At 47.9% G+C, this 72,089-nt stretch overlaps 1 protein-coding gene across 8 annotated transcripts; it reads right to left on the bottom strand.

The window, feature by feature from the left end:
• Positions 1 to 47,177: 47,177 nt before the first annotated feature.
• On the bottom strand, positions 47,178 to 52,163 carry LOC123088616 (phospholipase A1-II 6). Of its 8 annotated transcripts, none has more exons than XM_044510831.1 (4): positions 49,880 to 49,986; positions 48,861 to 49,663; positions 48,050 to 48,114; positions 47,178 to 47,639 (listed from the first exon to the last, which is right to left on the bottom strand). In XM_044510831.1, the coding sequence occupies exons 2-4, from the start codon at positions 49,080 to 49,082 to the stop codon at positions 47,588 to 47,590; spliced, it is 339 nt and encodes a 112-aa protein (XP_044366766.1). In that variant the 5' UTR covers positions 49,083 to 49,663; positions 49,880 to 49,986; the 3' UTR covers positions 47,178 to 47,587. The 8 variants fall into 8 exon arrangements, 2 of the variants coding, with proteins under 2 accessions (XP_044366766.1, XP_044366765.1); XR_006441975.1 differs by lacking the exons at positions 47,178 to 47,639; positions 48,050 to 48,114 and adding exons at positions 48,149 to 48,772; positions 50,049 to 51,172; positions 51,273 to 52,163 and having other exon boundaries at positions 48,861 to 49,949; XR_006441974.1 differs by lacking the exons at positions 47,178 to 47,639; positions 48,050 to 48,114 and adding exons at positions 48,150 to 48,769; positions 50,049 to 51,172; positions 51,273 to 52,163 and having other exon boundaries at positions 48,861 to 49,949.
• Positions 52,164 to 72,089: the final 19,926 nt, after the last annotated feature.

Genomic DNA, 72,089 nt, shown 5'->3' on the forward strand with positions numbered 1-72,089 from the left:
CCAATGGAGATGCTTGATGGAGCCCGCTTGTGGTCTAGGAGATGGCGCCGAGGTGCAACTTTTGGTGATGGTGCCGATGAGAGGAGGAAGATGATGATTTTGTGATGTAAACTATTAAACCATGCATCAATGATTGTCATTTGGTAGTTTGTTTGGAAGTTGATTGTGTTCTTCTTGTCATAAATTGTGAGATGTCAAATGATAGATTTAAAGGTTGGGGTTGAGGCAAAGACTAGAACCCTCAAATCCAACCCTTAAAGCAGTTTACGGGTTGGGTTTGAGGGTTCTAGTATTTGCCCCTGTTTTTTAACCCTTAAAAGTGTCAAAAAGTGGCACTTTTCAACCCTTAAAAGTGCTTTAAGGATTTGAGGGTTTGAGGGTTCTACTAGTAATGCTCTTAGGTTGGTAAGAACAAGGTGTGGCGGCCAAGAGATGATGATGTAAGATTATTAGACTGTTGTTATGTCTTGTCTGCATACATTTTTGGCCGGACCAGCTGGTTAGCTGATGCGGCATTGTGTCGGTGAAACTGAGGCAATGTTTTCATTGCTGTATACTATTGTTACACATATGATTTCATAGTTTCGCCGATCTGAGGCCATTCTTCTTCCCCTGGATGGCCACCACCGCCGTGTCGTCGATCTGAGACTGGGCGACCTCAGCAACAGGAACATCCGGATGCAACTCCTGATAGTGATGAATGTAAGACCCCAGGTGCTCCTCGGTCTTGCCGTAGTACTGGCTCTCGCCCTCCTTGCGATGACTCCGCTCGCGGGACAGCTTCCACGACTCCATGTCTGAGAGCGGCCTCTTCAACTTGTCCTCCTACAACGTCAAATAGAAGTTAACCATACATAAGAACATGACGGTAAAGAAGAACAAAAATGCATCATGCACATAGATATACCTTCATGGCCTTGAAGCCCCAGTGGTTCCTATTTCCTTGGCCGTGTGTCCCGTCGGCTCCACGGTTAGCCCAGGCCTTGATGCTCTTGGCAACAAACTCTGCATCGGCGCCGAGCCACCTATCCACCAAACTCGCCCATCCGTCATGCCTTCCATAGCACCAACGAGGAACAACCTATGCAAATTTTGGAAGCATGACATGTGAGCACAAAACATAGAGTTGACTGCTTGAAACAATGAAAAGTTAGTTATAGTTACCATCATGAACTGCTCCCTGTTCAAGGTAAGTCGTGACTTCTGCGCTTGAGTTTTGGTCATCTTTTGGTGCAGGTAGTAGTGGTAGTACTGCGAGACGGCAACCCAGCGCACCTCGTACTGCAACTGACGAGCTTTCTTCTTCGCAGCCGCAAGCAAGACCACGTCGGCTCTGGCCTTGTGCTCGTCAAGAACTCTATAGAGTTGCTGCATAAACCAGAAGCAAACAAGGCATGAGTTAAGTGATTCAATGATAAACTATGAACGAAACTGAAGACAAGTGATTCAGAAGAGAACTTACCCAAAATTTGGTGATCACGGCCTTAGCGGCCGTCCCGTACTCCGCGTTGCTGCAAGCCTCGTAGTGGGCCCAGCTCGTGGCCAAAACCCGCAGCTGCGGGTCCCTGTCTGGCCGCGGGCAGAATAGGCCAGGCCAAAACTCCTTCAAAAGGACAGTGATAAGGCCGTTCGGTTTACGGCCCTTTCCGCGAAGGATCCAGTTTCTGCAAAAGAATCAAATGATTGCCATGTGTACAATAAGAAAATGTTGTCATGTGTTGAAAATATGATTGAGAGGCACTTACTCTGTCCCCACAGGTTCAATGAGCCACTTGTGCTCCTCGATAGAAGGTGGTGTAGGTAGTCCGGCATTACCATGCAGCCACCCTGCGGAGCACCCGGTGGCAAGTCACCCCACAACTCGGGATCAACCTCCCCTCCACCCTCCTCGCCCTCCTCCTCACCCTCCTCCTCGGCCTCCTCCTCCTCACCCTCCTCCTCGGCCTCCTCCTCCTCACCCTCCTCCCCGGCCTCCTCCTCCTCACCGTCCGCCCCGGCCTCCTCCTCCTCGCCATCAGGAACATACTCCTCCTCCTCAGACTCAGAAGGTGCCTCTGTATGGGAGGGCATCGAAGAAGACCCTCCTATTTCGGACACGGCCCGGAGTTTTTTGCCCCGGATGCCTCTCCCCCCACCTCCTCCTCCTCTAGGGGCTCCCCCCCCCCCCCGCCTCCTCCTCTAGGGTCTCCTCCCCCGACCCCTCCACCTCCCTGTGAGGTGTCATCCTCGCGTAGTCGGGAGGGAACCTTGTGGGCTCGTCCACTCCGAGTAAGTCCTTTAAATTTACTGAGGAAACTGGCGCCACTGGACTTGCCCATGATTAGCAAACCTGCATTGAGAAGAGAATAAACAATTAGTAAGGATATCAATTAAACAAGCATACAGTAAAAACATTAATACCAGAAGAGCACATTAAGCATACTATTGTAATGATCATTAAAAGAACTTACATTTTCTAGAACCCATATGAATCATCACTATTGTAATCTATTTGTGGAGCGGTCTCATCATCACTATCACGCATATCTTCTTCGTTGTCTGACGGAGGTGGAGGCTCTTCCTCATCGTCAGCGTCTTCATTTAACTTTTCAAGCATAATTATGTCTCTTTGATTCACAACTGCCTCACCATCAATCCGTGCGTTGTCGTCGTTTGGGTCCAGGTCAACATAACCCAAGTCATCATCCTCGTTGTTTAGAACCACGTCATCATGTTCCTCTTGATAGAACACTCCCTCGTATGTCATGGGGTTTATGTTGTAGTAATCATCATCGTTCGGGTCCGGTAGCTTACCATGCGGCGACACCTTGAACACAACTTCCCAACCCTTTAGGTACTCTTTCTGGCATGGGTAAGGCAGATAATATACTTGTGTGGCCTGGGTAGCAGCGATAAAGAGATCAGCTCTGGCATAGACGGTTGATGGTTTAACTTCAACTAAACCAACAGAAGGCGTATGTCTCAGACCCTTTTTGGGGTCGAACCATCGGCATTTGAACACAGTGAGACTTAGGTGTTCGCGGCCACGTTTGAATGTAAGCTCGTATATTTTTCCTACCCTTCCATAGTAATCTAGTTTATTATCTCCTTCAGTGAAGACTCCGGTATTTATGGTTTTGGGATCAGGCCGACTGTTCTGGTGCTCATCTGAATGGAAGCGATACCCATTCACATCATACTTTTCGCATGTCATGACGACAGGGTCAAAACCCATGGAAACCCATGTCAATTCTTCATCCATTGATTCGGTCGGATCATTTCCCTACAAGTTTAATTGAAATTATAGGGTGCATGAGTTTATTTGAAATTATAGGGTGCATGACTTTAATTGAAAGTGTGAAAAATTACTTCTTCATGAACCACGCAACGAAATTTTTCCTTCCATCAGCACCCTTTCGGAGAAGAGCAAGTGCCTCCGCTTCAGTAGGAGACAGCATTCCCGTCCATTCTTCTTCAACAAATCGACTACAATAAGAAAAGCGGTATAAGAACTAGGCAAAGTGAACATAACGAATTGACTAAAAGAATGGTGCAAAGGTATTACCTCATCCACTCATGCTCAACTTCCTTGATGTTGTGCAAGATATAGAACATGACATCCTCCCACACATCTCGTGGCATGACATAAGGTTTCGAGCATCTAGCCCTACCACCTTGCCCGATGAATAGAGGCAACTTGGGTTTATACTTGGGTTCTTCCGTATTGTATCGAGACACCTTATTGTGCAACGTGGGAACATGGTCCAGATAGTAGGCTGTCCTGAGGTCTTCCACCTCCTCTAGGATAACTGCATCAGCTATGGAAGCTTCAATCTTAGCTTTGTTTCCACATTTCTGTCTCAGATGCTTGTTCTGTCTCTCAGGGTCGTACTGCCAACGATTCTGCACAGGGACCCCCAACAATACCTCGTTCGGGAGGTGCAAAATGAGATGTGTCATCGGAGTAAAGAAGCCTGGCGGGAAGATCTTCTCTAGCTTGCATATCAACTCCGGCGCCTTCTTATGCATTTCTTTTATCTTCTCAGGACATACTTCTTTAGCACAAAGCGTGCGGAATAAATGGCTTAACTCCGCAAGCAGACGCCAGACACGCTCGGGAACATAGCCCCGAACCATCACCGGCATAATCCGCTCAATCCATACATGATAGTCATGACTCTTGAGCCCGGTCACTCTGCCCGTTGAAAGATTGACCCACTTACTTATATTCGACGCATAACCATCAGTGAACTTCACGACGTGTTTCAGCCACTTGAATGCCTCCATCTTATGATCCTTTTTAAGTACGAAGTCAGCATCTGGCTTGAACCAAGATTTTCGACTGCCTGTGGGAGGCTCCATGTGTAGACGTGGTCTATCACAAATATTCCGTTGATCAACTCTAGCATTAACATTATCATTTGTCTTATTAGGAATGTTGAGGATCGTGCGAAAAAGGGACTCTGCGACATTCTTTTCGGTGTGCATCACGTCTATGTTGTATGGAAGTTTGAGGTCCTTAAAATAGGGAAGCTGCGTGAAGGGGGTAATGTGAGTCCAGTTGTGCGTCTCACCATATCCTTCAAAAAAAATTCCCTTTACCTTTTCCTTTGCCCTCGCCCCCGTCTTCGCCTGTGGCTTTGCCTTTGCCTTTGCCTTTGCCTTTGCCTTTCCCTTGACTGGCAGGCTTAAGAGCTTTCAGCTGAGCAAGCACATCCGCACCAGAAAATGTTGGAATCTCGTTTACTTCATGGACAACTTTGCCTTTTGTGAAGTTCTTCTTGTCTTCCCTATAAGGATGGTCTGGAGGGAGGAACTGTCGATGCAGGTCAAATGCAACATACTTGCCACCCTTCTTCAGCCAAATGAAAATCAAGGCCTGCATGCACACTGGGCAAGGCATCTTTCCACTTGTACACCATCCGCAGAACAGGGCATAACCGGGAAAGTCATGCATGCAATATTGTAGCCAAACTTTCATCAAGAAATTTTTCTGCAGATGTCGGTCGTATGTCAACCTCGGGAAGTACCAAGAATGGTGCAAATCATCCACCAACGGCTGCATAAACACACTCAAATTCTTCCCCAGATATTCAGGCCCCGGAATTATAAGCGACAGGAACATGGTCTTGCGTTGCATTATGGCGCCGGGAGGGAGATTGAGCGGAATAACAAATATGGGCCAACAGCTGTATGGATTAGACGACATACCATATGGATTGAACCCATCACATGTTATAGCAATTCGGACATTCCCAGCCTCGGCTGCTTCCTCCGGGTACTCTATATCGAATGACTTCCATGCTTCACCTCCTGATGGATGTACAATTTTTTTTGGATTGTGCCTTTTCCCTTCCTTGTGCCACTTCATCATTTTGGCAGACTCCTCGGTGATGAAAAGGCGCTGCAGTCTTTTTATAAAATCAAGATACCGAAGAACCTTCACAGGGATTTTTAGTTGCTACTTCTGACCATGCTTATCGACCACCTCAATATACCGAGAGGAACCGCACTTCCTACAGTACTTGTCATCCGCATACTCATACCTAAACAAAAGGCAATTCTTTGGACAAACATGTATTTTCTCATAGTCCATGGAGAGCGCCTTCATGATTTTCTTCGTAGCGTACATGGTTTTCGGCAGTTCATGGCCCTCAGGCAGGCTGTTAGCCCATACTCCCAGAAATGCTTCGAAGCAACCTCGGCTACAGCCGTACTCAGCCTTGACTGCCATCAGTTGTGAGATGGCATCCAGCTCAGACAGCTTGGCACCCTCATAGAGAGGTTTCTTTGAGGAGGCCAAGATTTCCAAGAAGGTCTTTGCGGTTTCCTCCGGCTCCTCCGGTTGATTCGTTGAATGTGACGGAGGTGTCGGCTGTGCAGCAAAGACATCATATAGCATGTCTCTAACCCCATCGTCCTCATAACCAGCGACGCGTTGTCGTAACACATCCTCTCTACCACGGTCCCGCTGGGCAAAGTTTATCGGCATATTAAAGTTGGGCATAAATCCATGCGTGCGAAGGTGCTTAGTCATCTCACTCTTATCTCTGCGGATACGTCTCTTACATCTGGCACACGGGCATTCTGGCACCATCCTCATTGGACTACGGAATATCTCTTTCAAAAACACATCAGTTTTCTTGACCCACTCTGTTGTTACTTGATTCCGACGGAAAAACCCACTATACATCCACTGATTATCTGCCATCTCTGCTTTATTGGAAGCCACACAACAAAATTAAGGATTCATTTAAATTACCCACATCAATATTTTATTTTTTACAAGGTTGACGAGAAACGACATTTAATCCACCTACATCTCTAATAGGTAAAGATGGGTCCTAATCCCACCCGAGAATGTGTAGATTGAGTACGGTCCATGCTCTACCCCATTCCGAGACAAAATTTCGGCAGCACCTCCCCGCTGTTCTCCAAATACACGTCTCGGCAAAATGCCGAGAGAATGTGCATCCGGAGAACAACAGGGAGGCGCCGCCGAAATCCTGTCTCAGAACGGGGTAGAGCATGAACAACGTACCCAATCTACACATCCTCGGGCTGTCCGTGGAAAGCGCTCGACAATCCGAAAGAGCTCCGGTCATAAATATGCAATTGAATGCATATTTATCGATGCAACCCTTTCGGACGGGAGACGCCTAGGTTACGCGACTTGACGAGAAAAGAAAATCTAGTGACATGATTATTAAGATGGATTTGTAGCTCACCCTCTACTGTAGACGAAGTAGTCAAACAGCGACGAAATCACAGATCAATGCCTTCGACGACGATGACTCCAAAGATATGCAACACCAGAAAGCCTGTAAATTTTACCGACAAAAAAACTTAGATCATCAAGCGACACACAAAGAATGCTAATTCCACCATTCAAAAAAATCATAGTGCTAATGACATCCATTGATCAATATTTTGCAAACTATCCACCTACAAACAATACCAAAAAACTAAAAAAAGTCATAGAAACTTGCTAGTCTAGGCACTCGTTCTAGCCTTCTCTGTGAAGAACAGAAACTAGCATATTTTACCATGAAAATTAGCAGATGCCTAGTACACCGCTCAACTATATCCTGAGTCCAAATATCACCATGAACTCCAAAACCGTCCACAGATGCCCCCTCAACTTTTCATATACCCAGGGAGCACATATATAATTGCTAGTTGCATAACGTCACTTGCAGACTGAATAAAAATGGCTTTGGCATAGCAGAGAGCAAACTGAATAAAAATGGCTTAGTTCACCCACTTGAATAGAATAACAACTCATGTAAACACATGTCTGCCATTGGGCATCAACTACTGCCGCCAACATACGGATACAGGCTTGTGTGAACAATTCATATCACAGCAAGTAAAAAACAGTAGGTACAAAACTAAAAAAAAAAGTGAAAAAATCCTCACGTTGGAGAGGGCCGGCTGGTTGGGGGTGGGGGCGGCGCTTGCCGGTGCTCACCAGTTGCAGATGAGCGCTGGGAAGGGGGCGCCGGACCGCCGGAGCCGCGGCCGCGGCCAGCTCACCAGCAGCAGGATGGTCGGAAAGGGGGCGAGGATGACGGGGCCGGTGCGGGGACGGGGCCGCGCCGTGCGGGGCAGGCCGGGACGGCTGGCGGCGATGCGGAGCGGACGGGGACGGCCAGCGGCGGTGCAGCGCAAGGCCGCGCGGTTCGGGGCAGGGACGGGGGGCGTGCGGTGCAGGCAGGGACAGCGCGATGCGGCCGGGGCGGGGGCGGCGGCGGCGCAGAAGGGGGCGGCGGTGGAGTAGGGCGGGGATGGCCGGCGGCTGGGGGATCGAGGGGCGGAGGGCGGGGATCGTGCGGCGGCGGGGCTGGATCGAGGTTAGGTCGAGTTCGATCGGGTCGTGGGGTGGATCGAGCTAGCCTGGTTGGATAAGGATTTTTTTTGCAAAAAAAAAAAGATAAGGATAAGGTGACCTATGCCGACGGCTTGCCGTGGGCATACATTAATCATGCCACGTGGCATATATGTCGACGGCTAAGCCGTAGGCATAGGTATATTACTTTTTTTTCAAATACACGTTCTTAAATTTATTTGAATGATACATGGTATATAATTTTTTATATGGTATACATACTTTACATGCATGAATATTATTTAAAATGTACCATACATTTTCTTTAATGGTTTGAAACATTATTTTTAATTACATAATCCTTTTTTTATATTGTACAACAATTTTCTAAAATATCACATATATTTTTTTCTGAACTAGATTTTTTGTTTGGTCAGCAACATTTCTTTATGATATAATTATTTGCTCCGAGTATTTTATCGCGCTCCGAGTATTTAAAAACCGACGCGACAGTTGTCCCCCTCCATGTGCCGGCGGCGGCGCCGTCCGTGACGGGGGCCATGCACCGGAGACGCGTGCCGCCTCTTCGGACATGCCACAACCCCACCTCGCATGTATGAGGGCCCGGTACGACGCTCTGGTGGCATTGCTACCCCCCAGGGCCCCCGTCCCGCCTAACCTTGGAGCGGTTGACCACGGGATCTAGCCCTATGACTTTGCATGCACGGGCTTTAACCAGTGGACCTCTCCACCCGGTTGTGTCGGGTCGGCCCAGAGGGACACCGGGGAGCAACATCCGGGCCAAACCCACAGCTAAATCCACTCCGTGTAGACCCGACGCGGCAGTTTCCCCCCTCCAGGTGCCGGCGGCAGCGCCGTCCGTGACGGGGGGCACACCCCGGAGATGTGTGTCGCCTCTTCGGATATGCCACAACACCATCCTGCATGTATGAGGGCCCGGTACGATGCTCCGGTGGCATTGCTACCCCCCCCCCCCAGGGCCCCCGTCCCGCCTAACCCTGGAGCGGTTGACCACGAGATCTAGCCCTTTGACTTCCCACGGACGGGCTTTGACCAGTGGACCTCTCCATCCGGTTGTGTTAGTTCGGCCCATAGGGACACCCGGGAGCAACATCCGGGCCAAACCACAGCTACATCCACTCAATGTAGACCCGACGCGTCCGTTTCCCCCCTCCCGGTCGGTGGCGGGGCCGTCCGTGAGGGGGGCCACGCCCGGGAGACGCGTGTCGCCTCTTCGGACATGCCACAACACCACCTCGCATGTATGAGGGCCCGGTACGACGCTCCGGTGGCATTGCTACCCCCCAGGGCCCCGTCCGGCCTAACCCTGTAGCGTTTGACCACGAGATCTAGCCCTTTGACTTCCCACGGACGGGCTTTGACCAGTGGACCTCTCCACCCGGTTGTGTCGAGTCGGCCCAGAGGGACACCGGGGAGCAACATCCGGGCCAAATCCACAGCTAGATCCACTCCGTGTAGACCCGACGCGTCCGTTCCCCCCTCCAAGTGTCGGCGGCGGCACCGTCCGTGACGGGGGCCATGCACCGGAGATGCGTGCCGCCTCTTCGGACATGCCACAACACCATCCCGCATGTATGAGGGCCCGGTACGACGCTCCGGTGGCATTGCTACCCCCCCCCCCTGGGCCCCCGTGCCGCCTAACCCTGGAGTTGTTGACCACGGGATCTAGCCCTTTGACTTTGCATGGACGGGCTTTGACCAGTGGACCTCTCCACCCGGTTGTGTCGGGTCGGCCCAGAGGGACACCGGGGAGCAACATCCGGGCCAAACCCACAGCTAAATCCACTCCGTGTAGACCCGACGCGGCAGTTTCCCCCCTCCAGGTGCCGGCGGCGCCGCCGTTCGTGACGGGGGCACACCCCGGAGATGCGTGTCGCCTCTTCGGACATGCCACAACACCATCCCGGATGTATGAGGGCCCGGTACGACGCTCCGGTGGCATTCCTACCCTCCAGGGCACCCGTCCCGCCTAACCCTAGAGCGGTTGACCACGAGATCTAGCCCTTTGACTTCCCACGGACGGGCTTTGACCATTGGACCTCTCCATCCGGTTGTGTTAGTTCGGCCCATAGGGACACCCGGGAGCAACATCCGGGCCAAACCCACAGCTAAATCCACTCCGTGTAGACCCGACGCGTCCGTTCCCCCCTCCAAGTGTCGGCGGCGGCGCCGTCCGTGACGGGGGCCACGCCCCGGAGACGCGTGTCGCCTCTTCGGACATGCCACAACAGCACCTCGCATGTATGAGGGCCCGGTACGATGCTCCGGTGGCATTGCTACCCCCAGGGCCCCCGTCCGGCCTAACCCTGTAGCGTTTGACCACGAGATCTAGCCCTTTGACTCCACACGGACGGGCTTTGACCAGTGGACCTCTCCACCCGGTTGTGTCGGGTCGGCCCAGAGGGACACCGGGGAGCAACATTCGGGCCAAACGCACAGCTAAATCCACTCCGTGTAGACCCGACGCGTCCGTTCCCCCCTCCAAGTGTCGGCGGCGGCGCCGTCCGTGACGGGGGCCACGCACCGGAGATGCGTGCCGCCTCTTCGGACATGCCACAACACCACCCCGCATGTATGAGGGCCCGGTATGACGCTCCGGTGAGATTGCTACCTCCCCCCCCCCCCCGCCCCCCGGGCCCCCGGGCCGCCTAACCCTGGAGTTGTTGACCACGGGATCTAGCCCTTTGACTTTGCACGGACGGGCTTTGACCAGTGGTCCTCTCCACCCGGTTGTGTCGGGTCGGCCCAGAGGGACACCGGGGAGCAACATCCGGGCCAAACCCACAGCTAAATCCACTCCGTGTAGACCCGACGCGGCAGTTTCCCCCCTCCAGGTGCCGGCGGCGGCGCCGTCCGTGACGGGGGGCACACCCCGGAAATGCGTGTCGCCTCTTCGGACATGCCACAACACCATCCCGCATGTCTGAGGGCCCGGTACAACGCTCCGGTGGCATTCCTACCCTCCAGGGCCCCCGTCCCGCCTAACCCTAGAGCGGTTGACCACGAGATCTAGCCCTTTGACTTCCCACGGACGGGCTTTGACCAGTGTACCTCTCCAGCCGGTTGTGTTAGTTCGGCCCATAGGGACACCCGGGAGCAACATCCGGGCCAAACCCACAGCTACATCCACTCCGTGTAGACCCGACGCGTCCGTTTCCCCCCTACCGGTGCCGTCGGCGGGGCCGTCCGTGAGGGGGGCCACGCCCCGGAGATGTGTGTCGCCTCTTCGGACATGCCACACCACCACCTCGCATGTATGAGGGCCCGGTACGACGCTCCGGTGGCATTGCTACCCCCACAGGGCCCCTGAGGGAGTCCTGGATTAGGGGGTGTCCGGATAGCCGGACTACCATCATCGGCCGGACTATCATCGGTCGGACTATCATCATCGACCGGACTCCAAGACTATGAAGATACAAGATTGAAGACTTCGTCCCGTGTCCGGATGGGACTTTCCTTGGCGTGGAAGGCAAGCTTGGTGATACGGATATGTAGATCTCCTACCATTGTAACCGACTCTATGTAACCCTAGCCCTCTCCGATGTCTATATAAACCGGATGGCTCTAGTCCGTAGGACAACATACATTACAACAATAATACCATAGGCTAGCTTCTAGGGTTTAGCCTCCTTGATCTCGTGGTAGATCCACTCTTGTAACATCCACAATATCAATATCAATCAAGCAGGACGTAGGGTTTTACCTCCATCAAGAGGGCCCGAACCTGGGTAAAACATCGTGTCCCTTGTCTCCTGTTAGCATCCGCCTAGATGCACAGTTCGGGACCCCCTACCCAAGATCCGCCGGTTTTGACACCGACATTGGTGCTTTCATTGAGAGTTCCTCTGTGCCGTCACCGATAGGAAGGATGCCTCTTCCCGTCTTCAAGGACGGTATCTTCGCCAAAGGAGCCTTGGCCGCCGGCCAAACTATACGGCTAGGTGGTTTTCTTATGACCGCCTGTCCGGCCACCGCTCCGACAATGACTTCTCAAGTCGTTAAAAGCAATCTTCACGTCAGCTCGGAATTTGCCGAGCGGCTAGATCCAATAGAGCTTTCGTCTGTCAACGAGCTCTTGGATCGCATCGCCGCCCTAGGAGTCGCTACAGACTACAATCAGATTGGGCTTAAAACCGATCTGAGAGAGATTAACTCTCCCCAGGTCACCCACCACGTTGCGGTGGTAGAGGAACAATGCGGCGACTCTTCTTCTGTATTGAAAACTAGTCATGTCCGGGCTCCCAAACCCTCCATGCCGGATTCCCGCGGAGGGACGGACTTCGATCGAGCACTGAACTTAAAATCAGGCCTCGTTCCGGACTCGTTGGACAACGTCCAGCAATCAAAGCTTCCAAATTTGGAAACTTCTCGGCCTTCGAGCCTTGAGATGGGTAGGGTTCCGGACTTAATTCCACCCACCCGACCAGATATATGCGATCTATCTCTAATCCGGCAAGAGCCCGCTGAAACAGTACATCACTACTGGGCCAGATTCCTCCTAGTTATGGACAGGATAAAGGACTGCCGAGAGGAAAATGCAATCTCAATTTTTTGCAATAATTGCACGGACGAGGGAATCTTGAACGCCGTCAGCCATCGTGAAATTACACGCTTTGCCGACCTGGCGTCCATAGTACGAAAGTACTGTGCGATGGAGAGTGTCCGGAAAACCGAAAATAAATTTTGGGACAATCCGGCCCCGAATACAACCCTAGTCCGCAACAAAAGGGTGCACTATACTCAGGCACCGGACACAAAAATCAAAAAGCAAATACCCCATAGAGGGCACGGAACCGTACTGGAGGGATGGCTTAGCGGACCCTGTAAAATTCACATTACAGAAGGCGTCGTCCCAACACATAGCCTTCGAGCATGTTGGATATTACGGCAGGTGGCCAAAAGTGGAGAGGAGCTTCTAGCCCCGGAAAACCACTCCAACAATATCGGTACGGTATCAACAGTCTTCGAGACTTTCGCATCAAATAATATGCGGAAACGAACAATCCGCAGCCTCGCCAAAGTCTACCAAGTAGCAACAACTAATCCATGGAGCGACACAACCATCACCTTCAACACCAGCGACGAACCTAAATTCCGAACAGCCCGAGCTCCAGCCGCACTGGTACTTAGTCCAATAGTGGACGGCTTTCGACTTACAAAGGTCCTCATGGATGGCGGCAGCAGATTAAACCTCATCTACGAGGAAACCCTTCAAAAAATGGAAATAGACTGGAGCCGCATTGAGCGAAGCAGCACAACCTTCAGAGGAATAATCCCTAGCCGAGAAGCGCGCTGCACCGGAAAAATCACACTCGATGTGGTATTCGGCTCGCCGGACAATTACAGATCCGAAGAAGTCACGTTCCAAGTGGCCCCGTTCAACAGCGGATATCACGCTATATTAGGACGAGAGGCATTCACAATTTTTCAAGCCGTACCCCATTACAGGTACATGAAGCTCAAAATGCCTGGTCCCGGCGGAATTATCACTCTCGCTAGTGATCCGGACATAGCACTCCGCGCCGAAAACAAGACAGCCACATTAGCCTTAGAGGCACTATCCGAAGCCCTAGCGGCAGAGGAACTCACCGCACTGCGCTCTACGGTGAATAGGGACAATGTGATACTCGATAAGAGATCCAAGTCCACCTCCTTTAAACCAGCAGATGAAATAGTAAAATTCCAGGTCCACCCAACGGACCCGACAAAGATGGCCTCCATCGGGGCACAATTGAACCCTGGTGTAGACGCTGCACTGCGAGAATTCCTTCGGGAAAATTGGGACATTTTCGCCTGGCACCCCTCGGATATGCCCGGAATCCCACGCAGATTGGCAGAACACAGCCTAAATATCCTAAAAGGATTCAAGCCAGTCAAACAGGCTCTTCGACGATTTTGCGAACCCAAAAGACAGGCAATGGGAGAAGAGCTAGCCAAACTATTGGAAGCCGGATTCATCAGAGACATCAAACATCCGGATTGGCTAGCAAACCTGGTAATGGTACCAAAGAAGGACAAATCCTGGCGCCTATGTGTCGATTTCAAAGACCTGAATAAAGCCTGGCCAAAGGATCCCTTCCCCCTCCCCCACATCAACCAAATCATCGATGTCACTGCCAGGCACGATTCATTGTGCTTCCTGGACGCATACTCCGGCTATCATCAAATCAAGATGGCAGAAGCGGATCAAGCCGCAACGGCATTCATCACTCCATATGGACCATTCTGCTTCAACACGATGCCCTTCGGACTTAAAAACGCCGGCACAACATATCAGCGCATGATTCACACATGTCTGGCTACCCAGATCGGCAAAACAGTAGAGGCATACGTAGACGACGTAGTCGTCAAAACTAAACACGTCGAAACTCTAGTAGACGACTTGAGGCTCACATTCGACAACCTCAGAGCATATGACATCAAGCTGAATCCGGACAAATGCGTTTTCGGCGTACCAGCCGGAAAGCTACTGGGCTTCATCGTATCCGGTAGAGGAATTGAAGCAAACCCAGCCAAGATCCGAGCTCTGTCGCAGCTACATATCCCAAAAGACCTCAAGCAAATACAAAAATTGACTGGATGCGTGGCGGCTCTAAGCCGCTTTATCTCCCGTCTAGGAGAAAAGGCACTCCCCCTCTATCGCCTCCTTAGGCGCACCGAACACTTCGAGTGGACAGATGCTGCCACCACCGGACTCGAGGAAATAAAGGCCATATTGGCAACAAATCCGGTCCTGGCTGCGCCCAACCTGGGCGAACCAATGTAGTTATACATCGCAGCAACACATCAAGTTGTAAGCGCGGTACTCGTCATCGAACGAGAGACAGAAGGGCATAAATTCCCTCTTCAGAAACCAGTATACTACGTATCCACTGTGTTAACCCCCTACAAGTCCCGTTACCCGCACTATCAGAAGATAGCGTATGCGGTGTTCATGGCATCCCGGAAGCTCCGACACTACTTTCAAGAGTGTTCGATAACAGTGGCCTCTGAAGTACCACTTAACGACATTATAAACAATCGCGACGCGACGGGCGGGATTGCAAAATGGGCCATTGAGCTCTTACCATTTGATATAACTTACAAACCTCGGCGAGCTGTAAAATCACAAGTTTTGGCTGACTTTGTCGCTGAATGGACCAAAGCCAAACTCCCTAAAGAGTAGGGCGCATACTCCAATTGGATTATGCACTTCGACGGCTCTAAAATGTTGGCCGGATTGGGGGCTGGCATCGTATTGACGTCCCCGACCGGGGACACAGTCCAATACGTACTTCAAATAATGTACACGGACTCCAACAACGCAGCCGAATACGAGGCCCTTTTACATGGTCTCTGGATGGCAATCTCCATGGGCATTCAACGCCTAGAGGTGCGCGGGGATTCAAACCTCGCAATATCCCAAATAAATGGAGACTTTGACGCCAAAGATCCGAAAATGGCAGCATATCGCAACGCTGTCCTAAAAATGTCAGCTTGGCTCGATGGACTCGAATTCCATCACATAGCCAGGGATAATAACCAAGCGTCCGACGTATTGGCATGCATCGGCGCAAAACGTGACGCTGTCCCTCCAAACATCTTCCTGGAGCGGCTGTTCAAGCCATCCGTACTATGGGAAGAGGAGTCCAGAAATAACAAACCGGAAGCAGCCACACCAATCGACACAGAGCAATTTGACATAAGCGGCGATTCCGCCGATGAAATAACACCTTCAGCCCACGACATAATGGTCGTAATCGCCCCGTGGACGGAGCCATTCCTAGCCTACTTGCTTAGGCAGGAACTTCCCGAAGACCAAAATGAGGCTCGCTGCATAGTTCGGCGATCTAAAGCCTACAAGGTCCATGAGGGAGAACTTTATAAGAAAAACACAACCGGAGTCCTTCAAAGATGTATCTCCGAAGAGGAAGGGCGAGACCTCCTGGCTGAAATTCACGCCGGACTAGGCGGACACCACGCAGCAGCCCGGGCCCTTGTAGGAAAGGCATTCCATACAGGATTTTATCGGCCGACCGCCCAGGCAGATGCTCAGGACTTAGTCCAAAGATGCGTCGGTTGTCAGCTCTTTGCTAATCAGAGCCATATGCCACCCACCGCCCTCAAAACTATACCCATTACCTGGCCGTTCGCGGTCTGGGGGCTTGACATGGTTGGACAACTTAAAGGGGGAACCCACAAGCCAAGATACCTATTGGTCATGGTGGATAAATTCACCAAATGGATAGAGGCCAAGCCAGTTAAAACGGCAGAGTCTGGACCAGTGATAGACTTCATATCCGGGGTAGTACACCCTTACGGTGTCCCCCACGGCATCATCACCGATAACGGCACGAACTTCACGGCCGATGAGGTTAAATCATGGTGCAAAAATATGGGCATCAAGCTCGATTACGCTTCAGTCTATCACCCTCAAACCAACGGTCAAGTGGAATGAGCAAATGGTCTAATAATGAGCGGCATCAAGCCCAGACTAGTGCGGTCCCTTACGAAATCAGACACGCACTGGGTAGAGGAGCTCGACTCCGTACTCTGGGGGTTGCGGACAATGCCTAACCGTACTACCGGATTCACACCATTTTTTATGGTATACGGCGCAGAAGCAGTTTTGCCCTGCGACATCATTCATGACTCACCTCGAGTGCGCATGTACGAAGAAAGAGAAGCCGAGTTGGATCGGCAGGACAGCTTGGACGCATTGGAGGAAGAACGCGGCGTCGCCAAGGCTCGTTCCGCATTTTATCAGCAACAGGCTCGAAGATACCAAAGCAGAGAAGTACGGGCCAAGACTTACAACGTTGGCGAACTAGTTCTACGCCTGCCGGACAAGAAAAAGGACAAGCTCAAGCCCAAATGGGAAGGCCCCTTTATCATCGATCAAGTCCTGACCGGCGGAGCATACCGTCTACGAAATGCATCGGATAACCGACTCGAGCCGAACCCATGGAACGCAGCCCGCCTCCGAAGATTCTATGCCTAGCGCCGGACTAAGAGTTCGTCCCTTTCCCCCGTCCAAATTTTTTACACTTCAGCTGCCTTTTTGTTTCTCTTTTTTCCTCTCACCCTTATTCATAACAGCCTTAAAAGGCTTATTTGCGCATAGTTCGCACGTAATTGATGTGCTATCCACACTCACTATACCTGGGGGCTTCTTTACAAGAAGCTTAATTATAAGGGCTTCATGCCCAGCACGCGTGTTAAACTTCCACGCGTACCTTTTATTCACCAATATATGCATCGATATGACTTAAGTTTTGGCCAAGCTGGGTTGCCTGGCTCCTGTGCTTACCCCTACGTTCCCGATTGTTCGGCTAGGAGGTAAAGGGAGCACCTCTGCGATTGTTACTGCCGGGTCAGTCGGATGTGTACCTCAGACTGGGTGAAGCCGAAGGTAGCGTTCTTAAGGGAATATTCGGTCGGTGATTTGAAAAATGATTTTCTACCAATTTATTTATCTGCCCCCAGATGTTATCCTGCTCTTTTCGCAGTCCGGACATGCACTTTAGGGCATGCCTCCCCCAGAGGAAAGGAACCCTTAACGGAACTATTCTCCCTGGAAGATGTTTCTTACTAACCATGTAATATAACATAACTAGTTGGTGAAGGAAATATGCCCTAGAGGCAATAATAAAGTTATTATTTATTTCCTTATTTCATGATAAATGTTTGTTATTCATGCTAGAATTGTATTAACAGGAAACATGATACATGTGTGAATACATAGACAAACATATAGTCACTAGTATGCCTCTACTTGACTAGCTCGTTTATCAAAGATGGTTATGTTTCCTAGCCATGGACAAAAGAGTTGTCATTTGATTAACGGGATCACATCATTAGGAGAATGATGTGATTGACATGACCCATTCCGTTAGCCTAGTAGTTGATCGTTTAGTATGTTGCTATTGCTTTCTTCATGACTTATACATGTTCCTGTAACTATGAGATTATGCAACTCCCGTTTACCGGAGGAACACTTTGGGTGCTACCAAACGTCACAACGTAACTGGGTGATTATAAAGGAGTACTACAGGTGTCTCCAAAGGTACATGTTGGGTTGGCGTATTTCGAGATTAGGTTTTGTCACTCCGATTGTCGGAGAGGTATCTCTAGGCCCTCTCGGTAATGCACATCATTATAAGCCTTGCAAGCAATGTGACCAAATGAGTTGGTTACGGGATGATGCATTACGGAACGAGTAAAGAGATTTGCCGGTAACGAGATTGAACTAGGTATTGGATACCGACGATCAAATCTCGGGCAAGTAACATACCGATGACAAAGGGAACAACGTATGTTGTTATGCGGTTTGACCGATAAAGATCTTCGTAGAATATGTAGGAACCAATATGAGCATCCAGGTTCCGCTATTGGTTATTGACCGAGAATAGTTCTAGGTCATGTCTACATAGTTCTCGAACCCATAGGGTCCGCACGCTTAAGGTTTCGATGACAGTTTTATTATGAGTTTATGAGTTTTGATGTACCGAAGGAGTTCGGAGTCCCGGATGAGATCGGGGACATGACGAGGAGTCTCGAAATGGTCGAGACGTAAAGATCGATATATTGGACGACTATATTCGGAGTTCGGAAAGGTTCCGAGTCATTCGGGTATTTTTCGGAGTACCGGAGAGTTACGGGAATTCCCCGGGGAGTATATGGGCCTTATTGGGCCATACGGGAATAGAGGAGAGAGGCCGAAAGGAAGGAGGGGCGCAGCCCCCCTCTGGTCCGAATTGGACAAGGGGTGCAGCCCCCTTTTCCTTCCTCCTCTCCCCCTCTTTCCTTCTCTCCTACTCCAACAAGGAAGGGGGGAGTCCTACTCCCGGTAGGAGGAGGACTCCTCCTGGCGCGACCCTCCTCGCCGGCCGAACCCCTCCCCCTGGCTCCTTTATATACGGGGGCAGGGGGGCACCTCTAGGCACAACAACACAAGTTGATCTACGGATCGTTCCTTAGCCGTGTGCGGTGCCCCCCTCCACCATATTCCACCTCGGTCATATCGTCGCGGAGTTTAGGCGAAGCCCTGCGCTGGTAGAACATCATCATCGTCACCACGCCGTCGTGCTGACGGAACTCATCCCCGAAGCTTTGCTGGATCGGAGCCCGGGGATCGTCATCGAGCTGAACGTGTGCTGAACTCGGAGGTGACGTACGTTCGGTACTTGGATCGGTCGGATCGTGAAGACGTACGACTACATCAACCGCGTTGTCATAACGCTTCCGCTTACGGTCTACAAGGGTACGTGGACAAACACTCTCCCCTCTCGTTGCTATGTCATCACCATGATCTTGTGTGTGCGTAGGAATTTTTTTGAAATTACTACGTTCCCCAATAGTGGCATCCGAGCCTAGGTTTTATGCGTTGATGTTATATGCACGAGTAGAACACAAGTGAGTTGTGGGCGATACAAGTCATACTGCTTACCAGCATGTCATACTTTGGTTCGGCGGTATTGTTGGATAAAGCGGCCCGGACCGACATTACGCGTACGCTTACGCGAGACTGGTTTTACCACCGTGCTTTGCACACAGGTGACTAGCGGGTGTCTATTTCTCCAACTTTAGTTGAACCGAGTGTGGCTACGCCCGGTCCTTGCGAAGGTTAAAACAGCACCAACTTGACGAACTATCGTTGTGGTTTTGATGCGTAGGTAAGAACGGTTCTTGCTCAGCCCGTAGCAGCCACGTAAAACTTGCAACAACAAAGTAGAGGACGTCTAACTTGTTTTTACAGGGCATGTTGTGATGTGATATGGTCAAGACGTGATGAGATATAAGTTGTTGTATGAGATGATCATGTTTTGTTGAAGTTATCGGCAACTGGCAGAAGCCCTATGGTTGTCTCTTTGTTGCATAAGATGCAAGTGCCAAATAATTGCTTTACTTTATCGCTGTGCGATAGCAATAGTTGGCGAGACGACCATGTGACGACACATTGATATAGATCAAGATGATGAAGATCATGGTGTCGTGCCGGTAACGATAGAGATCATGACAGTACTTTGGAGATGGAGATCCAAGGCGCAAGATGATCATGGCCATATCATGTCACATATTTTGATTGCATATGATGTTTATCTATTATACATCTTATTCTGTTTGATGGTAGCATTTTAAGATGATGTCTCACTAATTATCAAGAAGTGTTCTCCCTGAGTATGCACCGTTGCGAAAGTTCTTCGTGCTGAGACACCACATGATGATCGGGTGTGATAGGCTCTACGTTCAAATACAACGGGTGCAAAACAGTTGCACACGCGGAATACTCGGGTTAAACTTGACGAGCCTAGCATATATAGATATGGCCTCTGAACACGGAGACCGAAAGATCGAGCGTGAATCATATAGTAGATATGATCAACATAGTGATGTTCACCATTGAAAACTACTCCATCTCACGTGATGATCGGACTTGGTTTAGTTGATTTGGATCACGTGATCACTTAGATGACTAGAGAGATGTCTATCTAAGTGGGAGTTCTTAAGTAATATGATTAATTGAACTTTAATTTATCATGAACTTAGTCCTGGTAGTATTTTGCAAATTATGTTATAGATCAATAGCTCGCGTTGTTGCTTTCATATGTTTATTTTGATATGTTCCTAGAGAAAACTATGTTGAAAGATGTTAGTAGCAATGATGCGGATTGGATCCGTGATCTGAGGTTTATCCTCATTGCTGCACATAAAAATTATGTCCTTAATGCACCGCTAGGTGACAGACCGATTGCAGGAGCAGATGCAGACGTTATGAACGTTTGGCTGGCTCAATATGATGACTACTTGACAGTTTAGTGCACCATGCTTAACGGCTTAGAATCGGGACTTCAAAGACATTTTTGAACGTCATGGACCATATGAGATGTTCCAGGAGTTGAAGTTGATATTTCAAGCAAATACCCGAGTTGAGAGATATTAAGTCTCCAACAAGTTCTATGGCTAAAAGATGGAGGAGAATCACTCAAACTAGTGAGCATGTGCTCAGATTGTCTGGGTACTACAATCGCTTGAATCAAGTGGGAGTTAATCTTCCAGATAAGATAGTGATTGACAGAATTCTCTAGTCACCACCACCAAGTTAGTAGAACTTTGTGATGAACTATAATGCAAGGGATGACGAAAACGATTCCCGAGCTCTTCGTGATGCTGAAATCGACGAAGGTAGAAATCAAGAAAGAGCATCAAGTGTTGATGATTGACAAGACCACTAGTTTCAAGAAAAGGGCAAAGGGAAAGAAAGGGAACTTCAAGCAGAATGGCAAGCAAGTTGTCACTCCCGCGAAGAAGCCCGCAGCTGGACCAAAGCCTGAAACTGAGTGCTTACACTGCAAAGGAAATGGTCACTGGAAGCGGAAATGCCTTGAATATTTGGTGCATAAGAAGGATGGCAAAGTGAACAAGGGTATATTTGATATACATGTTATTGATGTGTACTTTACTAGTGTTTATAGTAGCCCCTGGGTATTTGATACTTGTTCGGTTGCTAAGGTTAGTAACTCGAAACAGGAGTACAGAATAAACAGAGACTAGTTAAAGGGGAAGTGACGATGAGTGTTGGAAGTAGTTCCAAGATTGATATGATCATCATCGCACACTCCCTAAACTTTCGGGATAAGTGTTAAACCTAAATAAATGTTATTTAGCGTTTGCGTTGAGCATGAATATGATTTGATCATGTTTATTGCAATACGGTTATTCATTTAAAGTCAGGGAATAATTGTTGTTCTGTTTACATGAATAAAACCTTCAATGGTCATACACCCAATGAAAATAGTTTGTTGGATCTCGATCGTAGTGATACACATATTCATAATATTGATGACAAAAGATGCAAAGTTAATAATGATAGTGCAACTTATTTGTGGCACTGCCGTTTGGGTCATATCGGTGTAAAGCGCGTGAAGAAACTCCATAAAGATGGATTTTCGGAATCACTTGGTTATTAATCATTTGATGCTTGCGAACCGTGCCTTTTGGGAAAGATGACTAAAACTCCGTTCTTCGGAACAATGGAACGAGCTAGTGACTTATTGGAAATAATACATACCGATGTATGCGGTCCAATGAGTGTTAATGCTCGTGGCGGGTATCATTGTTTTCTGACCTTCACAAGATGATTTGAGCAGATATGAGTATATCTACTTAATGAAGCACAAGTTTGAAACATTTGAAAAGTTCAAAGAATTTCAGAGTGAAGTGGAAAATCATCGTAACAAGGAAATAAAGTTTCTGCGATCTGATCGCGGAGACGAATATTTGAGTTACGAGTTTGGTCTTCAATTAAAACAATGTGGAATAGTTTCACAGCTCACGCCACTTGGAACACCACAACGTTATGGTGTGTCCGAACGTCGTAACCGCACTTTATTGGATATGGTGCGATCTATGATGTCTCTTATCGTTCTACCACTATCGTTTTGGGGTTATGCATTAGAGACAGCTGCATTCACGTTTAATAGGGCACCATCTAAATCCGTTGAGATGACACCGTATGAACTATGGTTTAACAGTAAACCTAAGCTGTCGTTTCTTAAAGCTTGGAGTTGCGATGCTTATATGAAAAAGGTTTTCAACTTGATAAGCTTGAACCCAAATCGGAGAAGTACGTCTTCATAGAATACCCAAAGGTAACTATTGGGTACACCTTCTATCACAGATCCGAAGTCAAGTTATTCGTTGCTAAAATGGATCCTTTCTAGAGAAGGAGTTTCTCTCGAAAGAAGTGAGTGGGAGGAAAGTAGAGCTTGATAAGGTAATTTGTACCTTCTCCCGAATTGGAAAGTAGTTCATCACAGAAATCAGTTCCAGTGATTCCTACACCAATTAGTGAGGAAGCTAATGATGATGATCATAAAGCTTCAGATCAAGTTACTACAGAACTTCGTAGGTCTTCCAGAGTAAGGTCCGCACCAGAGTGGTACGATAATCCTGTTCTGAAAGTCATGTTACTAGACCATGATGAACCTACGAACTATGAGGAAGCGATGATGAGCCCAGATTCCACGAAATGGCTTGAGGCCATAAAATCTGAGATATGATCCATGTATGAGAACAAAGTATGGACTTTGATTGACTTGCTCAATGATCAGCAAGCCATGTTAAATAAATGGATCTTCAAGAGGAAGACGGACACTGATAGTAGTGTTACTATCTACTAAGCTCGACTTGTTGCGAAAGGTTTTCAACAAGTTCAAAGTGTTGAATACGATGAGATTTTCTCACTCGTATCAAAGCTTAAGTCTGTCTGAATCATGTTAGCAATTGCCACATTTTATGAAATCTGGCAAATGGATGTCAAAACTACATTCCTTAATGGATTTATTAAAGAAAAGTTGTATATGATGCAACCAGAAAGTTTTTGTCAATCCTAAATATACTAACAAAATGTGCAAGCTCCAGCGATCCATCTATGGACTGGTGCAAGCATCCCGAAGTTGGAATATACGCTTTGATGAGTTGATCAAAGCATATAGTTTTATACAGACTTACGGTGAAGCCTGTATTTACAAGAAAGTGAGTGGGAGCTCTGTAGCATTTCTAATATTATATGTGGATGACATATTGTTGATTGGAAATGATATCGAAATTCTGGATAGCATGAATGGATACTTGAATAAGAGTTTTTCAAAGCAAGACCTCGGTAAAGCTGCTTACACATTGAGCATCAAGATCTATATAGATAGATCAAGACGCTTGATAAGATTTTTCAATGAGTACATACCTTGATAAATTTTTGAAATAGTTCAAAATGGAATAGTCAAAGAAGGAGTTCTTGCCTGTGTTACAAGGTGTGAAGTTGAGTAAGACTCAAGACCCGACCATTGCAGAAATTAGAAAGAGAATGAAAAGTCATTCCCTATGCCTCAGTCATAGGTTCTATAAAGTATGCTATGCTGTGAACCAGACCTATTGTATACCTTGCTCTGTGTTTGGTAAAGGAATACAATTTTGATCGAATAAGTAGATCACTGGACATGGGTCAAGAATATCCTTAGTGAGGACTAAGGAGATGTTTCTCGATTATGGAGGTGATAAAAGAGCTCGTCGTAAAAGTTACAACGATGCAAGCTTTTACACCAATCCAGATGACTCTAAGTCTCAATCTGGATACATATTGAAAGTGGGAGCAATTAGCTAGAGTAGCTCCGTGCAGAGCAATGTGGACATAGAATATTTGCGAAATACATACGGCTCTGAATATGACAGACCCGTTGACTAAGCTTCTCTCACGAGCAAAACATGATCATACCTTAGTACTCTTTTGCGTGTTAATCACACAGCGATGTGAACTAGATTATTGACTCTAGTAAACCCTTTGGATGTTGATCACATGATGATGTGAACTATGGGTATTGATCACATGCAGATGTGAATATTGGTGTTAAATCACATAGCGATGTGAACTAGATTATTGACTCTAGTACAAGTGGGAGACTGACGGAAATATGCCCTAGAGGCAATAATAAAGTTATTATTTATTTCCTTATTTCATGATAAATGTTTATTATTCATGCTAGAATTGTATTAACCGGAAACATGATACATGTGTGAATACATAGACAAACATATAGTCACTAGTATGCCTCTACTTGACTAGCTCGTTTATCAAAGATGGTTATGTTTCCTAGCCATGGACAAAAGAGTTGTCATTTGATTAACGGGATCACATCATTAGGAGAATGATGTGATTCACATGACCCATTCCGTTAGCCTAGCAGTTGATCGTTTAGTATGTTGCTATTGCTTTCTTCATGACTTATACATGTTCCTGTAACTATGAGATTATGCAACTCCCGTTTACCAGAGGAACACTTTGGGTGCTACCAAACGTGACAATGTAACTGGGTGATTATAAAGGAGTACTACAGGTGTCTCCAAAGGTACATGTTGGGTTGGCGTATTTCGAGATTAGGTTTTGTCACTCCGATTGTCGGAGAGGTATCTCTGGGCCCTCTCGGTAATGCACATCATTATAAGCCTTGCAAGCAATGTGACCAAATGAGTTGGTTACGGGATGATGCATTACGGAACGAGTAAAGAGACTTGACGGTAACGAGATTGAACTAGGTATTGGATACCGACGATCAAATCTCGGGCAAGTAACATACCGATGACAAAGGGAACAACGTATGTTGTTATGCGGTTTGACCGATAAAGATCTTCGTAGAATATGTAGGAACCAATATGGGCATCCAGGTTCCGCTATTGGTTATTGACCAAGAATAGTTCTAGGTCATGTCTACATAGTTCTCGAACCCGTAGGGTCTGCATGCTTAAGGTTTCGATGACAATTTTATTATGAGTTTATGAGTTTTGATGTACCGAAGGAGTTCGGAGTCCCGGATGAGATCGGGGACATGACGAGGAGTCTCGAAATGGTCGAGACGTAAAGATCGATATATTGGACGACTATATTCAGAGTTCGGAAAGGGTCCGAGTCATTCGAGTATTTTTCGGAGTACCGGAGAGTTACGGGAATTCGCCGGGGAGTATATGGGCCTTATTGGGCCATACGGGAATAGAGGAGAGAGGCCGAAAGGAAGGAGGGGCACAGCCCCCCTCTGGTCCGAATTGGACAAGGGGTGCAGCCCCCTTTTCCTTCCTCCTCTCCCCCTCTTTCCTTCTCTCCTACTCCAACAAGGAAGGGGGGGAGTCCTACTCCCGGTGGGAGGAGGACTCCTCCTGGCGCGCCCCTCCTGGCCGGCCGAACCCCTCCCCCTGGCTCCTTTATATACGGGGGCAGGGAGGCCCCTCTAGGCACAACAACACAAGTTGATCTATGGATCGTTCCTTAGCCGTGTGCGGTGCCCCCCTCCACCATATTCCACCTCGGTCATATCGTCGCGGAGTTTAGGCGAAGCCCTGCGCCGGTAGAACATCATCATCATCACCACGCCATCGTGCTGACGTAACTCATCCCCGAAGCTTTGCTGGATCGGAGCCCGGGGATCGTCATCGAGCTGAACGTGTGCTGAACTCGGAGGTGCCGTACGTTCGGTACTTGGATCGGTCGGATCGTGAAGACGTACGACTACATCAACCGCGTTGTCATAACGCTTCCGCTTACGGTCTACGAGGGTACGTGCACAAACACTCTCCTCTCTCGTTGCTATGCCATCACCATGATCTTGCGTGTGCGTAGGAATTTTTTTGAAATTACTACGTTCCCCAACAGTTGGGCACTTGTCTGATAAAGCACTAATGACCCCTACGCCTGGTCTCCACGCATACCCCGGTTGTTTCATAGCCGAGAAGGTATTCGGACACACTCCGGACTCTAGGGTCCCGAGGTCGAAGCGAAAAGGTCGGCAAAGACAAACGATCTACAATCCGGCTAGAAGGCATTTTACATGTCATTTTATAATACATTGTCAAATCGACTGACTGTATTCTTCCTCAATCCCGTCTAACAGGCTGTCTAATTTACAGTCCTGTTGGGAAAACTTAGCGGCCAATTCTACTTCGCCATATACTAAACTCACAGGGATCTCCTTCCCATCGGGCCCCATAGGTCTGACTTCGGCCATGTGGTTGGGATCCGCCTTCTTGTACCGCGTCTTCACCATGGCCCAGGCCTCCCTGGCACCTTGGCGGCAGGCTAAAATCTTCCATAAATGGAAGCGCTACCGCACTCCCTGAAGCTTCTCCGCAAGCTCCCCAAGGCCCTCGGGTAGGGAGAAGGCTGGCCATAAAGCCTGGATGACGCCGCGCATTGCTTGCCGAACTCGTTCGATCAGTTGCAACAGCTCGGGAAGTTGATCACCCGTTGATACGGGCATCTCCTCCGCAGGACGACCTGTGAGTATACCTACAAACATATTTTGTCAATTGAATTCCTCGCTGAACTCTTCTTTTCAAAGGAGTTCGCTCAAGCACTTACTATAGATGCCGCGACGAAGCCGCTGATTCTCCTTAACGGAGCCAAACAGCTCGGCCCGAACGCCTTTCAGCTCTTCTCCAAGCTGGGCACGGGCATCCTGGAGCTTGTTCCTTTCGTGCTGCACCTTACGCAGCACCCTCTCGCCGGCCTTCAACTGGCGCAGAAGTTCTTGCCTGTCCGAATCTTGTCCGGCAGCACCTGCAACGTCATTATTAGACTTGCACACAGGCCGAACACTACTAATCTTTTTAAATAATGGGTTACCAGGAGAGGTCCCTGGGTTTCCTCCTGCGGCAGTGAGTGCGGCCTCAAGTTGAGCCTTACACTCTTGCAGCTCCTGAGACAGTTCGGTATTCTTCTTTGAAAGATCCTACAGTTCAAATGATCCTTAAATCAGTTAATACAACTACTTTAAGTCTCGGGGGCTACTGGCATATACAACTATTAAATCTCTTACCCGTATGTCTTTTACATACTGCTCCGTGGCTCTGGTCAAACCATCTTGAGCGGCACGGAGATGCGCGTCCCCTGTGTTAAAGGCATTCAACGCCTCAGGGGAGAAGCACGCGTCACGAAAAACTATCCGGCGGCGCCTGTGGTTCATGGCGCTCTCCACCTCAGATTTGGTGGCGGACAGTCTGTCGGCATCCTCCGTTGGAGGAGTATCCGGCTCGCGCCTTGCGCTCGCCTCCCCCTCCGGACCAGGCGCTGGAGCTTGGCTGGTAGAGGCCGGATTGGCAACCTCTATGCCCACAGTCCGGCGGGCGCTTTTTCTCCTACAAAAGTTATAAGCACTCAAACACTTCCTAGGAACGTTGTTCTAAAAAACGAACCGTGAGATATACCTTTGCGGCGACGCTTCGACTCGCGCTGCACTCCTCTTCCGCCTGCTGGGCCGAACTGACCCTTGTTGGTCAGCCGTCATGGGTTCGGCTTCCTGCCTTGAAGGCGCAGCCTGCACGACACCATTGTATATGGTGGTCAGAAACGCGCGAAGATGGAGTAATGGTATTAAGAATCCGGTCATAAGTACCTGGGAAGCCGGTGACAAGCCGGGGTAGTCGGCTGTGATGGCGACTAAAGCATTATCAATGCTGAGCTGATGGAACACCCCATCAATTAGCTCTACCTTTATATCCGGATCCTCTTCGGAGGTCGGATCGAGGGATCTTCCCGGATCCTCGGGTTGCGGAGCCGGACTGTGAATGTCCTCCACATCCCGGCGCAGTTCCTGCGTCAAAATCACAGAGTAAGGAACTCGTCTTTAGAAGCGCGGGTCGGATGAATAAACGTCCTCTTACCCAGCTTCGAGGGTTACTCATAGAAAACTCGTTCAATGGGTTCGTACGGAGGAAGTCTTCTTTCTCCCCCTTGTACAGGCCGGACAGGATCTTCGCCAGATCCTCGGCCGAGCCCGGCCACTTGCGGCCGTGACGGGTGGCGTCGTCCTCCCCGTTAAAATCCCACATTGGGTGGCCCCTGTATTGCAGCGGCTGCACCCCCCGCATAATGCATGTTGCCATGACTCCAATCATGGTCAACCCGGAATGGGCCAGTAACCTTATCCGGCCCATCAAATAATGGACGCTCTTGTCTTCCTCCAGTTGAGGGCTCCACGGACGCCAACTAAGGCGTTTCTTCAGAGGAGCATTGCTGAACTCCGAGAGGCCGATCCGAACAGGGTCCGGCAGCGGAGCGTCTTCTATATAAAACCATTCCGAAGGCCAGTCTTCGGACGCCTTCTTAGGGGTTCCGGATGGATATCCGGTCCCAGCAACGCGCCATATTTCGGCGCCGCCCACTTGATATATGGACCCCTCGTAAGAGCGGGGTACAAGGCAGAACAACCTCTTCCACAGCGCGAAATGGGGCTCGACGCCCAGGAATAGCTCGCAAAGAGCTACGTAACACGCAATATGCAGGATCGAGGCGGGCGTGAGGTGATGAAGCTGGAGTCCGTAGAACTCCAGGAGCCCGCGGAGGAACGGATGTACAGGAAATCCGAGCGCCCTTATCAGATAGGGGACGAAGCATACCCGCTCCCCTTTGTTGGGATTTGGGGTAGCCTCCACTTGCTTCCCACCTTTGTAGGTGGCCAGCCCGGCTCGAACCGGAACCATGAAGGCCGGAGGGAGATATCCCCCCGCTTGGAGCTTCACCAGCTCGTTGTGCGGAACAGAGCATCTCCTCCAATCTCCTGGCAGAGGGTTGGGAGCGCGAGAAGAGGAGCCGCGTTGACGGTCAATGTTGGAATGGATTCTTAGTCGAAAGCGCTCCGATGAGTATTCGCGGGAGGAAGATGCTGTGATTTGGATCTGGATTCTTGCCTCTCTTATAGGCAGATTATTCGCACAACTAGGGGGTAAAACATAAAAGACACCCTGGCTTTTCGCATTCGTGCGACGCGTGGAAGAAGGCCATTACTGGGCATGGAAGCCAAGAAGCGCAACATTTATGAGGAAGCCGGACACTGTTCGGCAGGTACATGGAATTTGAAGGAGAACCCGCCTTGCAACACCGAAGACTACACACATGCTGGACTTATCGTCATTGAAGCCTGGTTCGGGGGCTACTAAGGGAGTCCTGGATTAGGGGGTTTCCGGATAGCCAGACTACCATCATCGGCCGGACTATCATCGGCCGGACTATCATCATCGACCGGACTCCAAGACTATGAAGATACAAGATTGAAGACTTCGTCCCGTGTCCGGATGGGACTTTCCTTGGCGTGGAAGGCAAGCTTGGCGATACGGATATGTAGATCTCCTACCACTGTAGCCGACTCTATGTAACCCTAGCCCTCTCCGGTGTCTATATAAACCGGATGGCTCTAGTCCGTAGGACAACATACATTACAACAATCATACCATAGGCTAGCTTCTAGGGTTTAGCCTCCTTGATCTCGTGGTAGATCCACTCTTGTAACATCCACAATATCAATATCAATCAAGCAGGACGTAGGGTTTTACCTCCATCAAGAGGGCCCGAACCTGGGTAAAACATCGTGTCCCTTGTCTCCTGTTACCATCCACCTAGACGCACAGTTTGGGACCCCCTACCCGAGATCCGCCGGTTTTGACACCGACAGCCCCCGTCCCGCCTAACCCTGTAGCGTTTGACCATGAGATCTAGCCCTTTGACTTCCCACGGACGGGCTTTGACCAGTGGACCTCTCCACCCGGTTGTGTCGGGTCGGCCCAGAGGGACACCACGGAGCGACATCCGGGCCAAACCCACAGCTAAATCCACTCCGTGTAGACCCGACGTGTCCGTTTCCCCCCTCCAGGTGCCGGCGGCGGCGCCGTCCGTGACGGGGGCCACGCCCCGGAGATGCGTGCCGCCTCTTCGTACATACTGCAACACCACCCCGCATGTATGAGGGCCTGGTACGACACTCCGGCGGCATTGCTACCCCCCGCCCCCCAGGGCCCCCGTCCCGCCTAACCCTGGAGCGGTTGACCACGGGATCTAGCCCTTTGACTTTGCACGGACGGGCTTTGACCAGTGGACCTCTCCACCCGGTTGTGTCGGGTCAGCCCAGAGGGACACCAGGGAGCAACATCCGGGCCAAACCCACAGCTAAATCCACTCCGTGTAGACCCGACGCGGCAGTTTCCCCCCTCCAGGTGCCGGCGGCGGCGACGTACGTGACGGGGGGCACACCCCGGAGATGCGTGTCGCCTCTTCGGACATGCCACAACACCATCCCGCATGTATGAGGGCCCGGTACGATGCTCCGGTGGCATTGCTACCCCCCCAGGGCCCCCGTCCCGCCTAACCCTGGAGCGGTTGACCACGAGATCTAGCCCTTTGACTTCCCACAGACGGGCTTTGACCAGTGGACCTCTCCAGCCGGTTGTGTTAGTTCGGCCCATAGGGACACCCGGGAGCAACATCCGGGCCAAACCCACAGCTACATCCACTCCGTGTAGACCCGACGCGTCCGTTTCCCCCCTCTCGGTGCCGGTGGTGGGGCCATCCGTGAGGGGGGCCACGCCCCGGAGACGCGTGTCGCCTCTTCGGACATGCCACAACACCACCCCGCATGTATGACGGCTCGGTACGATGCTCTGGTGGCATTGCTACCCCCAGGGCCCCATCCCGCCTAACCCTGTAGCGTTTAACCACGAGATCTAGCCCTTTGACTTCCCACGGACGGGCTTTGGCCAGTGGACCTCTCCACCCGGTTGTGTCGGGTCGGCCTAGAGGGACACCGGGGAGCAACATCCGGGCCAAACCCACAGCTAAATCCACTCCGTGTAGACCCGACGCGTCCATTTCCCCCCTACTGGTGCCGGCGGCGGCGCCGTCCGTGACGGTGGCCACACCCCGGAGACGCGTGCCGCCTCTTCGGACATGCCACAACACCACCCTGCATGTATGAGGGCCCGGTATGACGCTCCGGTGGCATTGCTACCCCCAGGGCCCCCGTCCCGCCTAACCCTGGAGCGGTTGACCACGGGATCTAGCCCTTTGACTTTGCACGGACGGGCTTTGACCATTGGATCTCTCCACCCGGTTGTGCCGGGTCGGCCCAGAGGGACACCGGGGAGCAACATCCGGGCCAAACCCACAGCTAAATCCACTCCATGTAGACCAGACGCGTCCGTTCCCCCCCCCCCTCCAGGTGCCGGCGGCGGCGCCGTCCGTGACGGGGCCACACCCCGGAGATGCGTGCCGCCTCTTCGGACATGCCATAACACCATCCGGTTGTGGTAGGTCATCCGATATATATAAACACTTGGAGCAAAGTCCCCTTCGTATAGACCCGATGCGGCTGTTCCCCATTCCAGTTGCCGGCTGGCGGCGGCACCATTCATGAGGGGGGTCACAACGCTCTGTACAGAACCGAAAAATAATGTATGTATGCTTATTAACACATATTGTATGTAAGTTAGTTAAATAAAAATAATAAAGAAAACAGTGAAGAAAAAGAAAAAAAACTGTATGTATGCTTATTAACACATACTATATGCTTATTAACACAATCTATAGGTATGCTTATTAACACATATTGTATGCTTAATAATAATAATAATAATATATGGAAAAAAAGAAAAAAAACTATGTCGACGGCAAAGCCGTCGGCATAGGTGCGGCCAGCCCTGCCACCTTGCCCGATGAATACAGGCAACTTGGGTTTATACTTGGGTTCTTCCTATTGTATCGAGACACCTTATTGTGCAACGTGGGAACATGGTCCGGATAGTAGGCAGTCCTGAGGTCTGCCACCTCCTCTAGGATAACTGCCTCAGCTATGGAAGCTTCAATCTTAGCTTTGTTTCCACATTTCTGTCTCAGATGCTTGTTCTGTCTCTCAGGGCCGTATTGCCAACGATTCTGCACAGGGCCCCCCAACAATACCTCGTTCGGGAGGTGCAAAATGAGATGTGTCATCGGAGTAAAGAAGCCTGGCGGGAAGATCTTCTCTAGCTTGCATATCAACTCCGGCGCCTTCTTATGCATTTCTTTTATCTTCTCAGGACATACTTCTTTAGCACAAAGCGTGCGGAAGAAATGGCTTAACTCCGCAAGCACACGCCAAACACTCGGGAACATAGCCCCGAACCATCACCGGCATAATCCACTCAATCCATACATGATAGTCATGACTCTTGAGCCCGGTCACTCTGCCTGTTGAAAGATTGACCCCCTTACTTATATTCGACGCATAACCATCAGTGAACTTCACGACGTGTTTCAGCCACTTGAATGCCTTCATCTTATGATCCTTTTTAAGTACGAAGTCAGCATCTGGCTTGAACCAAGATTTTCGACTGCATGTGGGAGGCTGCATGTGTAGACGTGGTCTATCACAAATATTCTGTTGATCAACTCTAGCATTAACATTATCCTTTGTCTTATCAGGAATGTTGAGGATCGTGCGAAAAAGGGACTCTGCGACATTCTTTTCGGTGTGCATCCCCATCTATATTGTATGAAAGTTTGAGGTCCTTAAAATAGGGAAGCTGCGTGAAGGGGGTAATGTGAGTCCAGTTGTGCATCTCACCATATCCTTCAAAAAAATTCCCTTTACCTTTTCCTTTGCCCTCGCCCTCGTCTTCGCCTGTGGCTTTGCCTTTGCCTTTGCCTTTGCCTTTGCCTTTCCCTTCACCGGCAGGCTTAAGAGCTTTCAGCTGAGCAAGCACATCCGCACCAGAAAATGTTGGAATCTCGTTTACTTCATGGACAACTTTGCATTTTGTGAAGTTCTTCTTGTCTTCCCTATCAGGATGGTCTGGAGGGAGGAACTATCGATGCAGGTCAAATGCAACATACTTGCCACCCTTCTTCAGCCAAATGAAAATCAAGGCCTGCATGCACACTGGGCAAGGCATCTTTCCACTTGTACACCTTCCGCAGAACAGGGCATAACCGGGAATGTCATGCATGCAATATTGTAGCCAAACTTTCATCAAGAAATTTTTCTGCAGATGTCGGTCGTATGTTAACCTCGAGAAGTACCAAGAATGGTGCAAATCATCCACCAACGGCTGCATAAACACACTCAAATTCTTCCCTGGATATTCAGGCCCCGGAATTATAAACGCAGGAACATGGTCTTGCGTTGCATTATGGCGCCGGGAGGGAGATTGAGCGGAATAACAAATATGGGCCAACAGCTGTATGGATTAGACGACATACCATATGGATTGAACCCATCACCTGTTATAGCAATTCGGACATTCCCAGCCTCGGCTGCTTCCTCCGGGTACTCTATATCGAATGACTTCCATGCTTCACCTCCTGATGGATGTACAATTTTTTTTGGATTGTACCTTTTCCCTTCCTTGTGCCACTTCATCATTTTGGCCGACTCCTCGGTGATGAAAAGGCGCTGCAGTCTTTTTATAAAATCAAGATACCGAAGAACCTTCACAGGGATTTTTAGCTGCTGCTTCGGACCATGCTTATTGACCACCTCAATATACCGAGAGGAACCGCACTTCCTACTGTACTTGTCATTCGCATACTCATGCCTAAACAAAAGGCAATTCTTTGGACAAACATGTATTTTCTCATAGTCCATGGAGAGCGCCTTCATGATTTTCTTCGTAGCGTACATGGTTTTCGGCAGTTCATGGCCCTCAGGCAGGCTGTTAGCCCATACTCCCAGAAATGCTTCGAAGCAACCTCGGCTACAGCCGTACTCAGCCTTGACTGCCATCAGTTGCGAGATGGCATCCAGCACAGACAGCTTGGCACCCTCATAGAGAGGTTTCTTTGAGGAGGCCAAGATTTCCAGGAAGGCCTTTGCGGTTTCCTCCGGCTCCTCCGGTTCATTCGCTGAATGTGACGGAGGTGTGGGCTGTGCAGCAAAGACATCATCTAGCATGTCTCTAACCCCATCGTCCTCATAACCAGCGACGCTATGTCGTATCACATCCTCTCTACCACGGTCCCGCTGGGCAAAGTTTATCGACATATTAAAGTTGGGCATAAATCCATGCGTGCGAAGGTGCTTAGTCATCTCACTCTTATCTCTGCGGATACGTCTCTTACATCTGGCACACGGGCATTCTGGCACCATCCTCATTGGACTACGGAATATCTCTTTCAAAAACACATCAGTTTTCTCGACCCACTCTGTTGTTACTTGATTCCGACGGAAAAACCCACTATACATCCACTGATTATCTGCCATCTCTGCTTCATTGGAAGCCACGCACCAAAATTAAGGATTCATTTAAATTACCCACATCAATATTTTATTTTTTACAAGGTTGACGACAAACGACATTTAATCCACCTACATCTCTAATAGGTAAAGATGGGTCCTAATCCCACCCGAGAATGTGTAGATTGAGTACGGTCCATGCTCTACCCCATTCCGAGACAAAATTTTGGCAGCACCTCCCCGCTGTTCTCCAAATACACGTCCCGGCAAAATGCCGAGAGAATGTGCATCCGGAGAACAACAGGGAGGCGCCGCCGAAATCCTGTCTCGGAACGGGGTAGAGCATGAACAACGTACCCAATCTACACATCCTCGGGCTGTCCGTGGAAAGCGCTGGACAATCCGAAAGAGGTGCGGTGATAAATATGCAATTGAATGCATATTTATCGATGCAACCCTTTCGGACGGGAGACGCCTAGGTTACGCGACTTGACGAGAAAAGAAAATCTAGTGACATGATTATTAAGATGGATTCGTAGCTCACCCTCGACTGTAGACGAAGTAGTCAAACAGCGACGAAATCACAGACCAATGCCTTCGACGATGATAACTCCAAAGATATGCAACACCAGAAAGCCTGTAAATTTTACCGACAAAAAAACTTAGATCATCAAGCGACACAACAAAGAATGCTAATTCCACCATTCAAAAAAATCATAGTGCTAATGACATCCATTGATCAATATTTTGCAAACTATCCACCTACAAACAGTACCAAAAAACTAAAAAAAGTCATAGAAACATGCTAGTCTAGGCACTCGTTCTAGCCTTCTCTGTGAAGAACAGAAACTAGCATATTTGACCATGAAAATTAGCAGATGCCTAGTACACCGCTGAACTATATCCTGAGTCCAAATATCACCATGAACTCCAAAACCGTCCATAGATGCCCCCTCAACTTTTCATATACCCAGGGAGCATATATATAATTGCTAGTTGCATAACGTCACTTGCAGACTGAATAAAAATGGCTTTGGCATAGCAGAGAGCAAACTGAATAAAAATGGCTTAGTTCACCCACTTGAATAGAATAACAACTCATGTAAACACATGTCTGCCATTGGGCATCAACTACTGCCGCCAACATACGGATACAGGCTTGTGTGAACAATTCATATCACAGCAGGTAAAAAACAGTAGGTACAAAACTAAAAAAAAGTGAAAAAAATCCTCAGGTTGGAGAGGGCCGGCTGGTCTGGGGTGGGGGCGGGGCTTGCCGGTGCTCACCAGTTGCAGATGAGGGCTGGGAAGGGGGCGCCGGACCGCCGAGCCGCGGCCGCAGCCAGCTCACCAGCAGCAGGATGGTCGGAAAGGGGGCGAGGACGACGGGGCCGGTGCGGGGACGGGGCCGCGCCGTGCGGGGCGGGCTGGGACGGCCGGCGGCGATGCGGAGCGGGCGGGGACGGCCAGCGGCGGTTCAGCGCATGGCCGCGCGGTCTGGGGCAGGGACGGGGGGCGTGCGGTGCGGGCAGGGACGGCGCGATGCGGCCGGGGTGGCGGCAGCGGCGGCGCAGAAGGGGGCGGCAGCGGAGTAGGGCGGGGATGGCCGGCGGCTGGGGGATCGAGGGGCGGAGGGCGGGGATCGTGCGGCGGCGGGGCTGGATCGAGGTTAGGTCGAGTTCGATCGGGTCGTGGGGTGGATCGAGCTAGCCCGGTTGGATAAGGATTTTTTTCGCAAAAAAAAAAGATAAGGATAAGGTGACCTATGCCGACGGCTTAGCCGGCGGCATACATTAATCATGCCACGTGGCATATATGCCGACGGCTAAGCCGTAGGCATAGGTATATTTCTTTTTTTTCAAATACACGTTCTTGAATTTATTTGAATGAATTTATTTGAATGATACATGGTATATAATTTTTTATATGGTATACATACTTTACATGCATGAATATTATTGAAAATGTACCATACATTTTCTTTAATGATTTGAAACATTATTTTTAATTACATGAGCCTTTTTTCATATTGTACAACAATTTTCTAAAATATCACGTATATTTTTTCTCAGTTAATTTTCTCAAGATCGAGCAGTAAATAAGAATCATCAAAAAGACATTAGCAGGTTCTATACATAAACTATTTTTTTGTCTTGTGTTGGTACAGACGGTGCATAAGGTTTTTTACTTGTGCTTTCACCCTTCCATAATTTATCATGAATAATTGTATGGCATGTTTTCTCCTATATATTACAATAACATTCGATGTCTAGTATGCTCAAGATCATCTGGTCTGTTTTGAGCCAATAGCTGCTACATTTGTTCAGTCTTAAACTCCTAATGTTACTTTCCATTCTATTTCCTTATGATTTTTTTATTGTCTGACTATCGAGTATGTAACAGTTTTGCTCTCTAATTTGTTTGTCCATACCCTTTGATTTAATCTCTTTCATTATTTTTTGATTTAGGAAGAATTGAACAAACATCATATGTTATCACTCAATGTAAGAAATTGAATAATATTCTTCCAAATGAAGTGGTACTATTCCCTTCCATATTTTGTTGTTGTATGCACATCAACCTATAAATTAAATATTGGTCAACACCTATTTGAGGTCTGATTTTTTTAGTTTGCAATCCATCTTGAGTAGGAGCAAAATTCAAGATTCGGGATCTACGAGAGATGCAAGAGCTTTTGTTCTTATCAAGGTATTTTTACTTTTGCTTTCACCCTGGTCTCCAAACTTGTATCATTAATAATTATCAAATCTAGTTGCCTTGTGTATATTAAAACATACCATGCTGTGTTCAGTGTGCCCAACATCCTCAGATCAACATTATTGAGCCAGTAGCTGCTATGTTGGTTTAATCTGCAAACTACCCCTTTCTATTTCTTTTGGGCCCTTTATTGTCTCACCATGCAGTACTATAAAACTGTATTATTGTCTCACCAATGATCCTTTTGGTTTCATGCTCTTCCATTATGTTATGATTTAGGGACCAATGATCCGTTGCATGGAAATTACACGGAATAGGATCAGCACAACAAGGAGGATGAAGCAGGACGTTAAGGTTATCAATAAAGGCAAGAAATTCTACTTATTCTTCTGAATAAAGAGGTACTGTTCCCTGCTGTTACATTATTGAATAATTGCATAATCCTTTGGTTTTTACTGTTATGGAGATGATGATGACTCTGCCCATTTTTCTCGAACATCTGAAATGGTTAGACTTAACTCCTTGTTATTTTATTACCATACAATTTTGTGGTGATGCATCATTGAGCACTTGCACTTAAGAGTATTGACATTGGTTGAGCCTGACTTGCAAGAAGCCTCTAATATCTCATCAATCCAGACTGTTAGCTGATAAATATTTCTAACTAATCCAGAAGCATGTGGTTAGGTTGTCATTTGAATGGATTTTTTCAGTTGCATGGTTTGTATAAATCTAAAATATGATTGTATCACAAATTACTCCATTATTTTTTCCATATAGCTGTAATATTGGGTAACTTTGCTGTGACAAAAACAAGTTGTGTATATATGCCACTGTTATTGCGAGAAACTGAGATATCAGATCGATTATGCTTATTATATCTTACAGATATTGTTCCTGTTTGTTGTCACCTTTTTGTATCAAAGTGTTGACACTTGCACTTTTTTTTATGCGAGACACTTGCACTTTTGTACAATTTCATTTATGTCCACTGCACGGTAACCTTGAAGAGAAGCTTGCAACTTAAGCTGTAACCAAACATTATGAAAAGAGGTCTCACGCTGTGAATATTTAGTTGATGCATTAGTGTTTTTAGATGTTGTGCCTCTGTTTTCATTCTCTTTTGATTCATGTATGTAAATTTGATGGAATTGTATAAGATGTATGTGAATTTTTAACTCCATGGTTGATGGAAGCTATTGATAGTGATGTTTCTTTGTTCTAAACATTCAGAGTAATAAAATAGCTATGTGTAAGACCATCAATTCTAAGATTTTTTTTTGTTCATTGGACTCACTTTTTCCTGGCGGTTATGTATGACAGGGATATGAAATTTACCTGGTTTACCAAACCTGACGACTGTGTATCCCTGTGAGGCCAAAACCGTCAGAGAAACAATGAAAACCGACAGGAAAAATGTTCCTGTCGGCCAGCCGACAGGCATATCATAATTTCCCTGTCGAGCTATGCCTGGCGGCGAACCCTGACGGTTGGCCGCCAGGAAATACTTTCCCTGTCGGTAAACCCTATTTTCCTGTTGGGTTTCGGCTCACATGAATATTTCTGTTTCTGGTAGTGGCGGTGCCGTCCATGACGGGGGCCACGCCCCGGAGATGCGTGCCGCCGACATACCACAACACCACCCCGGATGTATGAGGGCCCGGTACGACGTTCCGGTGGCATTGCTACCCCCCCCCCCAGGGCCCCCGTCCCGCCTAACCCTAGAGCGGTTGACCACGGGATCTAGCCCTTTGACTTTGCACGGACGGGCTTTAACCAGTGGACCTCTCCACCTGGTTGTGTCGGGTCGACCCAGAGAGACACCGGGGAGAAACATCCGGGCCAAACCCACAGCTAAATCCACTCCGTGTAGACCCGACGCGACAGTTTCCCCCCTCCAGGTGCTGGCGGCGGCGACGTCCGTGACGGGGGGCACACCCCGGAGATGCGTGTCGCCTCTTCGGACATGCCACAACACCATCCCGCATGTATGAGGGCCCGGTACGACGCTCCGGTGGCATTGCTACCCCCCCCCAGGTGTTGGAAATATGCCCTAGAGGCAATAATAAAAGTATTATTATATTTCATTATTCATGATAATTGTCTTTTATTCATGCTATAACTGTATTATCCGGAAATCGTAATACACGTGTGAATACTTAGACCACAATATGTCCCTGGTAAGCCTCTAGTTGACCAGCTCGTTGTGATCAACAGATAGTCATGGTTTCCTGACTATGGACATTGGATGTCGTTGATAACGGGATCACATCATTAGGAGAATGATGTGATGGACAAGACCCAATCCTAAGCATAGCATAAAAGATCGTGTAGTTCGTTTTGCTAGAGCTTTGCCAATGTCGAATATCTTTTCCTTAGACCATGAGATCGTGTAACTCCCGGATACCGTAGGAGTGCCTTGGGTGTATCAAACATCACAACGTAACTGGGTGATTATAAAGGTGCATTACAGGTATCTCCGAAAGTAGCTGTTGGGTTGACACGGATCGAGACTGGGATTTGTCACTCCGTATGACGGAGAGGTATCTCTGGGCCCACTCGGTAATGCATCATCATATTGAGCTCAATGTGACCAAGGTGTTGGACACGGGATCATGCATTACGGTACGAGTAAAGTGACTTGCCGGTAACGAGACTGAACAAGGTATTGGGATACCGACGATCGAGTCTCGGGCAAGTAACGTACCGATTGACAAAGGGAATTGCATACAGGGTTTGATCGAATCCTCGACATAGTGGTTCATCCGATGACAACATCGAGGAGCATGTGGGAGCCATCATGGGTATCCAGATCCCGCTGATGGTTATTGACTGAGAGCGTCTCGGTCATGTCTGCATGTCTCCCGAACCCGTAGGGTCTACACACTTAAGGTTCGGTGACGCTAGGGTTATGAAGATATGTATATGCAGAAACCCGAATGTTGTTCGGAGTCCCGGATGAGATCCCGGACGTCACAAGGAGTTCCGGAATGGTCCCGAGGTAAAGAATTATATATAGGAAGTGCTATTTCGGGCATCGGGACAAGTTTCGGGGTTATCGGTATTGTACCGGGACCACCGGAAGGGTCCCGGGGGTCCACCGGGTGGGGCCACCTGTCCCGGGGGGCCACATGGGCTGTAGGGGGTGCGCCTTGGCCTTCATGGGCCAAGGGCACCAGCCCCTATAGGCCCATGCGCCTAGGGTTTCCCCCTAGGAGGAGTCCTAGTGGTGGAAGGCACCCCTAGGTGCCTTGGGGGGGAGGGAAACCTCCCCTAGGCCGCCGCCCCCCCTAGTAGATCTCATCTACTAGGGCCGGCGCCCCCCCCTTGGCACCCCTATATATAGTGGGGGAGAGGAGGGACTTCATACACCAGCCCCTGGCGCCTCCATCTCCCCCCGTTACGTCTCTCCCTCGTAGTCTCGGCGAAGCCCTGCTGCTGTGACGCCCTGCATCCACCACCACGCCGTCGTGCTGCTGGATCTTCATCAACCTCTCCTTCCCCCTTGCTGGATCAAGAAGGAGGAGATGTCTCCCATCCCGTACGTGTGTTGAACGCGGAGGTGCCGTCCGTTCGGCGCTGGTCATCGGTGATTTGGATCACGTCGAGTACGACTACATCATCACCTTGCAAGCTTCCGCACGCGATCTACAAGTGGTATGTAGATGCAAACTCTCTCCCTTGACTCGTTGCTTAGATGAACTCATAGATGGATCTTGGTGAAACCGTAGGAAAAATTTTAATTTTCTGCAACGTTCCCCAACAGTGGCATCATGAGCTAGGTCTATGCGTAGTTCTCTTTGCACGAGTAGAACACAATTTTGTTGTGGGCGTGGATTTTGTCATCTTACTTGCCTCTACTAGTCTTTTCTTGCTCAACAGTATTGTGGGATGAAGCGGCCCAGACCAACCTTACACGTACGCTTACGTGAGACCGGTTCCACCGACTGACATGCACTAGTTGCATAAGGTGGCTGGCGGGTGTCTGTCTCTCCCACCTTAGTTGGAGCGGAATCGATGAACAGGGCCCTTATGAAGGGTAAATAGAAGTTGACAAAATCACGTTGTGGTGATTTGTAGGTAAGAAAACGTTCTTGCTAGAACCCAATTGCAGCCACGTAAAAGATGCAACAACAATTAGAGGACGTCTAACTTGTTTTTGCAGCGATTGATCATGTGATGTGATATGGCCAGAAGTTGTGATGAATGATGAATTGTGATGTATGAGATCATGTTCTTTGTAATAGGATTCACGACTTGCATGTCGATGAGTATGACAACCGGCAGGAGCCATAGGAGTTGTCTTTATTTTTTGTATGACATGCGTGTCATTGAATAACGTCATGTAAACTACTTTACTTTATTGCTAAACGTTAGTCATAGAAGTAGAAGTAGTCGTTGGCGTGACAACTTCATGAAGACACGATGATGGAGATCATGATGATGGAGATCATGGTGTCAAGCCAGTGACAAGATGATCATGGAGCCCCGAAGATGAAGATCAATGGAGCTATATGATATTGGCCATATCATGTCACAACTATATAATTGCATGTGATGTTTATTATGTTTATGCATCTTGTTTACTTAGGACGACGGTACTAAATAAGATGATCCCTTATAAAATTTCAAGAAGTGTTCTCCCCTAACTGTGCACCGTTGCTACAGTTCGTCGCTTCTAAGCACCACGTGATGATCGGGTGTGATGGATTCTTACGTTCACATACAACGGGTGTAAGACAGTTTTACACAGCGAAAACACTTAGGGTTAACTTGACGAGCCTAGCATGTGCAGACATGGCCTCGGAACACGGAGACCGAAAGGTCGAACACGAGTCGTATGGAAGATACGATCAACATGAGAATGTTCACCGACGATGACTAGTCCGTCTCACGTGATGATCGGACACGGCCTAGTCGACTCGGATCGTGTAACACTTAGATGACTAGAGGGATGTCTAATCTAAGTGGGAGTTCATAATTTGATTAGAACTTTATTATCATGAACTTAGTCTAAAACCTTTGCAAATATGTCTTGTAGATCAATGGCCAACGCTAATGTCAACATGAACTTCAATGCGTTCCTAGAGAAAACCAAGCTGAAAGATGATGGCAGCAACTATACGGACTGGGTCCGGAACCTGAGGATCATCCTCATAGCTGCCAGGAAACAATATGTCCTAGAAGGACCGCTAGGTGACGCTCCCGTCCCAGAGAACCAAGACATTATGAATGCTTGGCAGTCTCGTGCTGATGATTACTCCCTCGTTCAGTGCGGCATGCTTTACAGCTTAGAACCGGGGCTCCAAAAGCGTTTTGAGCACCACGGAGCATATGAGATGTTCGAAGAGCTGAAACTAGTTTTTCAAGCTCATGCCCGGGTCGAGAGATATGATGTCTCCGACAAGTTCTACAGTTGTAAGATGGAGGAAAACAGTTCTGTCAGTGAGCACATCCTGAAGATGTCTGGGTTGCACAACCGTATGACCCAGCTGAACATTAACCTCCCAGATGAGGCGGTCATTGACAGAATCCTCCAGTCGCTCCCACCAAGCTACAAGAGCTTTGTGATGAACTACAACATGCAGGGGATGGAAAAGACCATTCCTGAAGTGTTCTCGATGCTGAAGTCAGCAGAGGCTGAAATCAAGAAAGAACATCAAGTGTTGATGGTCAATAAGACCACTAAGTTCAAGAAGGGCAAGGGTAAGAAGAACTTCAAGAAGGACGGCAAAGATGTTGCCGCGCCTGGTAAGCCAGTTACCGGGAAGAAGTCAAAGAATGGACCCAAGCCTGAGACTGAGTGCTTTTATTGCAAGGGGAAGGGTCACTGGAAGCGGAACTGCCCCAAATACTTAGCGGATAAGAAGGCCGGCAACACCAAAGGTATATTTGATATACATGTGATTGATGTGTACCTTACCAGTAATCGTAGTAACTCCTGGGTATTTGATACCGGTGCCGTTGCTCATATTTGTAACTCACAGCAGGAGCTGCGGAATAAACGGAGACTGGCAAAGGACGAGGTGACGATGCGCGTCGGGAATGGTTCCAGAGTCGATGTGATCGCCGTCGGCACGCTGCCTCTACATTTACCTACGGGATTAGTTTTGAACCTTAATAATTGTTATTTAGTGCCAAGTTTGAGCATGAACATTGTATCAGGATCTCGTTTAATACGAGATGGCTACTCATTTAAGTCTGAGAATAATGGTTGTTCGATTTATATGAGAGATATGTTTTATGGTCATGCTCCGATGGTCAATGGTTTATTCTTAATGAATCTCGAGCGTAATATTACACATGTTCATAGTGTAGATGCCAAAAGATTTAAAGTTGATAACGATAGTCCCACATACTTGTGGCACTGCCGCCTTGGTCACATTGGTGTCAAGCGCATGAAGAAGCTCCATGCCGATGGACTTTTAGAGTCTCTTGATTATGAATCGTTTGACACGTCCGAACCATGCCTCTTGGGCAAAATGACCAAGACTCCGTTCTCTGGAACAATGGAGCGAGCAACCAACTTGTTGGAAATCATACATACCGATGTGTGCGGTCCAATGAGCGTTGAGGCTCGCGGAGGATATCGTTATGTTCTCACTCTCACAGATGACTTGAGTAGATATGGGTATGTCTACTTAATGAAACACAAGTCTGAGACCTTTGAAAAGTTCAAGGAATTTCAGAATGAGGTGGAGAATCAACGTGACCGAAAGATAAAATTCTTACGATCAGATCGTGGAGGAGAATACTTAAGTCACGAATTTGGTACACACTTAAGGAAATGTGGAATCGTTTCACAGCTCACGCCGCCTGGAACACCTCAGTGAAACGGTGTGTCCGAACGTCGTAATCGCACTCTATTGGATATGGTGCGGTCTATGATGTCTCTTACCGATTTACCGCTATCATTTTGGGGATACGCTCTAGAGACAGCTACATTCACTTTAAATAGGGCACCGTCTAAATCCGTTGAGACGACACCGTATGAATTATGGTTTGGAAAGAAACCTAAGCTGTCGTTTCTGAAAGTTTGGGGATGCGATGCTTATGTCAAGAAACTTCAACCTGAAAAGCTCGAACCCAAGTCGGAAAAATGCGTATTCATAGGATACCCTAAGGAAACTGTAGGGTATACCTTCTACTTAAGATCCGAAGGCAAGATCTTTGTAGCCAAGAACGGATGCTTTCTGGAAAAAGAGTTTCTCTCGAAAGAAGTAAGTGGGAGGAAAGTAGAACTCGATGAAGTACTACCTCTTGAGCAGGAAAGTGCGCAGCGCAGGAAACCGTTCCTGTGATGCCCACACCAACTGAAGAGGAAAACAATGATGACTAGTAGAATGCCTGTGCGTTGCTACGGGCTACAATGCATATAAATGAATCAAACACATGATTAAGGTCGTCTCTAAGGTCGAAACTCATTTCTCCCTCATATGTCCAAGCGTGTTTGCACATCAGACATGCGCCTAGTGAACTCCGCAAAATCAAACCGCCTGAATAGTTTCAAGCTACGACAAATCCAGCCCATATATGGGGAAGAAATGTGGTTGTCTGAATTATCTGTCATGTTATCTCCAACACGTGGTCCCAACATAAGAACCCCACCCCACGATGCTTAGTTTCCCGTCGGACCATCCCTTTCCTGCTCGGTTTCCCGTCGTAGCGGGAGATTTCTCGCTAGAGTCCTATCCTTTAAAACTGTATGATGCCCACCTTTCCCTCGCCATGGTGCCTTCTCTTCTTGACACCATACTTCCCCATGAACCGCCAAGGAGGAATCCCCCGCCAACTGTCCCGCTCTCCATCTTGATCCCCTCCCCCCGTGTTCGTGCCGATTCGTCGCCACCATCAAGGGGGGTGAGACATGTGCCGCTCATGATGCCCAGAGAGCCAAGAAGGCAGATCCGAACAAGCCGCACTCCACGTTTGTCACTACAAATCAATATGGGCAGAAACTTATACAACAAGTGTGATTTGGTAAAAATCAAACACCACACATAAAGAAAATGCTTACAGAATAAATCACTCCGACATATACACCACCTCCACTTAGAGTTGTAGCCGCTCCATACTATGATGACAACATGGGCAGCGTCTCCATACTACGATGATGACTCTGAACCTCCTTCCTTAAACACCTTCACACGGTTGGGGACATCCTCGAGGAGATAGAAAACAATATTATTGCACCCTCAACGGATAGAGTAATAACCATATCTAGTACATACAAAGTTTGGTTTATATTAAGAAGAAAATGATGAGAATATTGGATGGTAAGAAAATGATTAGCTGAACTCCAAGTAATCTGCTAGTGTGGGGGCCAAAAGGAAATCTTACAAAATATCATAAAAAGAGACACGCCTGTTCAAGAAGCAACTCAACAAGAACATGTGCAGTTCCACATATCTAGTTGACGGTGTGAACTCTGTTCCCCAAAATATCAGCAAATTGATGTACTAAACTAAAGTTTTGCAACAAGTTTATATACTATATAAAAGTGCAATTACTTGATCTGTTAAGCAACAATCTCGACTTCATTTCTGAATTTATGAAGGTTCAAAAGTGTCAGTATGTTTTTGCCAGTTCATCTGCTATATAATTAGAATGCTCATGACATTATCGCACTGTCAAAACAGCCTGCCACTATCACCGACAAGATAACAAAAACAAATTGTTGCGGCAGAAAAATACTACCATAGCATGGAATACAGAAATAAAAGTACGCTCGAGAGAGGAAAGATATAGAGCAACCGGTTACGGGTGACATTGCACAGAGAATACGTAATTTATGGTTCCAGTTATGAATTTTAATAGTGGGCACTCAATTCTAGCAGAATAAAAGGATAGGTTTCTTGCTATGTGAGCAGGCTCACACTACATGTAAGTTAAGGTAAGCCATTGGGTAGATTCTGAATATACTGATCTATTTTGCTTTAGCACATGTGTCTTCCCATCCTCTTCAACTCTTGAGGAATAAGGTAGGAAGAATTTGCTTCAGCACATGACTAAATCAAAGTCTACAAAGAGAATTGGGTTGGTGCGGCAAACCAGCATAGGCTGTACAACAAAATATACATGCAGAAATGAGGGCTCTTGGAGCCTTGTGGTAGTCAAACAACGGAAAGAGTTTATCTTAAAAAATGCCGAAGAGCTTCAACACATATACACATGCAAGTAGCCACAGAAGGATCATCTTTTACATGTACACAACACAGCCTAGCTAGTCAAACAAAGAGACTGTAGCTTGCTCAACAGCGAACTCGTTCAACGCATGAAGAGCATGGAATCTTAACTGCAGTTGTTTATGAGAAATATCATATGCTCTTACATATGTAACTTTAGAATATCAGTCCAATAATAAAAAAATTAGTCCTGCAGCTTATTAGTACATCGCAACCATGGCAAATGGGGGCATGCCACTTGAACTTCTCTCAAAATTAGCATGATTACTTGGCATGATTACCAAGTTTTATGTGGAAATTTCAGGACATCATTAAACGAGAGAGGGCATGTCTTACAGATATAGTAACTTTTGTGTTAACATTGTGAGGTAGAAGGCAAGTACCAGAAGCAGGATATCTGCAATGGTAAAAAACATGACATTTTTAAACCTCTCGACCTTTTGTTTTCATGTGTGCATAGGCACACCAAAGCATACTAAGGAACAACTTCAAAACATTTTTTCTCTGCCATGGCGAACATCATGACATCTTTAAAGCAAAGAAAATGCATGATAATGTAGAGAACTGAACAATGACAATTGGAAAAGTACCTCACTAATATTCAGATTGACTACAACCAATACAAAAGTCAGATTTCAGATCAAGGCAAATCAGGAGAAGTGTGACTACTGTCTTAGGTAATTGACCACATACAACACTATACATCAATGAATCAGGGTCATCACGGCCTGTGATAACAAAAACAAATGGCGTGGCCTCCCTTATAAATCACGCCAAGATGAAAAATAGTTATAAGCAGGGTCTAATAGTTTTTAAGGTACAGTCTAGATAGCAGTCCCATTTATCCTTAGAAGACAAACGAATCAGAAATTATGCACGAACAAATATCTTATTATGCTGTTTGACTCTGACTTCTATAACCTGTATGAATCAGCTTTAAAATATTTTCTAAATTGGCCCGACTTACACCGGAATGAGCTGTGCAAATGGTATGATCAATGTGCTATTAGTGAAAGATGAGAAAGTGTCAGATGTATTATACTAATATATATGGTGTACATTTCCTTTTTGAATATTCCTGCTCCACTCTAAATGAATTATGTGACATCCTACTAAAGGAAATCAATAATGATCTAGCTTGGGGCTTACTCTCCTTGAGCCATTGAATCCTCATTTTGTCAAAAAACTTCTTGATTTAATCTCACTCCCCTTGCTTCCACAACCCGTGGATGATCTTAATAAAGATCTTCGGGTCTATGTACATCCCTTCCTCCTGCATTGAACCAAAGAACTACAGAGCATGTTTCATGCTCCCAACCCGACAGCACCTCGAATCAAAGCATTCCACATAGCAATATACAGCTTGATCCCCTCTGTACGGCATACCTGACATAGGAAACGAACATATGAATATGGTATAATGCATATTTTGGTAAAGATCAAAAGCATATCATGAGAAATCGATGAACTTGCATTTGTTGGGCTCATTAACACCAATTAAACTATTTGCTCAGCCCAAACCTAAGCCTGACCAGTGTAAAAGTTCAGCCACAGAATTATATTTTGACCTAAATGTATTCTCTTACGGATTAAGGGGCATCCTTCCATCTTATTCATCCTTCTTCCAACTCCAAAATAAAATAAAAATCTAGATGGTATCTCTATGGGAAGACACAACGTCTCACATACCAATGTATATGGCCTAAATCTTCGAAATTCAAACAAGGTAAAATGTACCCTTTGTAAGCCACTGAACATTTGTAATTAATGTGAGGCCCAGATGTGCAGTTCCTTACTTTTTCTCATGATCACAGCACCTTATCACATATATACCTCTGCTGTACACCCGCGCCAACTGAAACTTGACAGTAGCAATTTTTAAAATGTTAGAGAAGTAATCCAGACCAAATGAACATGGTGAGCGAGTGAAAGCGTCAACGTTGGTTAACCAAAATCTCCTCATAAGCCAAACAAATATCCTCCCTGTATTTTTAACATATCACATTGGAATATTTAGATGTATCAAGAAAATCAAGCTAGTCTAGTCTAGTCTCGGCAGTCAAGCTTCTGAGCAAATGCTGCCAAAAGGGCAAGCAACTATAGCAGTTTGTATGAAAATGATTACCATCAGGAAAAAACAATTTTCATGAAAAAAAATCCTTTTGGAGGTACTGACATGCACTTTACTATTAACCTAAAAAACATCCACTTTACTGAGATATGAAAAATTATGATAATGCAATAGAACTCTAGAATTGAGTAGAAAATGACCAAAAAGTAGCTCAAATCTCTAGTGGCTGAGTTTAGACCATCCTGCTACTATACAACTTCATGCCACCAACATCCCTGCCACAATCGTGTCCTCATCCGACGGATGGTCATAATTCACACCGTAGCCTTGATCATGTAGGGAGATGCAAATTGGATTTCATTGCTCACAACCATAGAAAAGAGGAAAGACAAAATCAAATCCACCGGAGCAAACAATAGCTTCTTTAGATGAAGGTTGTCCATGGCTGCTGCATGGTTTATATGTGAGGAATCATGTCGACGGATATCAAAAAAGCTGGGGCATCGCCTAAGGCGTACAAGATTGATTCAACTCACCTTGCGGGATCCGAACAGCAAAAATAAACCGGACAGCGACGCCCTCAGGTATGGCGACGTGCCGATGTCGATGGCCAACTCGGACCCCATGGTGTGGTACAACAGCTTCGAGTACCTGGACATGATGTCCCGGGCGATGCGGACACGGAGGGCGTGGTAGACGCGGAACCGCTTCTTAAAGCTGGCACCGCCCACGCGCGGCCTAACAAACGCAAACGCCATGACTGGCCATTCTCAAAGATTTCGAACGTGTTCAGGGTGGCCAGCGCCGCCCCGAGGTTGTGCCGCATCACCATGATGCTCACCTCCACATCCTTGTAGGTGTCCACCAACTTCCGTACCTGTCATCAATGACTCCTAGCTTTCCCTGCTTCAAGAGGCACCACAATCAGTAGAAAACACAAAGTACAACAACAAGTACAGAGAATCTGTAATCCAAATATAAATATATGCTGTGTAAATAGTAATCACAAGTGGATAAAGCATATGTGCAAATTCTATGACACTAATATACTTATGTTCCAACTCAAAACTCAATCCATCAGACACAAGAAATACATCGACTGGAATAAAAAAACGAGCATTGTTTCTGGACAGGACAGGCAATATTCCTCTACCTCACCTTTAAATTTTAGATTCTGAATTAAGTTCTTGGTTGATGGAATTAGAAGCCATATCTTCAAAAATCCTGAGCAATGAATCAAGCTGAATAATATGCAGCTGGAACTTGAGGTCCGTTCCTCCATCCTTAGCATGTTCCTCAATAAGTGTTTATTATCTTCAATAAGGTGAATGCAACGAACCTAGTGGAACAAAGGTATCCAAATTTGAATGCTGGAAATAATCCATGCATGAAAGTATTGTCCTAAGACACTGGCACCGAATAAAGAACAGAACTAAATCAAGGTGCACAAGAGGCCTCAAGTGGGAAGGACCAAAAGAAAAATAAAAGCTTAACACATAAATAAAGATAATTATGAGATGAAAAGAACTGAAAATCCACAGTAAACTGAACCTACAAAACCATGGGCGTGCATCTTCCTGTTTGTACCACTCATGACCCCATGCCGGCCAACTCCTCCCTCTCTCCTGCAAAAAAGACAAAATTCAGTACGGACAAGAGTTTGACCTTCATTACATTAAATACTAATTTGAGTTTAATGGTAAATCAGCAAAGAAGTCACCGACCTGGTTGATTTTTCTTGTTTTTATCCGTTATCGCTTTTGATGGTAGAACCCAATCCGTTTTTTGGATAGAATGGAAAAAAGGTAGTAACCACTCTCTCTATATAAATCTACATCATACAATAATTAACATGCTTGTATTTCACCTTACAAAAGAAATAAAGAATTGTCTTCAACATAACTGCTACCCGCAAAAATAAGAGACATGACACCCGCAAAATAAACGACATGTTGAAGAGGAAGGTTGTAGTTACATATGATGTCTTGTAGTACTTGTAGATGACCAGGATGTAGTAAACACTCAAAAATGGTGAGCTCATTTTTGCTAAACGTTATGTGTCCAACTGATTTTTTGCCTTATTTCCCGCTAAATACCTTATTCTTTGTTCTTCCAATGACTCTCTTCACCACCCCTACCTTGGCTCCTCTCCACTCCATGTCAACCTAATGTGGCATGCATATTCTGATCATGTCTATCATTCATATACCCAAGTTCCCCACCACTGTGTTCCCATCCTTCCGCATCTTGACAAGTGTCTGCGAGCATCACGCTTCCATCACGCCTAGCACAATCAATGTTGCAGTGTACTATTTAACAAATATAACAAAAAAATTATTATCAGGCAAAGCACCTTTTTTGACAGATGAACTACAACATTTGGGAGTCATCCGAGGGGTAATAGAAAGATATTTTATGTAAAGGACAAGAGAAATATCATGAAAACATACATAGCAAAAAAGAGGAAAGGTATCCAACGCACTGATGAACATCATTTGGCCTTATGAAAATAAGAACCCCTTTGAACTTCACCAGATCAAAACAATAAAAACATAGGTGCGTCACACACCTATTGCCATCCAATAGATTTTCCCGTGTTTGCGCGTTCTGTGCGTTACATGTGTGCGCTCATCTAGCTGAAGATTAACTAATCAAGCTAACTTTCTGTATTAGCGCATCTGGCCAAAATCAATTAGTGAATCTATGTTGTTTCACGTGAGTGTACGGGAAGAAGTAATCAGCAAGAAGGCGTGCTATCTGGCTGTGCAAACAAAGATAACAAAACTACTTAGCTTCATCGGTCTGCAGCTTGCCGATTCCTTTCCAGCCGGATGGGCATGTCTGGCTGCTGCGCAATACAAAGCAAGCAAGCTGGATCGAATCAGGTTTTCAGTGAATCACAGGGGGAGGCACGGGGCAGTGGAAGGTGAGGACTGCAACATTGATACCTTCAGCAAGGAAACGGCCTGCCGGCGCGGCCATCGACAACTCCGGCCACTGCCGGAGTTCAGCTTTCGCCGGCAACCTCAACCATCCAACCAGTGGACCCGAGTAGCCCACCTCGCCAAGCATCACCGTGTAAGACCAGCGCACCTACAGCCCCTCCAACCACCGACCAGTGGCGGAGAAACGGCCACTTCGCGCTGCCATGCCCAGATCCGCGCCAGCCCTCACGTGCAGCCGCACGCCCCGCACCAGCTGCCCAAGAACGCCCGCCCTCTGGAGGCCAGCAGCGCCATCAGCAGGGACGCCCACCTCCACAGCCAGGCCAGATCTGGCCGGCCCGCCTGCCCACTCAAGCAGCAGGGCGCCGCTAGACCAGTGGCTGAGGCCGCATCAACTCTGGCGCCCTGCGCCGCACGCAGGCGATGCACCCGCGAGCCTCCTTGCGGCCCGGAGCACGGGCGCTCCCGCCCACGCCCTCCAGATCGATGCCCTGCTCCACGACGCCCTCCACCACACTGCCATGGTGCCACGCCCTCCTGCACGCTGCGACGAGCTCGCCTGCACGGGATACGCCACACCTCTACGCGCCATCACCGCGCAGTCCATCCTCCGGGCCGCTCAGGCAGCCATGGCCTACGGAAACGGAAGAAGGGCCCCATCGTCGCCTTCCTTGGAGGCGACGCGGGCTTCGTCGGCCGCTCCTCCGGCGACGGCGAGACGAAGGGCAGGGAGATAGGGTGGCGGCGCGCGTGGTCTAGGGTTTCCCCTGTGCCGCCAGGGAGGGCGGCGGTGAAGCGGGAGATGGGGCGGCGGCGGTGGAGCGGGAGATGGGGGAAAGAGAGAGGTCGCAGCGGGAGGGGGTGGATCCAGAGGAGAGGCGTTTTTTTACGTAGGGGTGAGGGGGGGACCTGGCGAAAAAAACCAACGAAAAAAAACCGGACGAAAATGGTGGGACGAAAAAAAACCTGGAAGCGAGACTACCAACTGCTCCATTAGGAGTAGAGATGATCAAGGTACTTCGGATCAAGTTACTGCTGAACTTCGTAGGTCCACAAGGACACGTTCCGCACCAGAGTGGTATGGCAACCCTGTCCTGGAAATCATGTTGTTAGACAACAATGAACCTTCGAACTATGAAGAAGCAATGGCGGGCCCGGATTCCAACAAATGGCTTGAAGCCATGAAATCCGAGATAGAATCCATGTATGAAAACAAAGTATGGACTTTGACAGACTTGCCCAATGATCGGCGAGCGATAGAAAACAAATGGATCTTTAAGAAGAAGACGGACGCGGATGGTAATATTACCATCTATAAAGCTCGACTTGTCGCTAAGGGTTATCGACAGGTTCAAGGGATTGACTACGACGAGACATTCTCTCCCGTAGCGAAGCTAAAGTCCGTCCGAATCATGTTAGCAATTGCCGCATACTATGATTATGAGATATGGCAGATGGACGTCAAAACAGCATTCCTTAACGGGCATCTTAAGGAAGAACTGTATATGATGCAGCCGGAAGGTTTTGTCGATCCTCGGAACGCTAACAAAGTATGCAAGCTCCAGCGATCCATTTATGGACTGGTGCAAGCATCTCGGAGTTGGAACATTCGCTTTGATGAGATGATCAAAGCGTTTGGGTTTATGCAGACTTATGGAGAAGCCTGCGTTTACAAGAAAGTGAGTGGGAGCTCTGTAGCATTTCTCATATTATATGTAGATGACATACTCTTGATGGGAAATGATATAGAATTTCTGGACAGCATTAAGGCCTACTTGAATAAGTGTTTTTCAATGAAGGACCTTGGAGAAGCTGCTTATATATTAGGCATCAAGATCTATAGAGATAGATCGAGACGCCTCATAGGTCTTTCACAAAGCACATACCTTGATAAGATTTTGAAGAGATTCAGAATGGATCAGTCCAAGAAGGGGTTCTTGCCTATGTTACAAGGTGTGAGACTGAGCTCAGCTTAGTCACCGACCACGGCAAAAGATAAAGAAGAGATGAGTGTCATCCCCTATGCTTCAGCCATAGGATCTATTATGTATGCCATGCTGTGTACCAGACCCGATGTAAACCTTGCCGTAAGTTTGGTAGCAAGATACCAAAGTAATCCTGGCAAGGAACACTGGACAGCGGTCAAGAATATCCTGAAGTACCTGAAAAGGACGAAGGACATGTTTCTCGTTTATGGAGGAGACGAAGAGCTCGTCGTAAAGGGTTACGTCGACGCTAGCTTCGACTCAGATCTGGATGACTCTAAGTCACAAACCGGATACGTGTATATGTTGAATGGTGGAGCAGTAAGCTGGTGCAGCTGCAAGCAGAGCGTCGTGGCGGGATCTACGTGTGAAGCGGAGTACATGGCAGCCTCAGAGGCAGCACATGAAGCGATTTGGGTGAAGGAGTTCATCACCGACCTAGGAGTCATACCCAATGCGTCGGGGCCGATCAAACTCTTCTATGACAACACTGGAGCTATTGCCCTCGCCAAGGAGCCCAGGTTTCACAAGAAGACCAGGCACATCAAGCGTTGTTTCAACTCCATCCGTGAAAATGTTCAAGATGGAGACATAGAGATTTGCAAAGTGCACACGGATCTGAATGTCGCAGATCCGCTGACTAAACCTCTCTCGCGTGCAAAACATGATCAACACCAGAACTCTATGGGTGTTCGATTCATCACAATGTAACTAGATTGGTGACTCTAGTGCAAGTGGGAGACTGTTGGAAATATGCTCTAGAGGCAATAATAAAAGTATTATTATATTTCATTGTTCATGATAATTGTCTTTTATTCATGCTATAACTGAATTATCCGGAAATCGTAATACATGTGTGAATACTTAGACCACAATATGTCCCTGGTAAGCCTCTAGTTGACCAGCTCATTGTGATCAACAGATAGTCATGGTTTCCTGACTATGGACATTGGATGTCGTTGATAACGGGATCACATCATTAGGAGAATGATGTGATGGACAAGACCCAATCCTAAGCATAGCATAAAAGATCGTGTAGTTCGTTTTGCTAGAGCTTTGCCAATGTCGAATATCTTTTCCTTAGACCATGAGATCGTGTAACTCCCGGATACCGTAGGAGTGCCTTGGGTGTATCAAACGTCACAACGTAACTGGGTGATTATAAAGGTGCATTACAGGTATCTCCGAAAGTAGCTGTTGGGTTGACACGGATCGAGACTGGGATTTGTCACTCCGTATGACGGAGAGGTATCTCTGGGCCCACTCGGTAATGCATCATCATATTGAGCTCAATGTGACCAAGGTGTTGGACACGGGATCATGCATTACGGTACGAGTAAAGTGACTTGCCGGTAACGAGACTGAACAAGGTATTGGGATACCGACGATCGAGTCTCGGGCAAGTAACGTACCGATTGACAAAGGGAATTGCATACAGGGTTTGATCGAATCCTCGACATAGTGGTTCATCCGATGACAACATCGAGAAGCATGTGGGAGCCATCATGGGTATCCAGATCCCGCTGATGGTTATTGACTGAGAGCGTCTCGGTCATGTCTGCATGTCTCCCGAACCCGTAGGGTCTACACACTTAAGGTTCGGTGACGCTAGGGTTATGAAGATATGTATATGCAGAAACCCGAATGTTGTTCGGAGTCCCGGATGAGATCCCGGACGTCACAAGGAGTTCCGGAATGGTCCCGAGGTAAAGAATTATATATAGGAAGTGCTATTTCGGGCATCGGGACAAGTTTCGGGGTTATCGGTATTGTACCGGGACCACCGGAAGGGTCCCGGGGGTCCACCGGGTGGGGCCACCTGTCCCGGGGGGCCACATGGGCTGTAGGGGGTGCGCCTTGGCCTTCATGGGCCAAGGGCACCAGCCCCTATAGGCCCATGCGCCTAGGGTTTCCCCCTAGGAGGAGTCCTAGTGGTGGAAGGCACCCCTAGGTGCCTTGGGGGGAGGGAAACCTCCCCTAGGCCGCCGCCCCCCCTAGTAGATCTCATCTACTAGGGTCGGCGCCCCCCCCTTGGCACCCCTATATATAGTGGGGGAGAGGAGGGACTTCATACACCAGCCCCTGGCGCCTCCATCTCCCCCCGTTACGTCTCTCCCTCGTAGTCTCGGCGAAGCCCTGCTGCTGTGACGCCCTGCATCCACCACCACGCCGTCGTGCTGCTGGATCTTCATCAACCTCTCCTTCCCCCTTGCTGGATCAAGAAGGAGGAGACGTCTCCCGTCCCGTACGTGTGTTGAACGCGGAGGTGCCGTCCGTTCGGCGCTGGTCATCGGTGATTTGGATCACGTCGAGTACGACTACATCATCACCTTGCAAGCTTCCGCACGCGATCTACAAGTGGTATGTAGATGCAAACTCTCTCCCTTGACTCGTTGCTTAGATGAACTCATAGATGGATCTTGGTGAAACCGTAGGAAAAATTTTAATTTTCTGCAACGTTCCCCAACAGTGGCATCATGAGCTAGGTCTATGCGTAGTTCTCTTTGCACGAGTAGAACACAATTTTGTTGTGGGCGTGGATTTTGTCATCTTACTTGCCTCTACTAGTCTTTTCTTGCTCAACGGTATTGTGGGATGAAGCGGCCCGGACCAACCTTACACGTACGCTTACGTGAGACCGGTTCCACCGACTGACATGCACTAGTTGCATAAGGTGGCTGGCGGGTGTCTGTCTCTCCCACCTTAGTTGGAGCGGAATCGATGAACAGGGCCCTTATGAAGGGTAAATAGAAGTTGACAAAATCACGTTGTGGTGATTCGTAGGTAAGAAAACGTTCTTGCTAGAACCCAATTGCAGCCACGTAAAAGATGCAACAACAATTAGAGGACGTCTAACTTGTTTTTGCAGCGATTGATCATGTGATGTGATATGGCCAGAAGTTGTGATGAATGATGAATTGTGATGTATGAGATCATGTTCTTTGTAATAGGATTCACGACTTGCATGTCGATGAGTATGACAACCGGCAGGAGCCATAGGAGTTGTCTTTATTTTTTGTATGACATGCGTGTCATTGAATAACGTCATGTAAACTACTTTACTTTATTGCTAAACGTTAGTCATAGAAGTAGAAGTAGTCGTTGGCGTGACAACTTCATGAAGACACGATGATGGAGATCATGATGATGGAGATCATGGTGTCAAGCCGGTGACAAGATGATCATGGAGCCCCGAAGATGAAGATCAATGGAGCTATATGATATTGGCCATATCATGTCACAACTATATAATTGCATGTGATGTTTATTATGTTTATGCATCTTGTTTACTTAGGACGACGGTAGTAAATAAGATGATCCCTTATAAAATTTCAAGAAGTGTTCTCCCCTAACTATGCACCGTTGCTACAGTTCGTCGCTTCTAAGCACCACGTGATGATCGGGTGTGATGGATTCTTACGTTCACATACAACGGGTGTAAGACAGTTTTACACAGCGAAAACACTTAGGGTTAACTTGACGAGCCTAGCATGTGCAGACATGGCCTCGGAGATACGTGCCGCCTCTTCGGACATGCCATAACACCATCCGGTTGTGGTAGGTCATCTGATATATATAAACACTTGGAGCAAAGTCCCCTTCGTATAGACCCGATGCGGCTGTTCCCCATTCCAGTTGCCTGCTGGCGGCGGCACCGTTCGTGTGGGGGGTCACAACGCTCTGTACAGAACCGAAAAATAATGTATGTATGCTTATTAACACATACTGTATGTAAGTTAGTTAAATAAAAATAATAAAGAAAACAGTGAAGAAAAAGAAAAAAAACTATATGTATGCTTATTAACACATACTATATGCTTATTAACACAATCTATAGGTATGCTTATTAACACATACTGTATGCTTAATAATAATAATAATAATGCTATATAGAAAAAAAGAAAAAGAAAAAAAAACTATGCCGACGGCAAAGCCGTCGGCATAGGTGCGGCCAGCCCTACCACCTTGCCCAATGAATAGAGGCAACTTGGGTTTATACTTGGGTTCTTCCGTATTGTATCGAGACACCTTATTGTGCAACGTGGGAACATGGTCCGGATAGTAGGCAGTCCTGAGGTCTGCCACCTCCTCTAGGATAACTGCCTCAGCTATGGAAGCTTCAATCTTAGCTTTGTTTCCACATTTGTGTCTCAGATGCTTGTTCTGTCTCTCAGGGCCGTACTGCCAACGATTCTGCACAGGGCCCCCCAACAATACCTCATTCGGGAGGTGCAAAATGAGATGTGTCATCGGAGTAAAGAAGCCTGGCGGGAAGATCTTCTCTAGCTTGCATATCAACTCCGGCGCCTTCTTATGCATTTCTTTTATCTTCTCAGGACATACTTCTTTAGCACAAAGCGTGCGGAAGAAATGGCTTAACTCCGCAAGCACACGCCAAACACGCCCGGGAACATAGCCCCGAACCATCACCGTCATAATCCGCTCAATCCATACATGATAGTCATGATTCTTGAGCCGGGTCACTCTGCCTGTTGAAAGATTGACCCCCTTACTTATATTCGACGCATAACCATCAGTGAACTTCACGACGTGTTTCAGCCACTTGAATGCCTTCATCTTATGATCCTTTTTAAGTACGAAGTCAGCATCTGGCTTGAACCAAGATTTTCGACTGCCTGTGGGAGGATGCATGTGTAGACGTGGTCTATCACAAATATTCTGTTGATCAACTCTAGCATTAACATTATCCTTTGTCTTATCAGGAATGTTGAGGATCGTGCGAAAAAGGGACTCTGCGACATTCTTTTCGGTGTGCATCCCCATCTATGTTGTATGGAAGTTTGAGGTCCTTAAAATAGGGAAGCTGCGTGAAGGGGGTAATGTGAGTCCTGTTGTGCATCTCACCATATCCTTCAAATTTTTTCCCTTTACCTTTTCCTTTGCCCTCGCCCTCATCTTCGCCTGTGGCTTTGCCTTTGCCTTTGCCTTTGCCTTTCCCTTGACCGGCAGGCTTAAGAGCTTTCAGCTGAGCAAGCACATCCGCACCCGAAAATGTTGGAATCTCGTTTACTTCATGGACAACTTTGCCTTTTGTGAAGTTCTTCTTGTCTTCCCTATCAGAATGGTCTGGAGGGAGGAACTATCGATGCAGGTCAAATGCAACATACTTGCCACCCTTCTTCAGCCAAATGAAAATCAAGGCTTGCATGCACACTGGGCAAGGCATCATTCCACTTGTACACCATCCGCAGAACAGGGCATAACCGGGAAAGTCATGCATGCAATATTGTAGCCAAACTTTCATCAAGAAATTTTTCTGCAGATGTCGGTCGTATGTCAACCTCGGGAAGTACCAAGAATGGTGCAAATCATCCACCAATGGCTGCATAAACACACTCAAATTCTTCCCCGGATATTCAGGCCTCGGAATTATAAGCGACGGGAACATGGTCTTGCGTTGCATTATGGCGCCGGGAGGGAGATTGAGCGGAATAATAAATATGGGCCAACAGCTGTATGGATTAGACGACATACCATATGGATTGAACCCATCACCTGTTATAGCAATTCGGACATTCCCAGCCTCGGCTGCTTCCTCCGGGTACTCTATATCGAATGACTTCCATGCTTCACCTCCTGATGGATGTACAATTTTTTTTGGATTGTACATTTTCCCTTCCTTGTGCCACTTCATCATTTTGGCCGACTCCTCGGTGATGAAAAGGCGTTGCAGTCTTTTTATAAAATCAAGATACCGAAGAACCTTCACAGGGATTTTTAGCTACTGCTTCTGACCATGCTTATCGACCACCTCAATATACCGAGAGGAACCGCACTTCCTACAGTACTTGTCATCCGCATACTCATGCCTAAACAAAAGGCAATTCTTTGGACAAACATGTATTTTCTCATAGTCCATGGAGAGCGCCTTCATGATTTTCTTCGTAGCGTACATGGTTTTCGGCAGTTCATGGCCCTCAGGCAGGCTGTTAGCCCATACTCCTAGAAATGCTTCGAAGCAACCTCGGCTACAGCCGTACTCAGCCTTGACTGCCATCAGTTGCGAGATGGCATCCAGCACAGACAGCTTGGCACCCTCATAGAGGTTTCTTTGAGGAGGCCAAGATTTCCAGGAAGGCCTTTGCGGTTTCCTCCGGCTCCTCCGGTTCATTCGCTGAATGTGACGGAGGTGTCGGCTGTGCAACAAAGACATCATCTAGCATGTCTCTAACCCCATCGTCCTCATAACCAGCGACGCGTTGTCGTATCACATCCTCTCTACCACGGTCCCGCTGGGCAAAGTTTATCGGCATATTAAAGTTGGGCATAAATCCATGCATGCGAAGGTGCTTAGTCATCTCACTCTTATCTCTACGGATACGTCTCTTACATCTGGCACACGGGCATTCTGGCACCATCCTCATTGGACTACGGAATATCTCTTTCAAAAACACATCAGTTTTCTCGACCCACTCTGTTGTTACTTGATTCCGACGGAAAAACCCACTATACATCCACTGATTATCTGCCATCTCTGCTTCATTGGAAGCCACGCACCAAAATTAAGGATTCATTTAAATTACCCACATCAATATTTTATTTTTTACAAGGTTGACGACAAACGACATTTAATCCACCTACATCTCTAATAGGTAAAGATGGGTCCTAATCCCACCCGAGAATGTGTAGATTGAGTACGGTCCATGCTCTACCCCATTCCGAGACAAAATTTCGGCAGCACCTCCCCGCTGTTCTCCAAATACACGTCTCGGCAAAATGCCGAGAGAATGTGCATCCGGAGAACAACAGGGAGGCGCCGCCGAAATCCTGTCTCGGAACGGGGTAGAGCATGAACAACATACCCAATCTACACATCCTCGGGCTGTCCGTGGAAAGCGCTGGACAATCCGAAAGAGTTGCGGTGATAAATATGCAATTGAATGCATATTTATCGATGCAACCCTTTCGGATGGGAGACGCCTAGGTTACGCGACTTGACGAGAAAAGAAAATCTAGTGACATGATTATTAAGATGGATTCGTAGCTCACCCTCGACTGTAGACGAAGTAGTCAAACAGCGACGAAATCACAGACCAATGCCTTCGACGACGATGACTCCAAAGATATGCAACACCAGAAAGCCTGTAAATTTTACCGACAAAAAAACTTAGATCATCAAGCGACACAACAAAGAATGCTAATTCCACCATTCAAAAAAATCATAGTGCTAATGACATCCATTGATCAATATTTTGCAAACTATCCACCTACAAACAGTACCAAAAAACTAAAAAAAGTCATAGAAACATGCTAGTCTAGGCACTCGTTCTAGCCTTCTCTGTGAAGAACAGAAACTAGCATATTTTACCATGAAAATTAGCAGATGCCTAGTACACCGCTGAACTATATCCTGAGTCCAAATATCACCATGAACTCCAAAACCGTCCACAGATGCCCCCTCAACTTTTCATATACCCAGGGAGCACATATATAATTGCTAGTTGCATAACGTCACTTGCAGACTGAATAAAATGGCTTTGGCATAGCAGAGAGCAAACTGAATACAAATGGCTTAGTTCACCCACTTGAATAGAATAACAACTCATGTAAACACATGTCTGCCATTGGGCATCAACTACTGCCGCCAACATACGGATACAGGCTTGTGTGAACAATTCATATCACAGCAGATACAAAACTAAAAAAAAAGTGAAAAAGTCCTCACGTTGGAGAGAGCCGGCTGGTCGGGGTGGGGGCAGGGCTTGCCGGTGCTCACCAGTTGCAGATGAGGGCTGGGAAGGGGGCGCCAGACCGCCGGAGCCGCGGCCGCGGCCAGCTCACCAGCAGCAGGATGGTCGGAAAGGGGGCGAGGACGACGGGGCCGGTGCGGGGACGGGGCCGCGCCTTGCGGGGCGGGCCGGGACGGCCGGCAGCGATGCAGAGCGGGCGGGGACGGCCAGCGGCCGTGCAGCGCAAGGCCGCGCGGTCCGGGGCAGGGATGGGGGGCGTGCGGTGCGGGCAGGGACGGCGCGATGCGGCCGGGGCGGGGGCGGCGGCGGCGCAGAAGGGGGCGGCGACGGAGTAGGGCGGGGATGGCCGGCGGCTGGGGGATCGAGGGGCGGAGGGCGGGGATCGTGCGGCGGCGGGGCTGGATCGAGGTTAGGTCGAGTTCGATCGGGTCGTGGGGTGGATCGAGCTAGCCCGGTTGGATAAGGATTTTTTTTTCGCAAAAAAAAGATAAGGATAAGGTGACCTATGCCGACGGCTTAGCCGTCGGCATACATTAATCATGCCACGTGGCATATATGCCGATGGCTAAGCCGTAGGCATAGGTATATTTCTTTTTTTTTCAAATACACGTTCTTGAATTTATTTGAATGAATTTATTTGAATGATACATGGTATATAATTTTTTATATGGTATACATACTTTACATGCATGAATATTATTTAAAATGTACCATACATTTTGTTTAATGATTTGAAACATTATTTTTAATTACATGATCCTTTTTTTATATTGTACAACAATTTTCTAAAATATCACGTATATTTTTTTCTGAACCAGATTTTTTCTATGGTCAACAACATTTCTTTATGATATAATTATTTGCTCCGAGTATTTTATTGCGCTCCGAGTATTTAAAAACCCTACGCGGCAGTTTTCCCCCTCCATGTGCCGGCGGCGGCGCCGTCCGTGACGGGGGCCATGCACCGGAGACGCGTGCCGCCTCTTCGGACATGCCACAACACCACCCCGTATGTATGAGGGTCCGATACGACGCTCCGGTGGCATTGCTACCCCCAGGGCCCCCGTCCCGCCTAACCCTGGAGCGGCTGACCACGGGATCTAGCCCTTTGACTTTGCACGGACGGGCTTTGACCAGTGGACCTCTCCACCCGGTTGTGTCGGGTCGGCCCAGAGGGACACCGGAGAGCAACATCCGGGCCAAACCCACAACTAAATCCACTCCATGTAGACCCGACGCGACAGTTTTCCCCCTCCACGTGCCGGCGGCGGCGCCGTCTGTGACGGGGAGCACACCCCGGAGATGCGTGTCGCCTCTTTGGACATGCCACAACACCATCCCGCATGTATGAGGGCCCGGTACGACGCTCCGGTGGCATTGCTACCCCCCGAGGGCCCCGTCCCGCCTAACCCTGGAGCGGTTGACCACGAGATCTAGCCCTTTGACTTCCCACGAACGGGCTTTGACCAGTGGACCTCTCCAGCCCGTTGTGTTAGTTCGGCCCATAGGGACAACCGGGAGCAACATCCGGGCCAAACCCACAGCTACATCCACTCCGTGTAGACCCAACGCGTCCGTTTGCCCCTCCCGGTGCCGGCGGCGGGGCCGTCCGTGAGGGGGCCACGCCCCGGAGACGCGTGTCGCCTCTGCGGACATGCCACACCACCACCTCGCATGTATGAGGGCCCGGTACGACGCTTCGGTGGCATTGCTACCCCCAGGGCCCCCGTCCCGCCTAACCCTGTAGCGTTTGACCACGAGGTCTAGCCCTTTGACTTCCCACGGACGGGCTTTAACCAGTGGACCTCTCCACCCGGTTGTGTCGGGTCGGCCCAGAGGGACACCGGGGAGCAACATCCGGGCCAAACCCACAGCTAAATCCACTCCGTGTAGACCCGACGCGTCTGTTTCCCCCCTCCAGGTGCCGGCGGCGGCGCCGTCCGTGACGGGGGCCACGCCCCGGAGATGCGTGCCGCCTCTTCGGGCATACCACAATACCACCCCGCATGTATGAGGGCCCGGTACGACACTCCGGTGGCATTGCTACCCCCCGTCCCGCCTAACCCTGGAGCAGTTGACCACGGGATCTAGCCCTTTGACTTTGCACGGACGGGCTTTGACCAGTGGACCTCTCCACCCGGTTGTGTCAGGTCGGCCCAGAGGGACACCGGGGAGCAACATCCGGGCCAAACCCACAGATAAATCCACTCTGTGTAGACCCGACGCGTCAGTTTCCCCCCTCCAGGTGCCGGCGGCGGCGCCGTCCGTGACGGGGGCCACGCCCCGGAGATGCGTGCCGCCTCTTCGGACATACCACAATACCACCCCGCATGTATGAGGGCCCGGTACGACGCTCCGGTGGCATTGCTACCCCCCCCCCCCCCCGTCCCGCCTAACCCTGGAGCAGTTGACCACGGGATCTAGCCCTTTGACTTTGCACGGACGGGCTTTGACCAGTGGACCTCTCCACCCGGTTGTGTCGGGTCGGCCCAGAGGGACACCGGGGAGCAACATCCGGGCCAAACCCACAGCTAAATCCACTCCGTGTAGACCCGACGCGTCCGTTTCCCCCCTCCAGGTGCCGGCGGCGGCGCCGTCTGTGACGGGGGCCACGCCCCGGAGATGCGTGCCGCCTCTTGGGACATACCACAATACCACCCCGCATGTATGAGGCCCGGTACAACGCTCCGGTGGCATTGCTACCCCCCCCCCGTCCCGCCTAACCCTGGAGCAGTTGACCACGGGATCTAGCCCTTTGACTTTGCACGGACGGGCTTTGACCAGTGGACCTCTCCACCTGGTTGTGTCGGGTCGGCCCAGAGGGACACCGGGGAGCAACATCCGGGCCAAACCCACAGCTAAATCCACTCCATGTAGACCAGACTCGGCAGTTTCCCCCCTCCAGGTGCCGGCAGCGGTGACGTCCGTAACGGGGGGCACACCCCGGAGATGCGTGTCGCCTCTTCGGACATGCCACAACACCATCCCGCATGTATGAGGGCCCCGGTACGACGCTCCGGTGGCATTGCTACCCCCCGTAGGGCCCCCGTCCCGCCTAACCCTGGAGCGGTTGAGCACGAGATCTAGCCCTTTGACTTCCCACGGACGGGCTTTGACCAGTGGACCTCTCCAGCCGGTTGTGTTAGTTCGGCCCATAGGGACACCCGGGAGCAACATTCGGGCCAAACCCACAGCTACATCCACTCCGTGTAGACCCGACGCGTCCGTTTCCCCCCTCCCGGTGCTGGCGGTGGGGCCGTCCGTGAGGGGGGCCACGCCCCAGAGACGCGTGTCGCCTCTTCGGACATGCCACAACACCACCCCGCATGTATGAGGGCCCGGTACGACGCTCCGATGGCATTGCTACCTCCAGGGCCCCCGTCCCGTCTAACCCTGTACACTACAAGAATTCTGTTAATCCATGACAGACACAGTCCGTCATGGACCAGCAAAAACCATCAGGTAGTGTCCTTGACGGATTTGAAATCCGTCATGTATATCGCGTCATAATTGGACCATGTGCATTCCATGACGGTTCTTGGTTGTCATGGATGACACCTAACTGACGTCGTCATAACGGTGTTAGCTTGACTGCCACATCATCGTCTGACATGGATCTGATGTGGTGGCCCATGAAATAAGAAGCCTAGTTAGACTTTTGGCCCACTAAATTGTAGCTCAGCCCAAGATGGACAACCCATGTAGTAATCAGCCTATTAAAAATTTCAGCCCGTTAAATTTCAAGTTGATCCAAGGCCCACTAATTTCATTGATGAATCAGTTTGTTATCGGCCCAATTAGGATTTTAAACTACTAAATTTTTTTGGCAAGAAAAGCCACCAAATAGAATATTTTGGTTTTTAACATTTTAGCTCAGAAACTTTTCTTAATATAATAAATAGAATACACATATTCCACTAAAAAACAGAATACATGTATACACAAACACAAATTACAGTGAGAGAAACAAAAGAAAAGTCCCTCCACGGTGGAGAGGTCGTTTTCCGCCACGACGGTGGCCCTCGCCATCTAACTCGCGTCCATTGGATGCGTTGCTGTGGAGGGGAATCACTAGCTCTTCGCCACGACGCCACCGCATTACCCATTGCCCTGCAGTCCTCGAGCATGCCCGTCTAGTATTCCGTCGTGCAGGCCCATCCAAGTCTGCGAGCCCGCCCTTGTTCCCTCGGCTCGGCACGCCCAGGAATGAAGCCGCTCGCGCCCTGCAGAGACTCAGACACAGGTCAGATCAACGGCAGCGGCGCCAGGTCGGCCTTCAGGGGCGTCGCCGCCATAGGGCCGAGGCCGTCGTCACGGCGGCATATGCGGCCAGCATCCTAGTGTGGAGACGGGAAGCGACCCCGCTGGAACCGTAGCTCCCGTCCGTGGACACTCGGGAGGTGTTGGCCGCCGCACGGTTTGGGGTTCGTTGGCAGCGTCGACCACGGCACAGCTCCTCGGTGCCGGGTCGGCGCAGCCCTCCCGGCGTTCCAGCGCGCACCACCGGACGGTGTGGGGGCGTCTTGGATGTCGCGGTGGCGGTGCTTGGCTTGGTCGGGATAGAGGAATAAAGCGGCAAGGAGAAGGAGACGGAAGGAAGGAAGGCAGAGAGATCCAGATCCAGGGAATTTGACGATTGGAGATGGGAGATGCCGGCGGCTGTGGGTTGGGGGAGATAGAAGACGGGGAGAGGGATTGTTTTCCAACCGTTGGATTTCGGAGGAACGAACGGTCCATACGCGCGATCCGTGGGTGGGTAGGTTCAGCCAATCAGAGGGCGCAGTTTGCCTCATGCGGGATCGGCCCCTCTGCTGGAACCTCTGTTGACTTGAGCCCACCACCGACCACCGAATTAGCCGCGCAGAATTTAGTTTCCTTCCATTTTTCATACCTGATTAAATCACTCCTATGAAGTAATTTGCAAAAAATTCATCATTTACAACTTAATGCATTTTTTGTGTGTGATACATATGTTATTTAGTAGAAAATCCGTTAATTTATGAAATGATCTACTCCCTTCGCTCCATAATATAAGGGCATTTTTTACACACTAGTGTAAAAAAATCTCTTATACTCCCTCTGTTCCTAAATATAAGTCTTTGTAGAGTTTTAACTATGGACCACACACGGATGTATGTAGATGCATTTTAGAGTGTAGTTCATTCATTTTACTCCGTATGTGGTCCATAGTGGAATGCCTCCAAAGACTTATATTTAGGAACGGAGGGAGTATTATGGAGCGAAGGGGGTAATATTTTATAGTTAAAAGGAATTTATGTGTGCACGCCTACCCTTCATCCTCCTCCAGAGCGAACAAGAGACTAGGTTTCCTGCTTCCTGCCGCCGGCGGCGCCGATCTGCCTTGCCCCCTACAGCCTTAGAGCCATGGGGACACGATGGATCCCGGCCCATGCCGTCAATAGGCCTCCGTTTAGATGCTTCTTTGAGTTTTGTTAGGGTTTGTGTCCTTTTCAGAAGGTGAGACGGTGGCGGCTCCTTAAAGATTGAATAAAGTTCTCTCCACCTAGCCCCCTTCCTGGTGGTGCTTCTAGCATTGTGTGATAGCGTGTGGAGATGTGTCTCCGATGAATCTCGCGGGATTCAGTCCGCGGTTGTTTTTGGTGGTTCTGTTCAGATCCGATTTGCGTTTGTTTACATTCGCGTGTCTTCAGATTGGATCATTTCAATCTACGTGTCTCTTTATCCATGACGATTATTTTCTCTTGCACTATTCCTATGGGATCTTAACAAGACAACTTCCCGACTGTCTACTACAATATGTTTTGCCCAGCTCCGACGAATGAGGGGCGATGACGGCAGCGCGCCTTCAGCTTGCTATAATGTTTGTAGTCGCCGCTAGGTGGTCTACAGATCTGGATGTAATTCTTTTTCCGTGTTCGTTGTGTATAGTATCTCAAATAAGCTTTAAAACGAAAAAAGGTGCATATGTGTAATTTTTAGCTTAGATCGCTAGATGGAAAATTGTTGTTTCTAAACAATGTACATCTGGTGAAAACTTACCCAAATTTTATCACAGGAAATTGATGTCATATCATGGCACTATGTCAAGTTTCACATTTTTTGACTCGATTTTTAGAATTAAAAAAACATGTAAGGTACATGCCTGTGGTCGAGTCTTGAAACACTGATATTTGGAAATCCTTTTTTTCTTGTATAAGACCTAAGCATAGAGTCAAGAAAATGAATATGAATATTTCAACCATTTTTACATTATTTCATATACATCTAGTTTAAAATTGGAATATATTCATTAAATACTAGAAATTAATTTTAAAATTTCAAAACTAGCAAACGAACACTATTTTTCTCAAATTTTAAGATGCAAGATGTAATGATGTATGTTTAATGCAGAAAAAATTTCAAGTCAAATGATTTAGCAACTGTAACTTTTCGTTCAAACCTGAGACATTCAGTTTCAAAACTATGATTCTTCCTTGTTGATTGTTCATTTTCTAAACAATGTATGTCGATTTTTTTGTTAGACTAGGTTTTCCTTTTTTATAAATTTTAAAAAACCAATAAGATCCATGTTGGTGGACTGTGGTGAAGCCTAGAAATGTACTTAATGGCTTAATTTTAGCAAACAAAGGCCAAAAACACCAAATTTTGACAAGGAACATTTGATAGAGCACTTTGAGTGTAGATATTTTTTCCAAGGTCAAACTATGAAGCAGTTGACACTTTCCTTCAAACCCAACTTGTTCCCTCTTTCAAAACAATGATTTTCTTCCTAAAAAATCTTCCATTTTTTCCAAGCAGTGTACGTCACAACTTTCGCGAAACCTTCTCATATTTTCACCACATAATACAAAGACACCATGCTAGGTTTCATGTGTTTTCTTTTTTGTTACTCTTTGCATTTAATTTACTTTTTGTAACTAGTTTTTCTCGCTTGAAAAAATAATAATTAAAGAAAGTAAATTAATCAACGAGACGAAAAGAAAGTGTTTGTGCATTTGATTTCCTTGACGTTTATGGAAAGTGTTTCGTGTGTATTTAAAAATTGTCAACATATTTTTGAAAATTATTCTCTTGCTTTCAAAAAATTGACAATATGTATTCGAAAAATGTTCAATGTGTTTTAAAGATAATTTTCAACATGTATTACCGAATTTATTGTGTAAAATAATTTAGGAAATGCATATGCCCATGCGTTTCGACATTTCTACAATTTATTAATACTAGCACATATGCCCGTGCATTGCAACGGGAAGATAATTATTTTGTAACAAGCAATGGAAGAGATAATTGATGTGTTCATAAAACGGTCTCCATGGTGGTGGGCGACAGAGCGAAGAGCTGCGGTCTTCCCACGGTTCATGTTTGGCCCGCGAGATCTTGATAGTGGTGGGGTTAGTCGGCGTGGCGGCGGCCACCGAACTGCTACCTTTTTTTAACTCCAAGTCCACCTCTGTCTCGGAGTTGTGGTTGCGTCCTTATTTGGTTGCTGCACGACGACCTTCGAGGCACGGTTGCTTCGATCACTTTCTCCCACAACGACGTAACCGGATGGATTACTAATTACAGTGCATAAATTAAGTTTTATTAGCATAATCAGCACATAATCAAGCATGAATTGCCGAATATTCTTGGAAACGTGAGCATTTTTTTAAAATTACGAACAATGTTTTTAACATTTCGTCCGTTTTCGAAAACATAAACAAAAATTGAAACAACATCATTTTTTGAAGACATGAACCTTTTATCAAAACCCAAGCATTTTTTTAATTTGTGACTGACTTTTGAAAACGGAACATGGTTTGAACATTTAGAACAATTTTATAAAATGTGTTTTAATACACGGATATTATTTTGAATCTGTGAGCATTTTAGTAAAACAAGAATATATTTCAAATATCGAATATTATTTAAATACATTTTTTTAAAATAAGGTAAAAAAAATTTGACTGAAAAACATAATGGGCTGGCCCAGTCTTGTGTGCCCTGTGCGAACTCCAACTATTTACCGCTTGGTGCTAGAAGTAGGATTTTTGCAGCTACATGGGATGTCAAATAAGTGGGCTGGCTTCGCTGGGCCACCGAGTTATTATTAAACAATAACTTCTAATTTACATTATCAGTTCTTTAATAATTTTTTATCTAAAAAATACAATGCATATACACAATAATCGAGTATGCTTGTAGTTATTGAAGATAGGTATTTTTACAGACTTTAAATCCATTTTTTTTCTTACATTTATTTTCTAGTGGGAAAAGCTAAAAAAGAAAATAAGCACAAACTTGAAACAAAACAATAACTGTGCGTGCTTGTGGTCCATAATGAACGTACTTCAAAATTTCTGCCATTTGGTTTTTTTAAATCCACATAAATTTTGGGAAAAGTAGATGCTTACCTCTTCAAAGTTCAAAATAATCGAAATCGAATAAGATTTGAAATACACTATAAAATTAGTAGTTTATATGGAAAAATATAAATTTCAAAATAAACACCAACTTGGTAAAATAAAATAAAAAGGAAACCGCATAAGGAAAATTGCTTCAAGATAAAAAAATGTTATGTTGCGCAATTGGGCTGGCCGGATTGCTACTGAAGGCGAGCGATACGGCCGTTTTGATCTACATTCAGTTTTATATAGTTACTTAGCAGCACAGGTAGGTTGATTGGCTTGCTCGGTTGGTTGTTATCCTGAAGCTCATATGTTCGAAGTCTCTGCACCTAATTTTTGCAACTTATTTCTTTCTCATTTGTTGACATGTAGGGCGCGCACTTGGAAGGTACGCTGACGTGGCACTGGACCTAGCTGTGGACGTAGTGGGAGCATAACTCGTTCAGCCCCTGTTCCCATCCATTTGTGCGCTATTTTTCTCTTAATAAAGTTGGTACCATAGGAATTGTAACTTGTAAAAAAGAACAGATACTATCAAATGCGTGTGTTTCCTGCTGTTAAGTTTTTTTTGAGGGAATGACCTGTTGTTAAGTATCTTGCCAATAGCACAAAAGATCTCAAGTTTGATTATGGGTGAACATTCTTTTCCTTTTTTAACTTATATTATATCATATTATATTATTATAGTAAGCAACTAATTCTGCATGCCATTTCTTTTCCTTTTTTTCTAAGTCTCTCTATATTGTAGGGGTTTCTTTATGTAGCACATATTACATCCGCCCCCACATGATACATGAGCACCATCCATTCGTGATGGTCCAAATGTTGTATAAGGAAAAAAAGGCTAGGCCGATCTGATCGATCCATGACAGTTTCGTGACAATCCGTCTTCGTTCGTCATAATGGGGCTACAGATTTGGGGGACATCCTCATGTTGTTGATTTGTGACGGTTTCTGTGACGGTTCTCGGGAACGTCAGCAGAAATCCGTCATGGATTAACATGTTTTTTGCAGTGGTAGCGTTTGACCACGAGATCTAGCCCTTTGACTTCCCACGGACGGGCTTTGACCAGTGGACCTCTCCACCCGGTTGTGCCGGATCGGCCCAGAGGGACACCGGGGAGCAACATCCGGGCCAAACCCACAGCTAAATCCACTCCGTGTAGACCCGACGCGTCCGTTTCCCCCCTCCAGGTGCCGGCGGCGCCGCCGTCCGTGACGGTGGCCACACCCCGAAGACGCGTGCCGCCTCTTCGGACATGCCACAACACCACCCCGCATGTATGAGGGCCCGGTACAACGCTCCGGTGGCATTGCTACCCCACAGGGCCCCCGTCCCGCCTAACCCTGGAGCAGTTGACCACGGGATCTAGCCCTTTGACTTTGCACGGACGGGCTTTGACCAGTGGATCTCTCCACCCAGTTGTGTCGGGTCGGCCTAGAGGGACACCGGGGAGCAACATCCGGGCCAAACCCACAGCTAAATCCACTCCATGTAGACCAGACGCGTCCGTTCCCCCCTCCAGGTGCCAGCGGCGGCGCCGTCCGTGACGGGGCCACACCCCGGAGATGCGTGCCGCCTCTTCGGACATGCCATAACACCATCCGGTTGTGGTAGGTCATCCGATGTATATAAACACTTGGAGCAAAGTCCCCTTCGTATAGACCCGATGCGGCTGTTCCCCATTCCAATTGCCGGCTGGCGGCGGCACCGTTCGTGAGGGGGGTCACAACGCTCTGTACAGAACCGAAAAATAATGTATGTATATTTATTAACACATATTGTATGTAAGTTAGTTAAATAAAAATAATAAAGAAAACAGTGAACAAAAGAAAAAAAAACTATATGTATGCTTACTAACACATACTATATGCTTATTAACACAATCTATAGGTATGCTTATTAACACATACTGTATGCTTAATAATAATAATAATACTATATGGAAAAAAAGAAAAAAAAAGAAAAAAACTATGCCGGCGGCATAGGTGCGGCCAGGGCAGATGGACAGCGCCGCGGATCAATGACGTGTCGGCTATGCCGACGGCTGCCGTCGGCATAGCTCCTGGTCGGTGCGCTCTGGATCGGTGACGTGTCACCCGTATCTATGCCGACGGCCACCGTCACGGCCGTCGGAATAGATTTGACGTCGTTAACCGGCCGTGATGACAGTTGTCAGCGGGCCCGCATCTATGCCGACGGCCTATATATGCCGACGGCAGCTGTAGGCGTAGTCTGGGATAAGCCGACGGCCTATATATGCCGACGGCTGCTGTCGGCGTAGACGCGGATAGCCCGACGGCCATTGTACGCCGACGGCCAGGAGCTAGCTGTCGGCATAGCTCGGACTAGGCCGACGGCAGCCGTCGGCATATATTTGGCTGTCGGCGTAGAGCCCTGTTCCGGTAGTGAGCATCCCTAGTTCATCCCTTCCCAATCAACACATTTGCAACAGAGAAAGAAATTAGCTCTCACTTTTACTGAAAAAAAGAACAATGATTTATACGAAAGTAATGGAGATGTCAAAGGTAATTACCCAATAAGATTCGCCTAGTAACAGAACAAAACAGCCTACACACTGAAGAATATGTACTTGTATTGCAGAGATTCACCTGAAGAGGATTCACATTCTGAACCGCAGTTGAAGAACCTTGGACTTGCATCGCTTTTGGAGGGACTTAATGCCTGGGTGGACAGAACTGTAACGTCGTCTTAATCCCCATGGCTGATGCGCGAGGGAGCTCCTCTCCGGC

Source organism: Triticum aestivum, chromosome 4A (assembly GCF_018294505.1).
Source record: "Triticum aestivum cultivar Chinese Spring chromosome 4A, IWGSC CS RefSeq v2.1, whole genome shotgun sequence".
NCBI classification, from domain to species: domain Eukaryota; kingdom Viridiplantae; phylum Streptophyta; class Magnoliopsida; order Poales; family Poaceae; genus Triticum; species Triticum aestivum.

Excerpts from the sequence above, each read along its gene's own strand:
- LOC123088616 (XM_044510830.1), bottom strand. The coding sequence starts at position 49,082 with ATGGCGTTTGCGTTTGTTAGGCCGCGCGTGGGCGGTGCCAGCTTTAAG. Across the intron at positions 48,115-48,860 it reads TGCTGTTCGGATCCCGCAAG|TTTCAGTTGGCGCGGGTGTA; the intron begins GTGAGTTGAATC and ends GCTACTGTCAAG. Across the intron at positions 47,640-48,049 it reads TGCTGTGATCATGAGAAAAA|GTATGCCGTACAGAGGGGAT; the intron begins GTAAGGAACTGC and ends TTCCTATGTCAG.